Here is a 51,101-nt window from a genome sequence, read left to right as displayed (position 1 = left end):
GCTAGCTGCAGCTTGACAGCTAGAGAAGGGGCAACTAGCTTGTTACCCCAAGGTAATCCACCACCATATTAGCTCATTAGTCAGTTCATTAGCTAGTTAAGACTACCAGATCTCTTATCAAAGAGACAAACTGGTTGCCTTGCTCACAGGATTCATGATAAAAGATAGACAAATTTCAGATGTAATCTTTCACAGGTGTAACCTTCTGCTACCCCCTTATCTAAAAACTGTTTGCAATGACTGATCCCCAGTGATCAACCACCTATGTCTCATGGCAAATAATTGTATGGAAAGATGTAACTTTATGAAAGGTCTGAGGATATAAGCTCAAGTTATGAGGATCCAAGAAAATATTTGAGGATAGAAAGTGTCTTGAGGTCGATAATTGCAAGATATAAAGGTTGGAGGACATAAAAAGAAAACTTAGTAATAGGAAAATGATTAAGGTACAAAATGCTTCCGATTTCTTCCCTCCCCCCACTCTCTCCCCCCCACTGCCAGGCCACTGTTATATTAAGACTTCAAAAGTTCAGAATTCTAACATTAATCAATGGAGTTGTGATAAATTACTGTTATTCTGATAAAACATTACAATATATGATCTACTTTCATAGTCATGAGTTCAAGATTTTAGGTTTCTGTTGACTATCTTTTTTAAGTATGACCTTTAAAATGATCCCTGTCTTTGATCAAACCTATTTTCTAGCTGGCATGGTGGCACACAAGTGTCATCCCAGCACTTGGGAGCCTGAGGCAGGAGAATCTCTTGAGACTAGGAGTTGGAGGCCAGCTTAGGCAGTACAGTCAGGTGCTGCCTCTATGTCTAGATGCAGCCACAAGACAAGCATGTAAGCAACTCCAGGTCCAGGGCAGAAGCCACATGGCACACCAGAAACCCAGTGAGGGCAGATGTGACTGGAGAGGCAGGACGAGGAAGGCAATGGTAGCTGCTGGTTAGCAGTAAGAGGCAAAGTCTAGGGAAAATCATAGGTGCTAAGGCCTAAGGACCAAAGGACCCAGCATCAGGCCAGCCTTTCTCATCCTCGAGTGACGACTCAAAGAGGAAGCAGCCCTGAGTCCTGGGTTGCTAGAAGCTACTGGGTTCAGGGGCAGGTCCATAGTGGAGTCCTGCTGAGATCAGAGCATGTAGTAGAACATCTGAAGGGAAGATATGGGCTGAAGGAGAGCAGGCTGCAAGTGCAGAAATTTTACAGTACTTTTGGGAAGCAGAGCGGGAAAATGGGACGAGGGTGAAGGGGAGGAGCAAGCGGTGTCTGTAGCCCTTGGGCAACTTCAGTGCAGGGTTCACAGTGCCCAGGAACCATCCAGGGGCTCAGCGCCATGAGGCAGAAAGGCTTCCCAGAGGGTAAGAGTCTGCTTCTTCTCAGGACGGTGTCCCTCAAAGATTGAAAGGCTCTGAAGTGGAAATTTCTGGCTTCCTTGGAAACTCAAATAATGAATGCATGACTAAATGATTTATTGAAAACCTAACCACTGTGTGAACAACTGAACTGTCACTTCACCTGCTGTGAGCAGACAAGTAAGTTTTATTTATTAGAGTGACACTCACTATATCGAAAACACTCAAGGACAGGTCGCATGTTCAGGAGTAATTGACCAATAAAATAATGGATACAGTTTTTTTGGTGTTCTTTTATTTGTTTACAGGTTGGTAGCTTGTGTGTGTGTGTGTGTGTGTGTGTGTGTGTGTGTCTGTGTGTCTGTGTGTCTGTGTGTGTCTGTGTGTGTGCCTGTGTGTGTGTGTGTGTGTGGGTGTGTGTCTGTGTGTGTGTGTGTGGGTTTTTATCTTATTTTCTTTGCTTTGGAGGGGTTTGATGTTCTATTAGGGTTCCATTTGTTTTTGAGGAAAAAAACTTACAGTTGGGCATGCAGGGAGAGGGAAAGGAACTGGAAGGACTTGAGAAAGAGGAAGAATGTAATCAAAATTTATTTAAAATTAAAAATTGATTTAAATAATAAAAGGGGAAAATTAAGACCAAGAGAGGAGGGGCTGGGGATTTAGCTCAGTGGTAGAGCGCTTACCTAGGAAGCGCAAGGCCCTGGGTTCGGTCCCCAGCTCCGAAAAAAAAAAAAGAACCAAAAAAAAAAAAAAAAAAAAAGACCAAGAGAGGAAGAAGGATAACCAAGAGACTGGAGAAAGGAAACAAGTTCAGCTATAACTACTCAAGCACAAAGTACAAGGAAGAACACAAACATTTATTTGCTTTTTTTATATGAGTACATAAAATAAATCTTTAAAAAAAGAATATCTATGAACAATACTCACAGTCTACTTCATACCAATGGGACCATATCTGAGCTTTTTTTTCCTTTACCTTCTTAATAGTTCATTTATTTATTTACTCATTTTTATTCACTTTACAACCCCATCTCAGCCCCCTCCCTACTCTCCTGCCAGCTCTGTGCTCACAAACCCCTCCCACATTACTCCTTGCCTTCTCATATGTATGTGTGTGTGCATGTGCGTGTGCGTATGTGTGTGTATCAGAAATGGATGGAAGGAGGGAACTGAGTGGGAGAGGGATAAGAGGGAAAGGGGGTAAGGATCACATTAGAGGACAGTGGGGGTGGAGGGGCTGGAGAAGGCTGAGAGAGAGAAAAAACTGATAGGTGGAGCACCTCTTGGATGAGACGGAGACCTGGGATGGGGAAAAGCTATCAAGAGTCTATGGGAGTGACCCTAGCTGAGACTCCTAGCAGCTGGAGATTTGGAGACAAAAGTAGCCACATCCTGTAGCCAGGTGGGATTTCACGTAGAGGAATGGGGGGCACAAACCCAATCTCAAAAACTTTGATCCAAATCTGTCCTGCCTACAAGATGTGCAGGAAGTAAGATGGAGTAGAAGTTGTGGGACTGGCCACCAATGACGCCCAAATTGAGACATGTGCCTGGGAGACACTATGAATGATACTCTTACATTAATGATATGCTTACAGATGCAGAGTCTCACAGCTAAACATTAGATGGAGATCAGGGAGACAGGTGAAAGACAGAAGGGTTGAGGGAGGCAGAGGGTTCAAGGATACTGCAAGAAGACCCACAGAGTCGACTAACCCTGGGCCCATAAGGGCTCAAAGCGACTAAATCACTAACCAAAGAAAATCCAGGGTTAGATCTAGGTACTATACATATTTGTAGTTGATGTGCGGCTTGGTCTTCCTGTTGTTCCATTAACAATTGCAGTGGCCAAATAAATCAGTAGCCTTCCTCTACAAAAAAGAGAAACAAGCCGAGAAAGAAATTAGGGAAACGACACCCTTCATAATAGTCCCAAATAATATAAAGTACCTCGGTGTGACTTTAACCAAGCAAGTAAAAGATCTGTATGATAACAACTTCAAGCCGCTGAAGAAAGAAATTGAAGACCTCAGAAGATGGAAAGATCTCCCATGCTCATGGATTGGCAGGATTAACATAGTAAAAATGGCCATTTTACCAAAAGCGATCTACAGATTCAATGCAATCCCCATGAAAATACCAATCCAATTCTTCAGAGAGGTAGACACAACAATTTGTAAATTCATCTTGAATAACAAAAACCCAGGATAGCTAAAACTATCCTCAACAATAAAAGGACTTCTGGGGGAATCACTATCCCTGAACTCAAGCAGTATTACAGAGCAATAGTGATAAAAACTGCATGGTATTGGTACAGAGACAGACAGATAGACCAGTGAAATAGAACTGAAAAGCCAGAAATGAACCCACACACCTATGGTCACTTGATTTTTGACAAAGGAGTCAAAACCATCCAATGGAAAAAAGATAGCATTTTCAGCAAATGGTGCTGGTTCAACTGGAGGTCAGCATGTAGAAGAATGCAGATCGATCCATTCTTATCACCCTGTACAAAGTCCAAGTGGATCAAGGACTTCCACATCAAACCAGATACACTCAATCTAATAGAAGAAAAAGTGGGGAAGCATCTCGAACACATGGGCACTGGAAAAAATTTCCTGAACAAAACACGAAGGGATTATGCTCTAAGATCAAAAATCGACAAATGGGATCTCATAAAACTGCAAAGCTTCTGTAAGGCAAAGGACACTGTTGTTAGGACAAAACGGCAACCAACAGATTGGGAAAAGATCTTTACCAATCCTACAACAGATAGAGGCCTTATATCCAAAATATACAAAGAACTCAAGAAGTTAGACCGCAGGGAGACAAATAACCGTATTAAAAAATGGGGTTCAGAGCTAAACAAAGAATTCACAGCTGAGGAATGCCGAATGGCTGAGAAACACCTCAAGAAATGTTCAACATCTTTAGTCATAAGGGAAATGCAAATCAAAACAACCCTGAGATTTCACCTCACACCAGTGAGAATGGCTAAGATCAAAAGCTCAGGTGACAGCAAATGCTGGCGAGGATGCGGAGAAAGAGGAACACTCCTCCATTGTTGGTGGGATTGCAGACTGGTACAACCATTCTGGAAATCAGTCTGGAGGTTCCTCAGAAAATTGGACATTGAACTACCTGAGGACCTAGCTATACCTCTCTTGGGTATATACCCAAAAGATGCCCCAACATATAACAAAGACACATGCTCCACTATGTTCATAGCAGCCTTATTTATAATAGCCAGAAGCTGGAAAGAACCCGGATGCCCTTCAACAGAGGAATGGATACAGAAAATGTGGTACATCTACACAATGGAATATTACTCAGCTATCAAAAACAATGACCTTTTGAAATTCATAGGCAAATGGTTGGAACTGGAAAATATCATCCTGAGTGAGGTAACCCAATCCCAGAAAAACACACATGGTATGCACTCACTGATAAGTGGCTATTAGCCCAAATGCTTGAATTACCCTAGATGCACAGAATACATGAAACTCAAGAAGGATGACCAAAATGCGAATGCTTCACTCCTTCTTTAAAAGGCGAACAAGAATACCCTTGGCAGGGAATAGGGAGGCAAAAAAGTTTAGAACAGAGGCAGAAGGAACACCCATTCAGAGCCTGCCCCACATGTGACCCATACATATACAGCCACCAACTAGATAAGATGGATGAAGCAAAGAAGTGCAGGCCGACAGGAACCAGGTGTAGATCTCTCCTGAGAGACACAGCCAGAATACAGCAAATACATAGGCGAATGCCAAAAGCAATCCACTGAACTGAGAACGGGACCCCCATTGAAGGAACCAGAGAAAGGACTGAAAGAGCTTGAAGGGGCTCGAGACACCATATCAACAACAATGCCAACCAACCAGAGCTTCCAGGGACTAAGCCACCACCCAAAGACTATACATGGACTGACCCTGGGCTCCAACCTTATAGGTAGCAATGAATAGCCTAGTAAGAGCACCAGTGGAAGGGGAAGCCCTTGGTCCTGCCAAGACTGAACCCCCAGTGAACATGATTGTTGGGGGGAGGGCAGTAATTGGGGGAGAATGGGGAGGGGAACACCCATAGAGAAGGGGAAGGGGAGGGGTTATGGGGATGTTGACCCGGAAACCAGGAACGGGAATACAAATTGAAATGTAAATAAGAAATACTCAAATTAATAAAGATGAAAAAACAACAACAACAACAACAACAACAACAACAAACTAATTGGAGTGGCAGCTGTCTCTGACTTTTGTTTGCTGCCTTGGATCTCTCTGCTCACCTAATTTCTGGTGGATCCTGCTCTTCTCTCCTAACCTACCCTCTCTTACTGAATGCAGTGAAAAATGCAGCAGAATTGAAGACACAAAGTCCCACCTGGGCAGTGAGGTAGGTACACTAATTGCTGATCTTTACCTCTCCCACTGTTCTTACAAATCTATGCCCCAAGTTTCATCTAACAAAGCATGTTTTGCAGCATTTCCTCCCTTACAGCCCTTATCTGTAACATATCATACAGATTTATCCATCCAAACTTGAATTACCCAACTAATTGCACTGTTCCTACCTCAAATGACAGAAAGCATTTCCTGGGAAAACAAAGGCCAGCTTTACCAGGGAAGCAAGGAGAATAATTGTAGATCTTCATTCATCCACGTCCAAGAATTAGGACATCCATTTTAGTTTCTTTTCTACTTACCACTTCATTATCGTCATTACTTAACCTCTACCCCGTATCTTCACATAGGTTGACTTTTACTTAAGAATAAATTGACCTTTACCTTGTATATGATTTTTATATTGCAAGTCTAATCATCATTAATAGCAATTGAAAGCCATCCCTAGGATGAAGTGGGAAACATGAAGGAAATATATCCTTACCCACAGAGACCATGTCACTGTAGTTCTCCCACATGGCATCCTGTACAAAGCCCTTGAGCAGTGCCCAGGTATCATCACTTCTCTTGGCAGAAGTCTATGTTCTTTGAAAGGTGATGGACCCTGACATGAAAATTAACTTCCCATGGTTTGAGTTGGATGAGTAATTTACTTTGCTAAGGAAATGTTTGTTAACTAGAGGTTTTGTTCTACTATCAATAATCTATATAAACTGTTTGAAAACTTATATTCTGAGAGGGAAGACATTGTGACTTATCTATAAAGTTCCAAGAGAATCTAGGAGAAAAAGTAGTTATTTATAGTGATTTGTATATACTCAAGACCTCTTGGTCTTTTTCCTGTCCACTGGTGACCTTATTCATTTAGCTCATGCTTAGCTAACATGCTGGTGAGACTTTAAGGGTATCATTTTTGATCGTACTAGGAAACATGATCTCAATATAAAGTTCCCAATCCTCTGGCTCTTATGGTCTAGTCTTTCTGCTCCCTCTTTGGAAATGGTCTTTGATATATGAGTGTTTTTCTACATGTGTCATTGATACTACAACTCTGCACGTTAATTGGTTGTGCTTTTCTGTAGTCATTTCTGTGTTGCAAACAGAAGTTTTCTTGATGAGAGGTGACGGTTGTATTTATTTGTAGGTATAAAGGCAAATATTTATAGATTGTAGGGATTTTGCTAATTTAATAAATTAGTGCTTGTGGAGTCTTCTTAGATAACCACCTAACAAAGTAGTTAGCTAGGAATCCATCCTAGTAGCTAGCCTGAGTTTTTCCCTCTAGTTGAGTGGGTCTTAAATCTAATTAAAACTGTTGTTTATTGTCAAGGTATATGTGCCACTACTTTACTGTTACTTATTGTGCAATCCTAGTCATCGATGTGGTTAACAAGCACCATAGCTATGAAAGACTTGATTGCTTGTCTTTTTTGGGAACTAGCTTCTGGTACCATAATAGCTAGTCCCAGGGAGGGAGCATTCAGCACAGTTCCAGCTCAGGAATCTCTGGGCTCTGTGTCCTTAGCAATGGATACATCCCTTCCACGTCTGTGGTCAGGTAAAGGACCAATAGACTGTAGGTTTTCACAGTCTCTTGGATAGCCCTGGTCAACAATTCAAAAGAACTTCTCAGGACTGCTATTAGGATTTTAGTTAGATTCTCTGTTCTTGGAGGGTTCTCAGCTAAGGTAAGATACTTAACTATATATGTAGTTTTATAAACAGAATTGAGTGAAGTTTGGCTTCAAGGCAAAGAGTTAATACTATGGTTCTTTGTAGCTGTCTTAGATATCCTTATATGGTACCTCCCTCCATGTTGCTTTCCTCCCCCTTCCCTTAAGAAGCCTCCATTTCTGTTTCCCCTATCAGATCACTAATGTCTCATGATTGTTTCAGGCATTTTTTTTTTTTATAATGTGACCCTCCTTCCTCCTGTATTTACTTCCCTCAGGAACCCTCTTTCCTATGTCCACTACCAGATCACTTGTGCTGTGGTGTTCACCTTAACACCACATTCACTCCATCGCACATCCCTAAAAAGCCCCCAATTGCCCATTGTACTTTTGTCACATGTTTTTGTTAGAATTATCACTCATAAAGTGGCTAACATTAATGATACCTTCCCAGTATAAAATAGATACTCATTACCCCAAGGCAGCAGTAAACAAACACAAGCTCTAATTTATTCATTAGTATTGAGATGAGGAAGTTAATTTAATATTATAAATAATCTGTAACATACATTTAAAGCTCAAATTTAATCGATACAATAATCTTTTACATCAAAGGTATATCATATAAATTAAAATATCCTGTTCCACTGAAATGTACAAATATGCAACAGTCTGGGTTTTAGATGGTTATTAGAAATATTACTGTTACAAGTCTTTAGGTTTTAAGTTATTACTAGTTTAGTCAAGTGTAACGTGACTTCTATACCATTTTTAGTAATTGATTCCAGAATAATTCTGTATGAAACATTAGTACACATGTAAACTGTTTTCAAAGAAATTGGTTAGTGGATATGGTATTTATTTAGGATTTCTATTGCTGTGAGAGACAGCATAACCAGAGTAACTCCTATAAAGGAAAATATTACAGGGCAAACTTACAGTTTTAGAGGTTTTGTCAATTATCTGCATGTGGGAAGCATGGTGGTATACAGGCAGACATAGTGCTGGAGAGGGAGATGAGAGTTTTTTCATGGAGTAAAAGGAGGCAGTAAGAAAGAGTGTAACCTCAACATCCACCCCCAGTGACTTCTTCCAACAAAAAAACCACCTACGCCAACACAGCCACACCCTCTAATAATATCACTCCCTATATGTCTATACAGGCCATTTTCAGTCAAACCACCAGAGAGAATTATAGATGCACTTCTGGGTAAAATGTTTTCAAATTCATACCAGTGTAGGGCTTCTTGGTGTGACTCTGATATTGAGTAAGGGTTGAACATTGGTTAAAGGCTTCTACCCATACTTCATATTTTAAAGAACATTTTTTTCTTGGGTGAACAGTGTGTCAGATGTCTCATGCTTAAATTTTATGTGTTCTAAATTTACAGCCTGTGGTGATGTATTCAAAACATTCTTTACATTTGTAAAGTTTATTTCCAATATGGATTCCAGGATGATCATTAAGATCTGTAAATCGGGTAATAAATAAATTTCAAACATTCTTTACATCCGTAAAGGTTCTCTTATGAATGGATTCTATGGTGTTTTTGGAGAGATGAGCCCTCAGCAAAAGACTTGCCACATTCTTTGCATTTGTAAGGTTTCTCTCCTGTATGGATTCTGCAGTGTCTTTGAAGATGTGAGTGCTGGGTAAAAGACTTGCCACAATCTGTACACTTGTAAGGTTTCTCTCCAGTGTGGATTCTGTAATGAATTTTAAGAGCTGAGGCCATGGTAAAAGATTTGCCACATTCTCTACATTTGTAAGGTTTCTCTCCAGTATGGATTCTGTGGTGGGCTTTAAGGGTTGAGCCCTCAGTAAAACATTTGCCACATTCGTTACATTTGTAGGGTTTCTCTCCAGTATGGATTCTGTGGTGGGTTTTAAGAGTTGAACCCTCTGCAAAAGACTTGCCACATTCTTTACACTTGCAAGGTTTCTTTCTACTGTGTATTCTGTGGTGGGCTTGAAGATGTGAGCCCTGGGAAAAGGACTTGCCACATTCTTTACATTTATAAGACTTCTCTCCCGTATGGGTTTTGTGATGCCTTTGAAGAGAATAGCTATTAGAAAAGGACTTACCACAATCTGTACATATATAAGGTTTCTCTCCAGTATGGATTCGGTAGTGGGTTTGAAGATGGGAGTACTGGGTAAAGGACTTGCCACATTCTTTACATTTATAAGATTTCTCTCCAGTGTGGGTTTTGTAATGTGTTCGAAGACATGAGCTGCTGGTAAAGGACTTACCACAATCCATACATTTGTAAGGCTTATCTCCAGTATGAATTCTGCTATGAGCTTGAAGATTTGATCGTTTGGCAAAGGACTTTCCACATTCTTTACATTTGTAGGGTTTCTCTCCAGTATGGATTCTGTGGTGGGATTTAAGAGTTGACCCCTCAGCAAAAGACCTGCCACAATCTGTACATTTGTAAGGTTTCTCTCCAGTATGAAGCCTTAGATGGACTTGAAGAGAGTAGCCATGAGTAAAGGACTTGTCACATTCTTTACATCTGTATGGTTTCTCGCCAGTGTGGATTCTCTGATGAGCTTGCAGATATGAGCCCGTGGTAAAAGACCTTTTACATATTTTACATTTATAAGGTTTTTCTCCATTATGGATTGTATAATTTTCTCTGTGGCTTGAGAACTGAGAAAAGGACTTTCCACATTCTGTAAATTTGCATGGTGTCTCGCCAGCTTGAAGCATCTTAATTCTAGTGAGGCCGGAGGAACTCCTGAAGCACTTCCCAGATTTCCTATATTTTTGTTGAACAAATGATCTTGGATTCCCAATAAGTTTCAAAGGAGGGGTAAACTCTGGTCTATACACTTTGTATTTCTGAGGTTTCTCTCTAGTGTGGCTTGAATCATTTTGAGTCATATTTAAATAGAAATCGAAGGATTTATCACTTCCCATAAACAGGCATGGTTTTCTTTGAATATTATTTACCTTATCCCAATCAATGCTTGATGATTTGATACAGACTCTGCTGTACTTATCATATCTCTGTCTGTTAACTTCTCCGCCAGCCCTAATTTCAGTACAATGACTACAATTTGAGGACTGATTTAAAATTTTACCCTGCTGATTGCTCGTGGATAGCTTCTCTTGGCTATAGTTCTGCTGGTGCCAAGGTGACTGTGTGCACTGACCAGAGACAACCCTACATCCATCATTATTGTAACAATTCTCCAGAAAACAAGTATTTATCTGATCATCACTAGGAGTTTTATCATGTTTATAGATATCCCAGACGTCATTACCTTGGTAAGTAATCTCTGTAAACTGATTCTTGTGTTTATTATCCAGCTTCATGGTAAGGCCTTTATTATCTTCATGATATCTGTGGGGATATTCAGAAATACTCATCTGATGATGTCTTTCATGTCCTACTGGATTCACATACACAGTCTTATGTTGATTTACAGTGCAGTCTCTGTCATAAGGTAGATTTACCTGTTAAGGAAGTTGTAGAGAATTTTCAGTCGAATACATTTCACTGTGATAATATTGTATGTGTTTGTCTGTGATATTAATCCCTTCTTCACAGAATGTTGAAATACTGCTTAATCCCATACAGCATAAACATATCTCAAAGGCTCATATGTACACCCCTATATGTTACTTCTCCGTGTATTCACACTTCCATGAAGAGTAAAGTTATGTTTCAAAAATGGATGTGAACATTTTCCTAGAGGAGCCTTCAACTGTGAGTGTGGAAGTGGCCCAGAGTGAGCTGTGTCAGGAGGAGACTGCGTTTCTTTTCTTTCTTTCTTTTTTTTTTCTTTTTCTTTTTTCTTTTTTTCGGAGCTGGGGACTGAACCCAGGGCCTTGCACTTCCTAGGCAAGCGCTCTACCACTGAGCTAAATCCCCAACCCCACAGCCAGTGTTCTTAACTGTTGAGCCATCTGTCTAGACTTTTTTTTTTTTTTTTTTTTTGGTTCTTTTTTTTCGGAGCTGGGGACTGAACCCAGGGCCTTGCGCTCACTAGGCAAGTGCTCTACCGCTGAGCTAAATCCCCAACCCCGAGACTGCGAGACTGCGAGACTGCGTTTCTTTATCTCCCCTGTCAGGAATGTCAGCAGTGGGTGTTGCTTACAGATCATTTCCACCCTCACAGAATTCATGCTCTTCACTGTCACCTCTACCTTCCCAGAACTTCCTTACATGTAGCTCTCCAAGGCTGTTCCTTCCACATTTTCCCGATCCTTCTCTCTGGACAGATTCCTGTTGGCTCTCTATTTTGAACAGTTCCTTGTTATGAAAGCAAGACCGGGCTGGAAGAAATGAAAGAAAATCATTTACTCACTTTGTGGACTTACATGAAAATAACACAGAAACACGATGCAATAAAGTACACAGATACAAGAACTGTGCCAAGATGATCCTACCCAACCTTCAACTCTTGTACTATCAGGAAACAAATGTGCTCAGCATGACAGATGCAGGAGGATATCACATGGAAACATATCATACAATTTGTAATAAATGGAAGTGCTGGCCTTAATTCTGTAGTGCAGCAGACAATTCATACAGAATTGTGTCACAATGAAAAGTGAAATTATTACTTGATAATAAAAACGGTCTCTTCACTTTGAAAGTGAATTATGATATTGAACACAAAATAGATTTCTAAACACACAAGGAAAATAATAAAAAATGAATAAATACACTATATGGTTATTCTTGAATTGAATCGTAGTTGCAGATTAAGCCATACTTTTCAGAACATGTCATTTTATGCACTACACTTGAAAACAATGAGTAAGTAAGAAAACAAAGAGAATATGTAAACAAATAAGAGCTACAAGGCCACAGAATTTAGTGGACGCCAAGACACAAGTATCAAAATCTCCAAATAGTACTAATTTTTAGGACAGTCCTTTTTTTTTCAGATACCTAGACTTTAAAAACAAAAAACAAAAAAACAAGAAAAGCCCTTTGGTGTACAAATTACAATTTTCAACCACACTCAATTTCAAAATAACATATAAGAAAGCAGAGAGTATATCTGTAAATATGCATATTATTTAAATATAATTTTAACTGAAAGAGAACTATATTTCTTTCCCCTTCCCATCCTGCCTAGAGCTTATCCCAAACATCCTCCATGCAACTCTACCTAGTGTTATCTTCAAAATACCCTCCTCTTTTATTATCAGGTTCTTTTACACACACACACACATACACACAAACACACGTATGCATAAATATTCTAATAAAATCTTTTAGTAAGTCTTTGTAGCTTATATAAATATACATTCAGGGCTGGCCACTCTGTATTAAACAACTAATAACAGGGCCCAGCCCTGAGAGAGGCTAATTTTCCATCTCTTAGCAGTTATTATTTATTTAGTTCTTTGGCTAGGACAAGACATACAGATGATATGAATTGGAAACAAAAAAATGGGAAGAGACTTCATTTCTGGAAGTAGGGAAGTCAACACAGAATGAAAATGAGATTGTCTGACAGTCCCTCAAGTAAATATTTTTATCCTATTATATATATATATAATTTAATTTAAATATATACTTTACTATTATATATTATATAACATAATATGTTATATTATTATGTTTTGGTTTATATTTGTGTGAAATTCTATACAGTACATATGTGAGATATATAAACTTATGTCACTTGGACTAACAATAGTCCCCAAAAGAACCATAGACTGTTAATAACCCCAGTAGCAAGCATGGGAAACCTCATTAAAAAAATTTTTTTATATAATCACTACCTGAAAAACAGGAGGATTTCACTCTTTTTCCCTTCCCAATATCTATCCTCTAAAACTCCCCCAAGTTGTTTTAGGCCAATAGTTCAGAGTTCGACAGAGTAGAAGTCAGGGATGTACAGGGTGGACAACATGGTTTGTTCCTTGTGTTAGATGGGTGTGAACAAAATGGTCATCCTTGTTGATTCCTGATTTTACAGAGTCACTTTGAGGTTTGCTTCATTTAGAATTACTTGAATCTACATTTTCTATAATATAATATTATAATAATATATAATAATATAATAATGTGTAGATATGATACTCATTTCCCTAATATCTTACAGACATTTATCATGAAAGGATGCTGTATTTTTTCAAAGATCATTTCTCTGTCTATTGAGGTGATTCTGAGCTTTTTGTCTTAAGTGTGTGTCCCTCTTACTGTGTAAGAGATTAAAGATGTTTGTGTTCAGAGATTGGCATTAGGGAAAACTGAAATGTTCAACACATAGAATTGTTCCTTTAAATGGGGGGTGGGGCACATAACTTGTTATGAACCCATAACATTGGGAGAGAAGATGTGGATAACAGCCTGATGAAGTCTGTGTTGTGTGGCCAAGGCCAAGGATCCTCCCCTCAAGCTTGTCTGTCTGTCTGTCTATCTATCTATTATCTATCTATCTATCTATCTATCTATCTATCTATCTATCTATCATCTATCTATCTATCTATCTATCTATCTATCTATCTATCTATGTAAAACCTATTTTTATGGGAGGTACCACAAGAAGTCAACCTACAGAACCCATCTTTATGGAGGATGTCACATGTGTTTTATGAAGAGTTTTGATGTTGTCATGTCTAAAGATTTATTGTGTACACGGGATATAGTTAATTATTACAAGCAAAAAGGTCACTGGATTTTGTTGTGCCTAAAAAATTATTCAGGGTCAGGCCAACAAAGTTTGAATCAACACCAGCTCTTAGTTGTGCATGAACCAAGCTGCCTTCTTCCTTACCCTAGACCATTATTCTACGAGCCTAGGTGGTTGCAGAGACTCCTGCAACGGGCACCCAAAGTGCAGGGCAGGGTCCTCATTGAAGGTAAGAACAAAAATATTTTTAAGACAAGTGGCTAGTTCCATCACCAAGGAGATTTGCAAAGATGAGAGAGAAATAACATGGGTTCCTCTCAGTGGGCATGACCCAGTATGGAATGATTAGCAATCCCTTCATGAGGAAATATTAAATATTAAAACAGGCCCAACTTCTAGTATGAAAATAATTACAACCAGCCTATATAGAAATTTCAGCAGTCCTTGAAATTTCCCTATTTTTGTAATTCATGTAAAGCCAAACATGTATTTTGACTGTTACATGACCTCAGAGGCACAAATGCTACTGTAAAAACAATGGAGGCTTCCCAGCCAAGACGCCCATCTTCCTATGATTCCTAAGTAACATCGGAATTAGCATCCTGTCTAATACTTAAACAACAAATTATAAAGATAAGAAGAGGGCATACACGCTCGCCCAGATCACCACACCCTGGGCTGCATTTGGCCATCTCAGTGTCAAATTCATTCACAGTGAAGACTGATGTTTGCCGTTGCCCAAAACCTTTTTACACTAAAGGAGACACAGTTTAAAATATTAGAGATGGAAGGTTAGAAAATAATCAATGAGTAGAGCACTTGCCTAGCAATCACAAGGCCCTGGGTTCGGTCCCCAGCTCCAGAAAAAAAAAAGAAAAAGAAAATAATCAAGCATCAGGGAGATACAATATTTGTGCCTTCTCAGAAAACAAAGTCCCAGATGGCACCTGCTCTAATGCCTGCAACCATGACACCTGCCTGAAGATCACCAGACGAAGAAAGCATATGAAGAGACAAGTCTGTAAAGAGGATACAACCTAAGAGGAAGAACAAGTAGGTGTCCTGGAAGACATCAAGGACACAAAACCAAGCTCTCACATTTACTGACTACATTACATGTTAATACTCAGCTTGTCAATGAAAACTCCATTTTTTTTTGAGTCAGGGGTGGGGGGCATTTGTGTAATAGGAAATAGTATGATGTTGTTTTCAAATGCCAAGGATTGTTTTTATTTTTTTTTAAGTTATCAATTCCAGGAGTGATTATCTATATACTAATACAAAATGAATTATGACTGTAGAATTAATAAAAAGACTAAAATCAAATACATTAGCAGAAAGTACCAAAGACATGGGCAAAGTAAGAACTATCTTTTTTTTTTTAAAAAAAAGAGTTAATATTGATTACTTGTTCAAGTATAATCTTGGTTGTCTATAATTTTCTGGCATGAGTTATTTTAATGTGTTAGATTTCTTTCATACTATTGATCACCAAATTAATGACCTCCATCAAGAGATAAAATCTTTCAAGTGACCTTTGAGTAACTATTGGGCTTAAGACAGCTATTCCCTTTCCTTGGTTCTATTAGATGTTCACATAATTCTATTACATTTGCCTACAAAGACTAGCCCTGCAGGCAATGTATTCAACCTTAGCCTCTATTAAAACCACAATTTTCTCTTTAAAAACTAAAAAAGGGGGGATATATAGGAGGCAAGGAGATCTTTCTGCTCATAGATAAGGACTAGGGGAAATTTCACTGTTATATACACAGGTTGTTCCTTCAAAGAAAGGAATGTATAATTTGTTATCCACCTAGAAGGCTGGTGGAAGAGGAGGTAAATAGCCTTGTGATATCTGCAGTCTTATGGATAAAACCAAGGGGTCCTACTTTTATTATAAGCATCCTGTTCTCAATAAGTCTATAGAACCCATCCTTATGGAAGGGTTTTACTGCTGTGAACAGACACCATGACTAAGGCAACACTTACAAAGACAAAATTTAATTGGGGCTGGCTTAAAGGTTCAGAGGTGCAGGCCATTATCAAGGTAGGAGCATGGCAGCATCCAGGCAGGCATGGTACAGGCAGAACTGAGAGTTCTGCGTCATCTGAAGGCTGCTGATAGAAGACTGACTTCCAGGCAGCTAGGGTGAGGGTCTTAAGCCCACACTCACAGGGATACACCTACTCCAACAAGGCCACACCTACTAATAGTGCCACTCCCTGGGCCAAGCATATACAAACCATCACAGTGACCCACTTACTTTACAAAGAGCTCAATATAATTACATATGATCTATATTTACCTCTTGTATTTATTAGTCACACAGGATTGAACAGATTAATTTTAACTAGGAAAGTGTTCACAAATTTTACTGTGCTTAACTGAACCTAAAAATAAACTACTCCAGGTCAGACTCCTAAAGTTAGAATCAACACCCTATTGTAGTTGTATAAATAACAAAGTTAATTCTGAATCATCCCAAGTATTCACCAGTTCATATATGCAAAAGAACACCTGCATTTTGGGAGTCAGAATTATATTACTATATTCTGGAACATTTCAATAGAACCATGATAATAGCATTTAGTTCTGATTGTTGAACTAAAGCGATGGGATTTGAATTACTCCACATATATTCCCTGACTTATTACCTACCATTCCTAATTCATTGACATCTGTATAAAAAATATGCCAGAATTCAAAATAAAGGGATTGCTAAATTGGCTCCTTCTGGAGGCCATGAGAGAGACACTTCCTCAGGTGTTGGTCCTGGTGGTTACCACAGTCTCTTCCTCTGGATTGTACATACATTCCCCCAGCCTCTGCTTAGTCTTCATGTCCTCTCTGCCCCACGGGAATCTAAATCCAAATTTCTGTTTTAAAAATATTTAATTTTATACATGCATGTACAATATTCATACATGAGTGTGTAGGTATGCCATGGTGTGTGTGGCAGAAGACAACATCCACATTTTACCTTGCTAGAGGCAGGATCTTTCTTGTTATTTGTTGCACCAGGATAGCTAGCCCTCCGCCTTTTGGAGATTCTCTTATCTCACGTCTACTTGCTTCACAGGAGTAATGCTGAGATTATAGACATGTGCTACTGGGGCTGGCATTTATAATGTTCTAGGGAATCCCATCTGAAGTTGCTCATTCTGTGAAACAAGCATTTTCTAAACCATCTCCCAAGCATACAATTTCCTTCTTTTAAGACATTTAATTTATGTGAATGTGGAGGTGTGCGTTGTGTGTGTGTGCCACAGTATGCATTTGGCAGTTAGAGGAACTCTTACAGGAGCTGGTTCTCTTCTTCTACCATGGAAGTCCCCAAAACTCAACTTAGGTCATCAAACTTGGGAGCAAGTGCTTTTGTCCACCCACCCTGCCCATCAGTCCACTATAATCCAATATGGCCTCATTGCAACTTGCTGGAAAGACCCCATATCACAGAAATTAGTTCATGCTGAAGTGATTCATTAAAGGAACTCTAAAACAATAAAGAGATTTTATTTTATTTATATGAGTACACTATAGTTGTCTTCAGACACACCAGAAAAGGGCATCAAGTCCCATTACAGATAACTGTGAGCCACTGTGTGGTTGCTGGAATTAAACTCCGGACCTTTGGAAGGGCAGTCAGTGCTATTAACCACTGAGCCATCTCTCCGGCCCCACCCTAAAACATTAAATATGTTCACAAACTTTCTCCTCTACAATTTTCGTTTCACACAAACCTTAAGAGCATCATATAAAAGACTCAACAAAACGTTTATCACTGCCCAGACCTCCAGGAGGAAGTTCTCTCACCAACTCTGTTTCCTTGATGATTCTTAAGAAAGCTTCCTGATACAAACGAGTCTCTCCATTATCTTTGAGAGTTATTGGCATACTATGGCTCTCTTCTGTCTCTGGTACTCTTTTGTCATGTGTCTATCATACACTGAAGATGTCTGCTCTCATGGTAATTAGTCACCAGGCAGAGAGAAGACATCTTAGGAGCAGGGCAGAGAGGAAAGGTCCTCTTTTAAAGAAGGAGTGAAGCATTCGCATTTTGGTCATACTTCTTGGGTTTCATATGTGCTGTCACAACCATTTGTAATGGGATCCCATGCACTCTTCTGGTGTGTGTCTGAAGACAGCTGCAGTGTACTCGTATAAATAAAAGTAACTAAATCTTAAAAAAAAAAAAAACAAAAACTCATAAAGCTTTCAAAACCAGTCCATAAAATACATGTAGCCCAAATTAAAAGTAGATCTTCCCACATCAAAAGAACCAGGTTTGGGGCTGGGGATTTAGCTCAGTGGTAGAGCGCTTACCTAGGAAGCGCAAGGCCCTGGGTTCGGTCCCCAGCTCCAAAAAAAAAAAAAAAAAAAAAAAACAGGTTTTCCCACTTCACATGATTTCACTAAGATAAAGCTCTCACAGGTGTAGTCAGCTGCATGGATATTACTACCTACAGTGGAAGAGCCTTCCAATGTCAATCATCAATCCACACAAATTCTCATAAACATAACAACCAGTCATTTTGATGAGGACATACCCTCAATTGAGACTACCTCAGATGACTGTAGCATTCAAATATAAGAGACTTTGGGGCCATTCTTATTCAAATGACAATCATTAGTCCCCATTGGCTTGTAAGCCTATCATAATGTGAAAAACATAACTTTTACTATCATAATGGCAGTCAGTCCAATCTCCAGAGTCCCTATCATCTGTAAAAATATCAACAATGTTTAAAAGTCCAAAGATCAAACTCTTTTCTGAGACTTGTGGCAATTTCTTAACTGTAACCTGCTGTGAAATCAAACTCAAATGCAAATCACATACTTTCAACAATCAATGGCACAATATATATAATATATAAATTATATATTATACATTATATATACATATATATAATATACATATGTTATATATATAATACCATTCCAAAAGGGAAGAAGGGGATCATAATGAGGAATACTGGACCTAAAAAGGAATGAATACAAGCAGGGAAAACTCCAAATTATACATTCCCACATCTGATGATAATCCACTATTCAGAATTCTAAATCTTTTAGCTTTGTTGACTGCAACACGTTTCTCTCTGAGCCTAGTTCCACAATAAGTCTGCAGCTCTCTTCAGCAGGTAGTCCACAACTCTAGCATCTCCAATATCTTGGAGTCTCCAACACATCACAGCCTTCAACTCTACAGTTTCATGCAAAGGCTTCTCTGAGGGGTCTCCATGTAGAGACACCCCTAGCACATACCAGACCTCAGTAGCTTTTCCTAACCATGAAGGGGGATTCCAGACTGCCTTTTTTGTATCATTGTCTCTAAAGCCAGCATCACATGGCCCAAACTGCCACATTCTTTTGCTTGCTAGAGCTGGAACTTGGCCTCTTGTTCAAATAAATTTTCATCAGCTTTTTGCTTTCGCTGCTTAATCATTTCTTTAACTCAGTTTCACAAGTCGGAAGTCATCATTCCCACCCTCCCTTTTTTAGCATGAGGCTATGACTTAGCACCATTACATTTCCTGGTGCTCCCTTTCTCATCTACATTTCCTGGTGCTCCCTTTCTCATCTAATGTACATTTATTATTTTTCCTTGCTCAGGCCTCTCACCTTCATTATTGCTATGCATTACAGTGACCACAAATTCTAGGCTGTCTTGAAATCTCCTCTGCTCTTGCCATTAAGTCAAAGTTCTATAATTCACCCTCAGAGAGATCTTAGGACAAGGGCATAGAGTAGACATATTCTTGACCAAAATATAACAGTAACTGTCTCTATAGAACTTACTAATATGCTTCTCAGACACCTCTTGAGCCAGGAGATCATAATCTATGTTCCTCTTAGTACCACGTGTTCCATGCTCCTGCTGGTATGACCAACTAGGCCCTGCATATCAAATTCAAATACTTTCCTAATCCAGACCCCAAAGTCTACATTCCACCAACAAGCAGCATGGGTAGGCCTATAACCCATTCTTGGCACCAATTTCTGTTTTGCTTATTGTTCTATTGAAATGAAGTGTTACTATGAACACAGTAACTCTTATTAGGAAAGCATTTAAGCAGGGATTCTTTACAGTGTGAGAAATTTAGTCAACTATCAAGGCAGGGAACATGGTGGCATATCAGCAGGTATGATTCCAAAGAAGCTAAGAATTCTACATATGGATTCAAAGGCAGCTGTGAGAGTGACACTAGTCCTGGCTTGGGCATTTGAAGTCTCAAAGCCCATCCCCAGTGACACATTTCCTCCAAAAAGGCCACACCTCCTAATCCTTCTCAAGTATGGCTATGCCCTGATGACTAAGCATTGGAATACATGAGCCAATGAGAGCTATACTTATTCAAACCCTCAGACATGGTCTAAAGATACCTAGGTGAGTAGAAACAGATACATGATACTGTTGATGAGACCAAGAACCTGAGACTAGAGTGCTCATAGGCCCTATGTACCAGATACTAGAATTCTGCTAAATGAACATGGCAAAGAATCCTACTGACAGGCCATTATACACACAGATCTGTGCATCCCTCAACCCTCATCAGCAAAGGTTAACATAACCACCCACAGCCAGACAATATGCAGAGAATGAAATATGTTAGAGCACTCAGACCTATACAAGCAGTCATTATCCCAACCCTTCAATCAAGGATTTAGGGCCCATGCATAAGAGGAATCAGAAAGACTATAAAGGTAAGAGGTGCTGGATAACTGTAAAGAAAAAGCATTTTCCAGACACATCAGGACTAATGACCACATATACTCACTGAGACTATGGCATACACAAGACCTGTACAAGCTCAGGAATGAGAAGCTCACAGCTCAAAAGGGAAAACAAGCAAAAACTCCTACCACTAGCCAAACACGTATTTGAAATTCACAGATTCTGTGAAAGGGGAAAAATTATTCTTCAGTGGAATGAAATCGGGTATATTAACCACATTTCCGAGAATGCCTCATGTGCAAGAGCATTTGACCAACAGAAATCCAAATCTTTGGTCTTTTATGATTTTTCAGTCTTGTTTTCATTTTTGAGAAAGAGGAAGAATGCACATAAGAGAGAAATCGTGATGATGGGTCAGTGTGGGTGAGGGCAAGTGGACAGGAACATGGTGAGAGGAGACAATAAATGAGAAATTGTGTTACATAAAATTAAAAATATATAAGTAAGAATTTAAGCAAACATATCTGTACTGGCTCACTGCAGAAAAATACAGCATGTAGTAAAAAAACAATAAACCCACAAACATTGCCAAATTGGTACTACAATATTATATTTTAACTCAACACCATTTGGATAAAATGAGAAATAAACAATTTAATTCCATTGTGTATTACAGTCTGGATACATTATATAAGTATCATCTAGAAAGGTGATAGGCTAATATCTCTACAAGTTAGGATTACTACTTGAATTAGAATTGCCACAAGACATTGATTCATTCCAAATTACCTGGTTCTATGTCTTTTGCAAAGGAGAGTTCTTCCTTTTGTTCAAGACAGGTGAGTAGCTCTGGTTTTGATACCGAAAGGCCTGTGTATTAGAAGAGGCAAATGACATCATTTTACATTATGTTCAATGAAGTTGTGTCTCAACCACTGGACTGTACACACTGAATAAGAGGAAACAGAATGGAAGATCCACAAATGACTTCCTAATTGTTACTTCCTGAAACATATTTTAGACTTTTCTGAAATCAATACATTTAAGATTTTGTATATATTTATTCTCCTTTAAATTCCCACATGAAAAAAAACACAGCTGTTAAAATCAACTCTTTTGTGCTACCAAATGTCAGATACATATAAATTGGAGGATTTTACTAAATGTAAACAAAAGGTAGAGTGATTTCAAATGTTTCTATTAAAAAAAAAAAAGACAATCACCACTGTCTAGGACAGACTGAGAGCTGTGACTCAGACAATCAACAGATACAAATAGTAAACACACTTGATAGACACTGTAGCACCAAATAGAAATCACAGAAGAAAACTATTCTCACCCACAGAGACCAGGATGCTGTAGATCTCCAACATGACATCTCTATACAAAGTCCTCTGTGCAGAGTCCAGGCATTCCCACTCCTCCTGGGAAAACTCTATAGCCACGTCTTTGAAAGTTATCAGACTCTGAAATGAAAATTAACATTTCCTCTTATAGCCATTGGTTTGGTCATTACCGAGTGAATGAGATTAAAGTAACTACAAAATTTGTTTTGTTATCAGTAATCAATATACACTTTTCTAAAGTTAGGATCTGAGAAGGAAGACATTCTGACTTGTCTACAAAGATCTAACAGACCCTCAGATGAACGGTTTAGGAGCAGGCGTAGCTCCTCGGTGATAAGTAACCACCCACATCCTTCTCTGTAGCAGTTAGTACCTACATTCACCTCTGATATCAGGAAGTTTGTAAATATTTCAGGTCATGCCTTCCTGGAGAGAAATAAAGAGTGAGAGAGAAGAGATGGAAAAACAAGTGGCTGCCCACAGGTGAAAAAAAGGGTTAATACAGAGAATTATCAGAATAATGAAAAAGACAAAAGAGGTCAACCATAATTATAGGGCCCGTGTTAGTCCTATCTTTAGGGAGTTGGAGGACCTGGTGACGACCCATTTCTGTTATCTCTTGGAGCCTCCTTCAGCTGGGTGTGCTGGATCCACAGGATGACATTGGGGACCTTCACTGCTGGAGAGATGGTGAGGACCAGAAGTTATGGGCCTTTCAGTGTTGGATCCAGGCTCCAGGTTGGGATCCTCTTCACCCACATAAGGACATCAGGATGGAAGTGTGGACAAGCTCAGACATGGGTCAGGGCACAGCCACTTGAAACATCTGTTTAGAATCTATAAGGATTAAGGAGAAAAGGGTTAGTAATTTCTACTTCATGAACTTCTCTACATGGGGGCACACCTGGTCTTCCATAGGCTGGCCCCATTGTTACTGGTCTAAAGGACATATTTAGTTTGCCTTTCCAGGGCTTTGGGGCCTCTAGGCACAATGTAGTTTACAATCAACAGTGGACACTCTTACGAAGATCATCTTAATATTTCACATTCCTGATGCTACTCTGTATTTAATGGTGGTAGCACTTCTACCTCCCTGCTGCCACACCCGCAGTCTGGAAAGCAGAAACTGAAAATGACTTCCCTTGATACCCTGTGCCACAGGAGACACTCAGAAACCATGAGTGCCTTCAGAGAGATAAAATTTAAGTTTCTCCTTTGCTACACTGAGGTAGCCGCTTCTTCCACCATGCAATGGATGTTTCTCTATACCTGGAAAGGTGGCTGCATGACCACATTTAACACAGGCTTGTCGGCTTTTAAAATGGAGGCAGAGCACACATCAGAAACCCTAGAGACCCTTTTCTCATTTTCTATTTGTCTGAGATGCTTAAGTAAAACAAAACCAATTTCTCTATTTGGGAAAATGGCTAGAATATGTAGGCTAGCCATATAATGGCCTCTTAACAACTGATGCCACAGTGGAAGCACTATGCAGGCATTAAACACAACACAACACAGCACCACCTGCCAAAAACAAAGTCAAAGACCTAATCCATCAAAGTCCTTAGTGCAGGGAAAGACTAAATGCATCTTTCATTTTTGACTTGTGTAGTGAGTTCTGCTTCTGTTTAACTGTTTTTGCTAACTGAGATGTCGACAAAGAATGTGGTTTTGGGCTTAGAAACTCACCCTGAAAAAGGGTCAGGAATACACTTGGATTCCAAACACCCAGTTAGAGTCATCAGATGGCTAATAAAGGCTTTCTATTGGTTTAACCTGTGCCACAATAGACTTCTCTGGTGGAGAGCACACACTAGAACAGCTAAAAGTATTTCTCACACTGGCAATGCAACCTAGATGCCTTGGAACTAGAAGCCTGCTTGATCATGGTGGGTGATATTATTGATGTATTCTTGAATTGGGTTTGTGAGTATTTTATTGAATATTTTTGCATCAATGTTAATAAGGAAAATTGGTCTGCAGTTTCCTTTCCTTGTGGAGTCTTTGTGTGGTTTGTGTATCAGTGTTACTCTGGCCTCACAGTATGAGTGTGGCCATGCTCCTTCTGTTTCTATTTGTGGAATAGTTTGAAGAGAATAGGTACTACTTGTTCATAAAAATTTTCATAGAATTCTGCACTAAAACCAACTGGCCCTGGGCTTTTTTTGGTTTGAAGTCTTTTGATGGTTACTTTTATTTTCTTAGGAGTTTCTGAGTACTGTTCAGTTTCCTCAATCTTGATGTAACTTTGGTAAGTGTTATCTATCTAGAAAATCACTTGTTTCATTTAGATTTTCCAATTTTGTGGAGTACAAGCCTTTGAAAGACAAGACATGGCTGCTCACTCTCTTGCTATTTGTCCAACATAGTACTTGAAGCTGTAGCTAGAGCAGCAAGACAACTAAAGAAGATTAAGGGAAAACAAATTGGAAAGGAAGAAATCAAAGTATCACTACTCATCTATGTTATCATCCTATACATGAGTGACTCCAAAAATTATTCCAGAGAATTCCTACAGTGATAAACACTCTCAGTAAAGTAGCTGGATACAAAATTAATTAAAAAACTCAGTAGCCCTCCTGGATACAAACAATAAAAGAACTAAGAAAGAAGTCAGGGAAACAACACCCTTTACAATAGCCAAAAATAATACAAAATATCTTTGTGTAACTCTAACCAAGCAACTGAAAGACCTGTATCACAAGGCCTTCAAGCCTCTGAAGAAAGAAAGGAGATAAAATATCAGAACATGGAAAGAATATCACTTGCCACACCCCCTGGCCTTCCTCTTCCCTCTGCAGTGTACCCCAGGACTAAACTTAAGCTAACAGCTAACACGCCCTGCTCAACCATAAGACATTCATGCCACATGACCAGGAAGGCTGACCATAAACTTTCTCCATCCTGTTTCTCCAAACCCAATCCTCAGGGTCACCCCTAGCCATTGTCCCCTCACTCCTCTTCCTCCAGCCTCCAACAAAAATAATCACTCATGAAGAACATACCAGCTGAGCAAGCCAATCTCTGAAAATCCAGAAAAGAGACAGAAACCAAGAAACAAAACACCCTCGTAACAAAAACAAACACCTTGACCCATAATCCCCCAAAGCAGATGCTAGCACCAAAACACAATCAATAACAGCCAGGGCAATATGTCTCAACCAAAGCTTGTAAAAGGAATCAAACAGAAACCATTTAGAATAAAACTTCCATTTTTAAATATAGGTGAAATAATGTTTAAGCTCCCAAGACCTCCCTAGGTAACTGACTTCCTGCTTGGCAGGACTACAAATGTATGTGGATGACTGACATCCTGGGTGGCAAGTTGGGACACGAATGCTAGGCAAATCGCCTTGCCACAGTTGAATAAAACAAACAACAGAAACATGGTGTAGCACAAAGATATGTTCCTAACAAGGTCCCCTATATCTAAAACCTGATTGGTGGACTGAAATTTGATGAAGATGTTAGTGGTTTTCAAACTTAAAAGCTCTGTAACATTCTGGCTTAAAGTCCCAATGCAGCTTCTGGTCTGTTCTGCATATTATGAATCCGTAGTAGCGTGATTTCAATAAATTGTCATGTGCATCGACCTGGTGTTTTGAGTTGTGCTGGATCTATCTAATCAGACCCCATAAAATCACAGAGATCTACCACAATAGGCCCTGACTATTCCAACATAGCTGAAGCAAAAGAAAAAGATCTTAGAGCCAATTACAAGAATATAATAGAGCTCCTTAAAGAGAAAATGAATAAACCCCTTAAAGAAATGCAGGGAAACACAAGCAAACAATTGGAGGAAGGGAATAAATTCTAATGCCCAAAATTAACCTGCAAGCCCCACCCACTCAAGGACCAAGTAACATCATGGAATGCTGGGAGTTGTAGTTGTTAAAAATTAACAGTCTCATTGGAAAAAATGGTGGGCAAATGGTTTTGTCCATAAAAGCCCTGACTACAGGTGTCTTGGGGCATTCAGCAGGGTAATAAAGGGAGTGGCCCTGACCAAAGTCCACCTTGGTCAGCATTTAATAAATCTTCAAATTTGGCTCAAAATGGTAGAACTGGGTTTCTCTGGCAAATAATCTCATGTTTAACATTATCCCTTAATCAAATCCTGGTGGATGGCTGGGAACAGTTGAAGAAAACAAATAAAAGTGTTCAAAACTGAAAACAGAATCAATAAAAAAAACAAAAACTAAGTGAATTCTGGAAAGGGAAACATTAAGAATGCAAACAGAAACTACAAAGGCAACCTTCTCCAACAGAATACAAGAGATGGAAGAGAGAATCTCAGGCACTGAAGATACTATAGAACAAATGGACCCATGAGTCAAAGCAAATGGTATTGCTGACCCAAAAATATCCAGGATATGTGGGACACTATGAAAAGACCAACCCAAGAATAATAGAGAAAAGAGAAGAATCCCAGTTCAAAGTCCCAAAAAGTATTTTTTAAACGTTTTATTGATTCTTTGTAAATTTTACATCAAGTATCCCAATCCTACTCATTTCTCTGTTCATTCAAATATACCCTCTTCCCTTGCAACCTCACATCCAAAAGCAAATACAAAGGAAAAATACCAAAAGGAAACAAAAATATCTCATTGTGGAAATTATAGTGTGTCATAGTATGTCACATGGTATACCGCTTTGTTGACACAGATATACCTGCACATACATGTTCATTGCTACACATTAACAAAATCACAGAAGCAAAGTTTCCTAGCCTAAAGGAGATACCTACATTATTACAAGAAGAGTAGATTGCACCAGGAAAAACATAAACTTATCACATAGTAATCAAACACTAAACATACAAAACAAAGAAAGAATATAAGAAACTACAAGCAAAAAAGACCAAATAACATATAAAGACAGACCTATTAAAATTATACCCAACTTCTCAACAGGGTCTCTAAAAACCAGAAAGTGGAAAGAGGCATCCAGTCAAAAGAGAAATACTTGAGCTATTAGTTGATTGTATAAACTAAATGGGCATAACTCACATTTACTGCACATTTTACCCAAACAAAAAAAAAAAAAAAAGAATATAACTTCTTGGTATTTTACTGAACTTTCTCCAAAATTAACCACATACTTGTGTTGTTGTAAAATATAAAAATAAAAGAGTATTTGTTGTCTTTTACCCCACTAGGTCCGCACCTCGGTGCCCCAAGATCTGCTAGATATCTTGGCGGAAACACCCCAGCCGCGCACTTTCCTACACTCAAACCTTCACATAAAAGAACACACAACACAATAATCTTTGACCCAATTGATAAGATATAATTGCCCACTTAAATATACAAAGCCCAGTACCATCCATCCCTTGAGAACATTAATAACAACCTGTAAATACACAGAGCAGAATCCTAACATCACCTGACATCTTGTCCTGCCACGACTTCTCCGCCCCCTCTCCCTCTGGTCTCTCCTTTCTCTCTGTCTCCTCATCTTCCTTCAAACTTATTTCCCACCCATCCTTCCTTCTCCTCCAATGACAGACCTCCTTCTATCCTGTACCTGCCCCTCACCAGTACTTTACAAATTCAATGGAGAGGTGGTTCTGGTGAAGTCACCTGAGTTCTGAGTCCTTGACTAGGCAGCTGTCCTTGGGGCAGTGGAATTAGCATCAAAATACAGATAACTTCAGGGCAAACCACAACATACTTGGGTACAAAGTAAGTCTTTAGAATACAAGAAAACTGAAGTACTCCTGCGTCCTATCACACCGCTAGGGATTAAAGTTGGAAAAGAAAGAGAATAACAGAAACAGAAAACTTACTAACCCATGAAAACTGAACAACTCCCTATTGAAATAAAAAATGGGTCAAGGATATTTTGGTTGTGATCCTAACCTTTTAATGCCTGAGACCTCTCTGTATTTCCTCGGGAAAATGAAATAGAATAGATTTTGAAGGTGAACTAGGGGTGGGTGGGATGAGAACAAGAGGTGTGGGGAGAGTGATGGAGGGAGAGAGTACATGGAGACTACTACTTGGGGAAGCCTAATGCTATGAAAATTCCCTAGAATTTATGGGAGTAACCCTAGTGAAATCCCATAGTAATGGGGCATATGGAGCACTAACAAACTGTCTTCTACAACCAAGCAAGGCTACCAGTGGTGGGACTGGGACACCAATCCAGTCACAAAGGTTTCAACCCACAATCTGTCCAACATGCAGTCTTTCCTGCCTGCAAGATGTGCAGGGGCAATGCAGACACTAAACTTGTGGGAGTGGCCATCGACTGAATTATCTTGAGGTTCATGCCACAAGAAGAAGCCGTGACAGTTCCTGGATAGCTAGGAACTGGGCAGTGGAGAGCCCAGAGACCTAGGCTAGAACCAAACATGACTGGAAAAAGAAAATCAAAATCAATGAAATGATTATTAATAATACTCTGCTATACTCCTAGAACAGTGACTAGCTCAAATTTCATCAAAGAGGTTTCCTCCAACAGCTGATATTTGCAGAGGCAAACACTCAAAGCCAAACATTAGGCAGTACTGAGGGAACTCTGTGGAAGATGGGGAGAAAGAATTATCAAAGCCAAAGGTGTTGAGGACAACAGGAAAGCTGGTCCACAGAATCAACTAACCTGGGCCTATAAGGGCTCACAGGGACTAAAGAGGCAATTGTGGATCGTGCACAGGTCTACGCTAGGTTCTCTGCATATATGTATGGTTGCTTAGCCTGGTGCTCTTGTGGGACTCCTAACAGTAGGCGTGTATTATATGTGTATAGGGGGTGGGAATCTGAATCTTTTGCCTGCTGTTGGACTCTTTTCCTACTACTGAGTTGCCTCATCCAGCTTTGATATGAAGGCTTCTGCCTCGTCCTATTGTGTCTTCTCGTGCCATGTTCAGCTTATGTATCTGGGAGGCCCATACATATACAGCCAGCAAACTAGATAAGATGGATGAAGCAGAGACCTTGACAAGGACACTGCTTGGTCTCGCTCCTCTTTCTCACCCATTCCTCCTCAGGTTTGGATCCCCCTCGGTTCCTGTAAATTACGAAGCCCCTGTGGCGCCCGAACAGGGACCCGAGGCACAGATCCTCTCCGGACAGAAGGCGATTGTGTGACCCCGGCCGGGGAACCAAACGGACGGACACCGTGGACTGACTCGAGTCGGAAGTGAACGCACCGTGGCCGCTCATAGATCATGCGCTCTTGCCACTCATGAGAGACAGTCGTGAACATGTAAGAAGGACTTCTGTCTCATTAGGAATGGGCCAAAAGCTCTCTAAGGAAGCGGTCTTTGTTAACGACTTGAAGGCTTCCCTCAGGGAAAGGGGAGTTAGAGTTAAGAAAAAGGATCTTGTTAAATTTTGTATCTTTATATCTGAAGTTTGTCCTTGGTTCATTATTGAAGGACCAGATATTAGCCCCTATAGCTGGGAAAAGCTTGGTAGATGTTTAAATGATCTGTTAAAAGAAAAAGGATCTGAGGCAATTCCTATCCAGACCCTTAGTTATTGGACACTCATTAGAGACATACTTAAGTCCTCCTCGGGAGAGAAGGGAAAGATTATCTCTTTAGCAGAGGACTTTATCAAACCCCTTTCACGGCAGGGTTCCCTTTCCTCCGTTAATCCCCGAGAAGAGACAGAGATAAAGAATAGAGAAGGCTCCCCTTGCCCCTTGGTCACCACAGATATTCCAACTTTGGGTCCTCCCGGGGCATCAATGGCCATTTACCCACCCCTGCCGGAAAGGGAAGACACCCCGGGGCTTGCCTTCCCAGTGCTACAAAAGCCTTCCTTTCCTCCCAATAAATTGACACCCTGTGAGGAAAGCAATCTTGAAGAAGAGGCCGCTCGCTATCGCAACCCTGACTGGCCTCCTCTAGTCTCGGCCAAGGCACCACCCCCTTGCCCCCAACCTTTTGTGCCCCGGCTCTCCCTGTCCCTTCAGTCCCTGTTGACCTTTTGCTAAAAGCCAAAGATGATTTGACTAAACAGGTTGTCGCTCTGAGAGACGTTCTATCACTACAGAAGGAGTTTGCCAAACTCAACTCAGAGCTCTTCTCCCTGCAGAAAACCGTTGCCGATACTGTCTTTTCCTATCCCCAACCCCGGCCTATTAAGACTTCTGGTCAACGGGCCAGACACAATTCAGTGACCTCCAAGGTACTGGTCTTCCCGTCATTACTAGGCAATGGGCCAGAGAAACCCAGTCATCTGATGAAGAATTGAGAAGTGATAGAGAGGAGGGAAGAAAAAGCCAGGGGTGAGGGAGAAGAAGAAGTAGAAAAAAAAGGGTAGTGAGGAACCACGAGATCTGTCACAGGAAATGGTAGAATTTAAAAGACTCAAATTTAAGCCCCTTAGGGAACTTAATAATGCTGTTAGGACCTATGGCCCTAATGCCTGTTTTACACAATCCATGCTTGAAGCCCTCTCAGGAGGCGGATACCTCACCCGGGAGAATGGTTCAGAGCAACTCAGGCAGTTCTCTCTTGCAAACAGTTTTTGTCATGGAAAGCTGACTTTTTCAACCACTACCAGACTCGAGCGGGAAGGAATCAGAAAGATCCCCGGGCCCCAGAGGCAGCTAGGACCTTTGACAAACTTACTGGACAAGGAAAATACGTGTCAGAGGGTCGTCAGCTCAGGGTACCTATAGGCCTCTTGGCTCTAGTTAAAGAGGCCGCCCTGGGGGCCTGGAAGGCTGTCCCCTTCAAAGAGACCCTTACAACTCCCCTTACTAAAGTCATCCAGGGTCCTCAAGAACCGTTTAGTGAATTTGTTGCTAGATTGCAGGAGGTTGCAGAAAGGGTTTTGGGTCCCGGAGAAGAGGACAATAATTTCCTTAAACAAATTGCTTATGAAAATGCTAATTCGGCTTGCAAGTCCATCCTTAAGGGACAAACAAAAAATAAAGTGCTTCATGATTTGGTCAGGCTTTGTGCCGCTGTTGATATGGTTTCGAATAAGGTCACCCAGGCATCAATTTGGCTATCGGAGCAGCTCTCCAAGTAGCTAAAGGCCCAACCTCCCATAAAAACTGTTTTAAATGTGGTCAGCCAGGACATTTTGCTAGACAATGCCTTGATTCAGAGGGCAGACCAAAGAATGAGAGACTCTTTGGATAAGATACTGGCTCTCCACCTCCCTGGTCCCCTGCCGGCCACACAATGCCCTCGCTGTAAGAGAGGAAAACATTGGGCTAATCTATGTCACTCCAAAACGGACATTTCCGGTAATCCCCTCCCACCCCTTCAGGGAAACGGGTGGAGGGGCCCTCCTCAGGGGCCCCCGAGAACCATTCACTTCCAGCTCACCTCCATGGCCTCTCAGATACCTGCCCCAGGGCCAAACACTCCCCTCCCTTCCTCAGAGCTACCTCAGGAAGCACAGGAGTGGACTTGTGTGCCGCCGCCGATACAATATCGAGGCCTGAAGACAGCACACAAATTGTTCCCACCAGAATGTTTGGCCCCCCGCCTCCTAATACCTTTTCCTGATCATGGGACAAGCCTCGTCTGCCCTACAGGGGGTCATCATACACCCCACGGTGGTCACCGGAGAAATGCGGGTACTGGCTATCGCTACCTCTGGCCCTATGACCTTAAAGGAGGGACAAAGGATTGCCCAGGCTCTCCCCCTGCCATCAGACCGGCGCTACCCGTCTCTCCAGGACTGCCATGGTGCTACCCAACCTGGCTCTTCGGATGCCTTTTGGGTCCAGACAATTACCCATGAAAGGCCTGCTCTTAAACTTAAACTAGACAACCGATGGTTTCCCGGCATTGTTGATACTGGGGCTGATGCTATTGTCATATCTAAAAATCACTGGCCCTCATCTTGGCCTCTTCAGCCTTCACTCACGAATTTGCAAGGGATCAGCCATTGGGCGACATTAATTGGCTTTGCCCTTACTTAAAGTTCACCACCGGACAGCTTAAGCCCCTTTTTGATATCCTCCGAGGCAACTCTGATCCCACCTCACCTCATTGCCTTAGGCCTGAGGCCTCTGAGGCCCTCTCCTTGGCTATTGCTAACCAAAAAATTGCTTATTTTTCTCCCCATCATCCATTACTTTTTATAGTCCTCTCCACACCCCTTCCCCCTACTGCAGTTCTCTGGCAAGAATGTCCTCTCTATTTGATACATTTGCCTGCCTCTCTTAACAAGGTCCTGCCGAACTACCTCTTATTGGTGGCACAGATTATACGTCTTGGGAGAGAACAGTCACATAAATTGTTTGGTAAAGATCCAGATGTCATGATTCTTCCCTATAGCCCATCTCAGGCCTCCTGGCTTGGTCAACACATGGACGAATGGGCAATCAGCTGTGTTGCCTTTCAGGGTAAGATAGATAATCATTATCCTCCAGATAGATTAATTCAGTTTTCTGGTAAGCTTTCTGTTCCTATTATTTTCCCAAAAGTTATCGCACTCGCCCCCTGCCTGGGGTCCATCTTGTTTTTACCGACGGTTCCTCTAATGGCCATGCCGCCTTTTCCATTAATGGCAAGGTACATCAAATATCCGCTCCCTTGGACTCCGCACAGTTGGTAAAGCTCCGAGCTGTCCTTGCAGTATTTGAGACCCTACCCAGATCACCCTTTAACTTGTACACAGATAGCTCTTATCTTGCTTTTTCCATTCCCTTCCTGGAGATGGTACCTTATATTCGGCCCACCACCAATGCTGCTCTCACCCCTTTTATGTGGGACATGTCCGAGCACATTCAGGCCTGCCGGGCCCCCTGGCCGAGGGCAACGATGCCATAGATCGCATCACCCAACTTGTACCCTTGGCCCAGGAGGCTCCTATAACCCCTTTGACCCTGGCCCAACAGGCACATGATCTACACCATCTTAATGCACGCAGCCTTAGGCTTAAGTATAAGATCACCCGAGAACAGGCCCGCCAGATAGTTTGTAATTGCAAAGGCTGTGCAACCTTGCTATCTGACCCTCATCTGGGGGTCAACCCCTGTGGATTGGTCCCCAGAGAGCTTTGGCAGATGGATGTTACCCATATCCTCCTTTAGAAAGTTAAAATATGTTCATGTTACTATAGATACCTTTAGTGATTTTCTTTTTGCATCCCTGCAGGCAGGAGAGGCCACCAATCACGTTATCAGCCATGTTCTGGCCTGCTTGGTGGTGCTCCCACAACCTAAAATTATTAAAACAGATAATGGACCCGGATATATTAGCTCTAGTTTTAAAAACTTTTGCTCCCAATTTGGCATTAAACATATCACGGGCATTCCTTATAATCCTCAGGGACAGGGTATAGTTGAAAGAGCTCATCAAACCTTTAAAAATATGATCCACGAATTACAGTCAAATGGGGGAATATTATTCCCCCTCCCCAGTAATCACAAAAATTTAATAAATCATGCCCTCTTTGTCCTTAACTACCTGGTCATGGACAAGGATGGAAAAACTGCAGCAGACCGCCTGTGGCACCCCCATAATTCTTATGATTATGCACGAGTCCTATGGAGGGACCCGTTAACATCCCAATGGTATGGCCCTGATCCGGTCCTCATTTGGGGACGTGGATCAGCCTGCATTTATGATTCAAAGACTGGGGGCGCACATTGGCTACCCAAGCACCTTGTTAAGACCTTTAACCCAACCAGGGACAACCCTGAGGAAAAGTCTAACTATGCTTAATTACAGACCATGCTGACCATGTTCCCCTACATCTGGATCCCTGGAAGCATCATCATGTCTGCCCTTGCTGCATCGCCTCACCAGATCTTCAACTATACCTGGGTGATTCTTTTTTTTTTTTTTTATTAACTTGAGTATTTCTTATATACATTTCGAGTGTTATTCCCTTTCCCAGTTTCCGGGCAAATATCTCCCTAATCCCTCCCCCTTCCCTTCTTTATGGGTGTTCCCCTCCCCATCCTCCCCCCATTGCTGCCCTCCCCCCAACAATCTAGTTCACTGGGGGTTCAGTCTTAGCAGGACCCAGGGATTCCCCTTCCACTGGTGCTCTTACTAGGATATTCATTGCTACCTATGAGGTCAGAGTCCAGGGTCAGTCCATGTATAGTCTTTAGGTAGTGGCTTAGTCCCTGGAAGCTCTGGTTGCTTGGCACTGTTGTACATATGGGGTCTCGAGCCCCTTCTACCTGGGTGATTCTTAATGGCGCCGGAGATGTGGTGTCTGCCAACTCCACCACCGCTGCACGAGTTTCCTGGCCCAGTCTTGAGGTAGATCTTTGCAAATTAGCCCTAGGAGCTCACCTTGATTGGGGCACACCTGACATCTTTGCCCCCCCAAGAAAAAGCCCCTGAGCTGGCAGACCCCAGTATTGACCCGGGTTGCAGTAATACACTCAGAAGAGCCACATTGGCCCTTCAAACTGGGGGAATTTATTTATGCCCTGCTAACCACAGAGATCGTACAAAGGCCAGAGGCTGTGGGTATGAAACTGATTTCTACTGTGCCTCCTGGGGCCGTGAGACCACTAGAGACACGTACTGGAAACCCAGCTCTTCCTGGGATTATATCACAGCTAAAAGAAAATTCCCCAATGCCCGGGTCACCAGTCCAGGCCGACAACCCCTTAATAGCATACGCTCCGCTGACTCGGACCTGAACGGGTGGTGTAATTCTATCCAGATCTCTTTTACAGAAACAGGGAAAAAGGTAAATTGGGAACAGCGAGGTTTCGAGTGGGGACTTCGCTTATATAAACAATACAGAGACTTTGGCCTCACCCTAAAAATTAAATTGCTTAAAACCCGGCCACAAACACCACCACCATAGGGCCCAATACTAACTTACACCCTGCACCCAAGGTTGGGTCACATTCGAGAGATTCTCTGCAGGCTACACCTCAACCCAAGAATTCATCATTTCCACCCTTTATCAACCCCCATTCCCTGATGGGCCCCCCTCTACTGTTAATTTGCTCATAGAAATGCTTAATAGCTCCTTACCAGTCCTTGCCAATATTAATTCTACTATAGCCCTAGATGATTGCTGGATCTGTTATCACTCCTCCCCTCCCTTTTACGAGGGACTAGCAACCTTCGGGAACATCACCTTTACTAATGAGACCCATTCCCTACGCTGGTCAGCAAATTCTGAACCAACAATAACGCTCTCACAGGTCGCTGGAATTGGCCTCTGTCTATTAGGACCCCATATGATTCCGCCCTCCCCCCTGACACTTACTTGCAATAAGACAGTGGTGGTTACCACACAGACCAACTACACTGCTGCCCCTAAGGGCACTCATTTTGCCTGCTCGGCAGCCTTAACACCTTTTGTGGTAACATCTACCTTTTTGACAGAAAAAGATTATTGTGTCCTTGTCCTCCTTTTTCCATGATTAACTGCTCATGACTCCTCTAAGTTCCTGCAGTTCTGGGAAGGAGGCACCTCCACGCGTAGGAAGAGAGAACCCATCACCGCTGTGACTCTGGCAGTACTCCTAGGTCTGTCAGCTGTGGGGACAGGAACCGGGGTTGCCTCCCTGATCACCTCCCAACAGAGTTATCATCAGCTCAGTGTTGCCATAGACAGGGACATCAGTGAGCTTCAACAAGGAATAACCTATCTTAAAGATTCAGTTGCTTCCTTGGCTGAGGTTGTTCTACAAAATAGAAGGGGATTAGATCTTCTCTTTTTCCAACAAGGAGGGCTCTGTGCAGCCCTCAAGGAGGAGTGTTGCTTTTATGCTGATAAGACAGGATTAGTAGAAAATGGCCTACAAAAAGTTAAAGTTTACAAAAGAGACAAAGAGAAAGAAAAAAGAGTGAAGCCTGGTATAAAAACTGGTTTTCTGCTCTCCCCCGCTCACCACTCTTCTACCCAGTATCCTGGGTCCGTTTATAGGACTCCTGCTGCTCATCTCCTTTGGTCCATGGGTGCTTGGAAAGTTAACTGATTTTATCAAGGCCCAGGTGGATTTAGCTACCAAGCAGGTCGAAGTCCATTACCACCGCCTCCATTGTGAGGAGGCTGAGACAACCGGGGAGTGTGATACTCCCCTTTGGTCGCCCACAGCTGGCCTCAACTTGGCCGCCCTAAATACAGCCATAACTCAGGCTGGAAAATCAGTCGCTGGTGGAAGTGTCAATGACGGGAATATTATGGTGCCACATACCAGGCACACACCTCACTGCTGTGAAGTGACCCTACGATGGAATTAGCATGGGTCCATGATCTGGGTTGCCCACTCTCACAAAACACACACATATAGCCCAGAACGGTGTGTTAAAGCAGAAGATCGTTCCTAGCCAATGGGGTGGAGTCCTAACTGCAAGAGTGGCTCACCATAGCTGAGCTGGGCACTCTGTGAGGCAGATCTGATCTACCTCAGACCACTACTTCCACCCTGGCGGAAATAATGGAACTTAAGTGAGAGCGCCAGACGTGGGGGCAACCTGTGTAGCCTAAGACACGGGGCTTCACCGACCAGGTGCTGGTTGTGGAGGCCCGTACCCCAGATCTTCCTCCCACTGATAGTTTAAGAAAGGCGGTGATGTCGGGGACCGGACGTCCGAACTAAGCAAAGCTAGAGCCTTGCCCTGAGCAGATTCCTGAGAAGGGCTTGACCTTTTCAAAGAACTTGTCCCTGGAAGACTGTTGCCTCATTGTCTAAGAAGAATATCTTGCAGTTTAATGATTCACCTTAATCCCTTGGGCACTTCCCAGTACTCCCCCTGCCCTAAGCTTCAATTCCTGCTTCAGAGCTTTAAATGCTGCACATTCCTCTCAATAAACAAACCTTGACAAGGAAAAAAAAAAAAGATGGATGAAGCAAAGAAGTGCAGGCCAACAGGAACTGGGTGTAGATGTCTCCTGAGAGACACAGCCAGAATACAGCAAATACAGAGGCGAATGCCATCATTAAACCACTGAACTGAGAACGGGACCCCCGTTGAAGGAATCAGAGAAAGGACCGAAAGAGCTTGAAGGGGCTTGAGACACCATATGAACAACAATGCCAACCAACCAGAGCTTCCAGGGACTAAGCCACTACCCAAAGACTATACATGGACTGACCCTTGGCTCCGACCTCATAGATAGCAATGAATAGCCTAGTAGGAGCACCAGTGGAAGGGGAAGCCCTTGGTCCTGCCAATATTGAACCCCCAGTGAACGTGATTGTTGTGGGGAGGGCGGTAATGGGGGGAAGATGGGGAGGGGAACATCCATAGAGAAGGGGATGGGAGGGATTAGGGGGATGTTGGCCCGGATACCAGGAAAGGGAATAACAGTCAAAATGTAAATAAGAAATATCCAAGTTAATAAAGATGAAAAAAAATTAGAAGACAAATCAAAAGTATTAAGTAGCTTTGTGGCTTCCAAGGATTTTATCTTGAGCACTGTAATGATATTAAAGCTGAACACAGTGTTTTTCAAAAAAAAAAAATGGGTCCTTATTCATAAATGATGACGCAATTCCATTATCAGTAGGCTGTTTTTATTTATAAAATCAAAAGCTTATAAACACTGCGGGTTATGCATGCTGGGGAGAATTTATCCTGAAGAATAGAAAATGGAAAACAGACAAAGGCAAACAGGTAACATGCTTTTCACAGGAGTTGACATTGACAGTCATTTGAGAAAAGGAAAACAAAGCACTGTAAAAAGGGAGGAAACAGGAAAGGTGATGGATTCTGCAAACCAGCATTCCTGTAAGAACAGTCACTGTGTCCACTCCCCATGCACAGAGAGTATACGTTTACCTGAGAACAGGGCATCTACCATTACCCTTCTGCTTAGATCTTTGCAAGAAACTGCTTCTCAAAATTTCACCTTCCTGATAATAATCTGGATTTGAAGCCAAGAACAAACTCCCACCTCCTACTATACTCAGAGACTTGAAAGCAGGAATCCCACATGAGCTCACCCCTTGCCCTGAAAGAGAGTAGATGTAATTCCCCACTAGGTCCTAGAGACAGGCCAAGCCTAGGGTTTGCCATTCTGGCATTTAGGTACCCTGATTTGTAAGCAAGAGGAAGGACTACAATGTGGACCTGTGCAGGTGACTTGACTTGCGATATATTACACATGCAGACCTGCATTTCCAGAGAGCCTGAACATGGCTATCAGTCAGACACCCAAAGAACTTTTCCTTGGTTTATGTTTCCCCGGGGCATTTGTATAAAACAACATTGATGCTTCTACTGAGAATAACTAATGAAATCTGCAGCTTAGCAGCAGCTGAAACTATTTCTCAATCTGGCTGAAAAATCTAGATGCTTAGGACCAAGAGGGAGGAAATCAATGTTCCACCATTGCCTCCCCTGAGTTATTCTGTTGGGTTTCCGTGTCCCAGCCTAAAATATCATATGCTGAAACACTGCAGAGAGATTCGTGAGTAGATTCATTCACAAGTTTCCTTTTCACAACAACATTGCTTCTCCTGAATGCACTGTCAAAAGCACATGAGACACATGAGAAACAGAAAGCGAAATTCGTACCAAAACATGAGATCTCAGTATTGTAAAATGCCTTTGCTGTTAAGATACCTGCCCAACCTCCATCCGCCAACATCACTGTCCTTGTTGGCACTTCAACATCTATTAAAAGATAAATATTCTCTCATGTTTGAGTCTTCTTTGCAAAACGGGACTTCATTAATTCAATTGCACCAAGAATGCAATGCACAGTACTGAGAAGTGACTTTGTGCATCATTCAGACACCACACATGCTTTTCCCCATCAATCCCAAAGTTGCAGAAAACTGGTAAGTTTTAAATTATTACGAGTAATAAAGACCCATAGAATTTTAAGAGCTCAATACTGTTCCTGAGTATAATCAATTCCTTGAGTTAGAAATGAAAGTGGAAACTTAACTTTAAAAGGCCCTAGAGACAAACTGTTCCAACACGGTCTCATAGGAAGCACATCCAACACAAACTAAGCCTACACCAACGTCCAGCTTTGCACCCCAAGAGACTGTCAAAAAGGAAAGGTTAGCAGCCCCCAGTAGGAGGAAGGAAATAAAAACAAACAAAACAACCTCTTGGTAGGCAAAAAAGAAAGACCCAGCATTTAGGGATTTCGGCAGGACTATAATGAGAGCATCCGTCCTCTCCTGCAACACAGCTAGGCTTCCCCTTACTCAGAGTGAAGGCAGGAAAATAAACCCATATTAACTCAGAGTCTTGGTCACAGTCATTTCTTGGGTAACTGAATTTGAAATAATAGCTACTAAAAAGACATCTCTGAAGATTTAATGGCACCTCTATTAGAAGCATGATGTCCTCTCCTCTCTGACTCTACGGTGCCGACTCCACGCCCCGCAGAACACACGCTGTACTCGCTGAGGTTCGGGGAACAGTCTGCTCGGGCCATGCAAAGGAGGCACCACACACCTCGTGCCAGGCTGTCACTGTGAGTTTCAACACCAAAGACTTTGTCTATGATTCGATTTAAGAGACAGTTTTCCTAACCTGACTAGCCCCCAAATATTTGAGACAGAGACCTATTGATTTATTCAATAACTTTTTAATCAGAATAACTGAGCACAAGTTTTAAGCCCCTATGCTTCCTCGCTACTTCCCAGCCACACTCTCTGAGTTACTTGCATTTGGTCTCTGCTTGGCTCCTTGGTGTACCTGGGTGTCCCCATGGAGAACCCCCTTGGTGAATCGTGCCTGATCCCATAGCAACAATCTCCTCCTTCCTCGACCTCATGGCCCTTCTTCTCTTGTACCCTCACCTGCCTTGTGGTGAGCTCCTTCTCCCTGCTCTTCTCCCTGGGACCCCTGGCTCTCTGCACACTCATTTGAGTTAATTGTGGAGCATTAATTATACCACATTGATATGGGAGATCCTTCAAACTTCATGACCATTCCCATGTCTGGGCTTTAATGAGATCTCAGCACACAGAAATCAGCATTTGAATACGCAGTGCAGAAGACCAAACCTCAACAACTTTTAATTTAACGTAAAAAAAAAAAAGCATTATGTATGTCTTGTCCTCTTTGGCTCTGACTCCTACTCTGTGCTGACTCTAACCTCCTTCATGCCCAGCCTGGTCTCCACAATGCAGTCATCCCCCAGCCTCTGCATGGAGAGTGCTAAGGTTGCAGGACAGTTGTGTGCTGCCACAACCTGCCAAACTACTTTAATACATAACTCTTGATTTCTAAGCTTAACCTCACATCTGGACACCAGAGACAGACATGGAGACACTGGGTCAGTTTAACTATTCTTCTACTTAACATGAGCAATGTATGGAATCTCATCCTCTGGCTTTCTTTCCTTTTTTTCCCAAAAGGGGTGTGTGTGTGTGTGTGTGTGTGTGTGTGTGTGTGTGTGTCTCGGGGTGGGGGGGAAGGGGATTAATTGGAGAAGGTAGCTCACTGGGGAGAAATTTTTTAACAGCCTATTCTTTATTATTTATTTATTTATTTATTTATTTATTTATTTATTTACTTTACAGGGATGTTTTATATGTTTGTGTACACACCAGGAGGACAGATGGGAACAATGGATTCCTAGGAACTGCAGTTCCTGGCAGCTCAAAGCCACAGTGTGAATGTGGGTACTGGGAACCCAACACTGCTCATCCACATCTCAGCTCCCTCCCTCTTTCTGCCCTTCCTCATCACATCACTGGTCTCTACACAAGGTTTACTGGTTGAGGCTGGCCCTGGCCTGTTTGGAGGCAAAAACCTAGGCTTCTGACCTAAAACCTCTTTAGATCAACTTTCTGTTCCCTTCCACCAACCCCCGGCCCTTCCTACATCCACAGGTCAGAAGAACAGGTCAGACTACTGACCTAGCCACACATCTGCAATGGACCCCAATAGTTAGGTAAACTCGAAATAGAAATTGAATTCGGTTTAGGTTTTTTTTTTTTAATACCCTTTCTGTTTTCAGCTCCATGTAGGAAATATGACACAGGGAAGGGAAATAATCAGAACACCTGGTGTCTAGGGCAAACACTAAGCCTTATATCCCAGATGACTGGGACCATACTAAATAGCTTACCCCGATTTCCTGGCTTTCACACAGGTCCTTCTATTTAATAGAAGCAATCTGTTGCTAATGCTGCTTAGGCTGATCATAGATACTGTGTCCTTAGTTTGGGCCAAACGTACATAAACTCATTTTCCCGTTTTCTCTTACTCCTTGAAGTGTTTCTCCTCTCTCGGGCCAGTTACCAGCTACTTAAACAATAAGGGACCAGAAAACAGCGCGGTCACCCTCGCAAGCACCGCGGTTGCCTTTGCAAGCACCATTCATTGGTCCCAGGCTCGGACACTGCAGCGCCCAGGCACTGGGTCTTGCCCAAACTGTGTCCTAAATACGAACGACGTGGCGAAATCCTACAGCAGAACACATGGGGAAGTGACAAAACAGACGCGAAAATCCCGCAAGAGAAGAATGAAAACAGGGCTGATCTCCACCTGCAGCCCTCAGTCAGCACAAACCTCTGGCAGGACAGCCCTGTTTCCTGCCTGCCAGGCCACTACTCACCTCACGCCGCACCTCACCAAGCCGGCACAAACTCCGCCCGCAGACACCCACAATTCCAATGGTCCATATCAAAGCACACGCGCTGTCTTAGCCACAAACTCCTTAGCGACCCCAAGAGGGTGTGTCCCCTTAGGTCACTTCCGGTTGTTTTGTAATGGTTAGCACAGCCTACACACCTCCCACTTGTGGTAAGGCGTGCATGCGCGCTACCACTGACAGAGGTAAATCTTGCCAATACTTATTATGGTTCATTTAGTGATTCTTGTTCTCTCAGAAAGTACCATAGCCTCATTCACACTCCAGGGAGGCCACCATCAAAGTGCCTCAGTTCCTTACAATCAGACAAGGCAGAAGGAATGTGATGCACTGAAAGTCCAAGACTGCCTCACATGGCCGGGGCATTTGTATCTATTTCTAGGAGGCTATGACATTGTAATCTCCTAAAAGTATCATTTCTAATTACGTTTAAATTTTTATTAGATTTATGTCATGTGTTTTGCCTGCATATACAATTGTGCGCCCCATGCATGCCTATTGCCTGTGGAGGTCAGAAGAAAGTTTAGGCCCCCCTGGGATTGGAGTTACAGATGATTTTTTTTTTTTTTTTTTTTTTTTTTGTCCTCATCTGGGTTCTGTGAATGGAACCCAGGACATCTTCAAGAATAACAACTTCTCTTCACCAGTGTCTCTCCTTTTCTTCGCCTTTTCTCTTTATTTTCTCCTGACCTTTAAAGGGTTCTCATTTGTTTATGTTTCAGATTATCTCACTCTGTTGGCAGGTTTACAATTGGCCATGTAGATCATTCTGGCTTTGCACTCTCAAGACATCCCATGGCCTCCTCTGACTTCTGAGTGCTGGGACCAAAGTTGTTTCCCACCACACCTGACCTTTTTTAAATTTTCAAAGACTGAAAACTAGGAAGGGTTATCAGGAAACAGGAAAGTGAAGCCATATGGAACACTAAAAGTGAAAATATGAGATGAACCATCATGTTCTGACTGGGGGTATCTCATGGTCCCCAGAGGATTGAACTTTCTTCTTACTGAGAAGTAAAGTTTCCTTTTCAAGTTGCATAATAGAAACAGTGTAGAACTAGGTGGACATTAGCACTAATGCTAAATGGGGAGAGGCCAATAAAATGGGGAATGCATCCAACACTGTAAATGAATCAGTAGACCTAATGTAGGGTATGCGACTAAAGCCGAGGATAATCTGAGGTGTCTACAGGGTAAATATATTCTCGCCCTGGATGCTCTAGTACTATGTAGACCAAGCTGGCCTTGAACTTACTCTGATCTTCTTATCTATACTATTCAAATACCAGGATTACACAGCAATGTGTGATCATGGCCAGTTCACAGATGGCCCTAGATCTTCTCACTGAGAACAGAGTACAGGGGTGATGATTTAGGGAACACAGTCTCATGGTCAAAGGTAAAGATCCAAAAGAGTAGGCTTGACTGTCATCCATTGCTTGTCACAATTATAATAAAGTACATGAAAGCATTATGCTAATATCAACTTTCCTCATGTATCTGTTATTTTTAAGCACATCACTATTGATAACTATACCCATTTATTGCATCTCAAGCACCACCTGGTTTTCCAGAATTTCTTTCCTTACTGTTACACTGTCGTCAGTAAACATTTCACAATTGCCCATCCATCTTTCAGCCTGAACCACAGCTCATTCCCCAAGAAGATGGAGTGCTTGCCTCACACACAGTGATGAGTCACCGAAGAGAGACAGAGCTGAAGCTGCACATGCATGAAATCAGAAGTTAGTATCTGTACACGAGAGAGAACGTGGTGGGATTGTCCTTCTAGTCCTCAAGTACCTCACTCATATTTTCCAATTCATTCCATCTTTCTATGAGTTTCATTTTTGATGACCCAATAAAAAATTCCATTAAATTTATGCCAGAGTTCATTATACATCTATCTGTGTTGCTGAACCTATAGACTGAGTCCATTTATTTGCCTTTGTGAAAATTGTGGAAGGAGTAGTGGTAAGCATGGATATGTTAGCATCTCTTTGCTACGATATGGATTCCCAGTGTATGTGTAGCTAGATGTGATTAGCTGGATCACAGGGTAGATCTACTTTTAGTAATTTTAGAAAACACTATTGAGGCTGCATAATGAGTCCCTATCTCAAAAACACATCTAAACAACCAAAGAACAACAACAAAAACCCTACTGACTTCATTAACATTGCCACCACTAAGTTCCCCTCCAACAGTGTATAAGGGCTCCCTTTTCTTCACATCCTAAGCAGAACCTTGTTGTCCTTTTATGATGAGCTTTCTGACCCATGTGAGATGGAAATTTAAACCAGTTTAATTTGCCTATCCCTTACATGTTAGGTTATAACACTACAGAGAATTATTAAAAGTATGTCTTCTGAGAATTCTCTGCCTGTTCAGTCCCTTTTCTTGTGGTTTTATCATTTGGGTATTTATTTATTTATTTATTTATTTATGGTTTGGAGTTTTTCCTTTTATTATTTGGGTTGTTTGTTTTCTTTTTCACACTCATTTCTTTTGAACATTAAGCCCCGATTCATAGGGACTAGGATCAGGCAGCTCAGGATCTTTCCCATTTGTTGTCAAAGTGTGTTTCTTGGGGAGGAACAGACTGCAGCTTCAGCTGAACCCAGGTACCCTCATCTTTTGCTTTCTAATTTTTGATTCTTTTCCCTTACCCTTTTCAGGACACCATCTCAACTATTAGAAATGCTTTTTTTTTTTCATTTTGCTAGAAATTAAGTGTATGCAATACCTTCAATACTGAAAGAGTATAATTTAATGTGAATCTCTACAGAATCATTTCAAATGCAAAATTTAATTGTAAATAAGTTCATTGTGTGATTATATTTTAATTTGGGTTTGTTATTGTTGTTTGCAAGCTTTTTTGTTTTTTATTTTTATTTTATTCATGTTTTAAATTATTTATTTTATTTTTTACATCTCAAATGTTGCCCCTCTGCCAGGTCCCTCTTCTAGAATTTTCCCCCCTCCTTTTCACCTCTGAGATGGTCCGCTATCCCCTACTCCACTCATCCCCTATCCTGGGGTATCAACTCTCTATAGGATTAGGCACATCCTCTCCCACTGAAGTTGGACAAGGCAGTCCTCTGGTACATTATGTGCCAAGGCCAAAAAGTACAGAGTACCCATGATACACACTACAGACCATAAAAGTTAAAAAGGGACCGCTTCAGGCTGGACAGATGGCTCAGAGGGCTGGAGATATGGCTCAGAGAGGTTAAGCACACTGTCTGCTCTTCCGAGATCCTGAGTTCAACTCCCAGCAACCACAAGGTGGCTCACAACCATCTGTAATGAAATCTGGTACCCTCTTGTGGCCTGCAGGCATACATGCAGACAAAAGCTGTATGATGTATACATAATAAAAAATAAAATATGTAGAAAATAATGAGATATTAAAAAAATAAAGTGCTTCAATCCTAATTAGAAGGGGGACAAAATAATCATGGGATCCAGAGGGAGAAAGAGTGGTAGATGGGAGTGAGTGGGGGAAGGGAAAGGGAACAGGATCAGGTATGGTTGACCCTCAATCAGCCCCTCGTGGCTAATGTCTAGAAGGTGACCCCGAATGGCTATAACAAGCAGTTTTTATACTTTTCTTTTTATACATGTTACATCAGTAAGATTACAGTTTAAACTTATTAGCTAAGCATATTGACCTTTAAATTTATTGGCTAGCAAGCATATGACATGCATTCGAACTCTATCTGGGACCAGAGGGTCAGGTGACTATCAGCCAGTACATTCTGCAGTTTTTCAAGAACGTTCCTGCTCCTCTGGAGAACTATGGGTGGAGAATGGAAAGTGGCCAAGCCTTGACCTGAGGCAGTGGGTGGCAAAAGATCTTAGGGTCCTTCATTTCCCCCTTTTTCTTTTACAAACTCTAATCATGGAGCTGTGCTCAGAGGTCTCTGGTGACTATCTCATATTCTTCACATCCTGTCCTCAGGGTCTCATATTCTTGGCATGCGCCTACTCTCTCTTTTATGAATGCTATAAGCTTGTTCAATATACAGGTCAATAAAGCAGAACAATTAGGGGTCTTAACAAGGTGGATATGAGACTGGTTAGCCAAAGGGGCAAGTTAAACCAAGGTTCAAACCAGTACTGAGTGTTCTCGTTCTCTCTCGTTCTCTCTCTCTCTCTCTCTCTCTCTCTCTCTCTCTCTCTCTCTCTCTCTCTCTCTCTCTCTCTCTCTCTCTCCTGCTTTGCTGTCCCTTCTTTCACCTTGGCCATCATACCACAAGTTTTACAACCTGAATCCCCAAGTTTTTCTATTTAGCCATCTTGTTGGGGTTTTTTGGCCTCTCTGAGTGAATCTAATTATTATTGGGTTACAGGTGTCATTTGCACAGAAAGTACCCCAATACCCTCAGTCCCCCTGGTAGGGCCCCTCAGTACTGTGATCAAATTCCAAGAGGAGGAGGGGATCCAGTACACGTCTTCTTGTAGACTCACATCCCCAGGCTTCACAATAAAAGTGGTCTGAACACCTACATCTGTGAACTCCCAGTTTCTTCCATCTCCAGAGCTGATATAAGTGGGGTTCTCCCACGGGTGATACCTCTGTGCAGGGAATGCACATCCTATCACCACCCCTGGAGCCCAGAGCCCTCTTTCTTCTATATAGGCAGTTTGCTTCTGCCAGCACTCATGTCATAGATGGGGATGTTCCATGAGTCGAGTCCGGCCACCAACTTGCACAGGTCAAAAGTGAGGGCAGGTCATCAGATGTTAAGGGGTTTGGAGGCTGTCAGGGAGGTGACCTCATCTCTAGTTCCAGTTTGAAACCACAGTCCAGGTTTTTTTTTTAATTAATTAATTTATTTGTTTGTTTATTTTTTACAGTCCAGATTTCATTCCCCTCCCGGTCCACCCTCCCAACTATTCCACATCCCATACCTCCTCCCTGCCCACCCACCCCCTAGTCTCCACAAGGATGTCCCCAGCCCCACCAAACCTCTAAACTTCCTGGGGCCTCCAGTCTCTTGAGGGTTACGTGCATCTTCCCTGACTGAACCCAGACCCAGGAGTCTTATGCTGTCTATGTGTTGGAGGCCTCATCTCAGCTGGTATATGCTGCCTGGTTGGTGATCCGGTGTCTGAGAGATCTCAGGGGTCCAGGTTAATTGTGACTGCTGGTCCTCCTACAGGGTGGCCCTCCTCCTTAGCTTCCTTTAGCTTTTCCCTAATTCAACCAGAGGGCTCAGCAGCTTCTGTTCATTGGTCAGGTGCACATATCTCCATCTGACTCTTTTAGCTGCTCGCTGGGTCTTTGGAGGGCAGTCATGATAGGTTCCTTTGTGTGAATGCCCCATAGCCTCAGTAATGGTGACAGATCTTGGAGCCTCCTCTTGAGGTCTCTGAATCTTCTTTTCCTCAAGCTTTTCTCCATTTCCCATCCCTAAATTTCTTTCCGACAAGACGAACTATGGGTCAGAGCTTTGACTGTGGGATAGCGACCCCTCTGCTGGCCCTCAGGGTGGATAGTGTTCTTAATATCATTGTTTTCTCCCTAAGTTACACACCTTATTTTTTTTTTATTAACTTGAGTATTTCTTATATACATTTCGAGTGTATTCCCTTTCCCGGTTTCCGGGCAAACATCCCCCTCCCCCTCCCCTTCCTTATGGGTGTTCCCCTCCCAACCCTCCCCCCATTGCCGCCCCCCCCCAGTCTAGTTCACTGGGGGTTCAGTCTTAGCAGGACCCAGGGCTTCCCCTTCCACTGGTGCTCTTACTAGGATATTCATTGCTACCTATGGGGTCAGAGTCCAGGGTCAGTCCATGTATAGTCTTTAGGTAGTGGCTTAGTCCCTGGAAGCTCTGGTTGCTTGGCATTGTTGTACATATGGGGTCTCGAGCCCCTTCAAGCTCTTCCAGTTCTTTCTCTGATTCCTTCAACGGGGGACCTATTCTCAGTTCAGTGGTTTGCTGCTGGCATTCGCCTCTGTATTTGCTGTATTCTGGCTGTGTCTCTCAGGAGCGATCTACATCCGGCTCCTGTCGTTCTGCACTTCTTTGCTTCATCCATCATGTCTAATTGGGTGGCTGTATATGTATGGGCCACATGTGGGGCAGGCGCTGAATGGGTGTTCCTTCAGTCTCTGTTTTAATCTTTGCCTCTCCCTTCCCTGCCAAGGGTATTCTTTTTCCTCATTTAAAGAAGGAGTGAAGCATTCACATTTTGATCATTCGTCTTGAGTTTCATTTGTTCTAGGCATCTAGGGTAATTCAAGCATTTGGGCTAATAGCCACTTATCAATGAGTGCATACCATGTATGTCTTTCTGTGATTGGGTTAGCTCACTCAGGATGATATTTTCCAGTTCCAACCATTTGCCTACGAATTTCATAAACTCGTTGTTTTTGATAGCTGAGTAATATTCCATTGTGTAGATGTACCACATTTTCTGTATCCATTCCTCTGTTGAAGGGCATCTGGGTTCTTTCCAGTTTCTGGCTATTATAAATAAGGCTTCAATGAACATAGTGGAGCACGTGTCTCTTTTATATGTTGAGGCATCTTTGGGTATATGCCCAAGAGAGGTATAGCTGGATCCTCAGGCAGTTCAATGTCCAATTTTCTGAGGAACCTCCAGACTGATTTCCAGAATGGGTGTACCAGTCTGCAATCCCACCAACAATGGAGGAGTGTTCCTCTTTCTCCACATCCTCCCCAGCATCTGCTGTCACCTGAGTTTTTGATCTTAGCCATTCTCACTGGTGTGAGGTGAAATCTCAGGGTTTTGATTTGCATTTCCCTTATAACTAAAGATGTTGAACATTTCTTTAGGTGTTTCTCACCCATTCGGCATTCCTCAGCTGTGAATTCTTTGTTTAGCTCTGAACCCCATTTTTTAATAGGGTTATTTGTCTCCCTGCGGTCTAACTTCTTGAGTTCTTTGTATATTTTGGATATAAGGCCTCTATCTGTTGTAGGATTGGTAAAGATCTTTTCCCAATCTGTTGGTTGCTGTTTTGTCCTAACCACAGTGTCCTTTGCCTTACAGAAGCTTTGCAGTTTTATGAGATCCCATTTGTCGATTCTTGATCTTAGAGCATAAGCCATTGGTGTTTTGTTCAGGAAATTTTTTCCAGTGCCCATGTGTTCCAGATGCTTCCCTAGTTTTTCTTCTATTAGTTTGAGTGTGTCTGGTTTGATGTGGAGGTCCTTGATGCACTTGGACTTAAGCTTTGTACAGGGTGATAAGCATGGATCGATTTGCATTCTTCTACATGTTGACCTCCAGTTGAACCAGCACCATTTGCTGAAAATGCTATCTTTTTTCCATTTGATGGTTTTGGCTCCTTTGTCAAAAATCAAGTGACCATAGGTGTGTGGGTTCATTTCTGGGTCTTCAATTCTATTCCATTGGTCTATCTGTCTGTCTCTGAACCAATAAGATGCAGTTTTTATCACTATTGCTCTGTAATACTGCTTGAGTTCAGGGATAGTGATTACCCCTGAAGTCCTTTTATTGTTGAGGATAGCTTTAGCTATCCTGGGTTTTTTGTTATTCCAGATGAATTTGCAAATTGTTCTGTCTAACTCTTTGAAGAATTGGATTGGTATTTTGATGGGGATTGCATTGAATCTGTAGATTGCTTTTGGTAAAATGGCCATTTTTACTATATTAATCCTGCCAATCCATGAGCATGGGAGATCTTTCCATCTTCTGAGGTCTTCTTCAATTTCTTTCCTCAGTGTCTTGAAGTTCTTATTGTACAGATCTTTTACTTGCTTGGTTAAAGTCACACCGAGGTACTTTATATTATTTGGGTCTATTATGAAGGGTGTCCTTTCCCTAATTTCTTTCTTGGCTTGTTTCTCTTTTGTATAGAGGAAGGCAACTGATTTATTTGAGTTAATTTTATACCCAACCACTTTGCTGAAGTTGTTTATCAGCTTCAGTAGTTCTCTGGTGGAACTTTTGGGATCACTTAAATATAATATCTCATCTGCAAATAGTGATATTTTGACTTCTTATTTTCCGATCTGTATCCCCTTGATCTCTTTTTGTTGTCTGATTGCTCTGGCTAGAACTTCAAGAACTATATTGAATAAGTAGGGAGAGAGTGGGCAGCCTTGTCTAGTCCCTGATTTTAGTGGGATTGCTTCAAGTTTCTCTCAATTTAGTTTAATGTTAGCAACTGGTTTGCTGTATATGGCTTTTACTATGTTTAGGTATGGGCCTTGAATTCCTATTCTTTCCAGGACTTTTATCATGAAGGGGTGTTGAATTTTGTCAAATGCTTTCTCAGCATCTAATGAAATGATCATGTGGTTCTGTTCTTTCAGTTTGTTTATATAATGGATCACGTTGATGGTTTTCCGTATATTAAACCATCCCTGCATGCCTGGGATGAAGCCTACTTGATCATGGTGGATGATTGTTTTGATGTGCTCTTGAATTCGGTTTGCCACAATTTTGTTGAGTATTTTTGCGTTGATATTCATAAGGGAAATTGGTCTGAAGTTCTCTTTCTTTGTTGTGTCTTTGTGTGGTTTAGGTATAAGAGTAATTGTGGCTTCGTAGAAGGTATTCGGTAGTGATCCATCTGTTTCAATTTTGTGGAATAGTTTGGATAATATTGGTATGAGGTCTTCTATGAAGGTTTGATAGAATTCTGCACTAAACCCGTCTGGACCTGGGCTCTTTTTGGTTGGGAGACCTTTAATGACTGCTTCTATTTCCTTAGGAGTTGTGGGGTTGTTTACCTGGTTTATCTGTTCCTGATTTAACTTCGATACCTGGTATCTGTCTAGGAAATTGTCTATTTCCTGAAGATTTTCAAGTTTTGTTGAATATAGGTTTTTATAGTAAGATCTGATGATTTTTTGAATTTCCTCTGAATTTGTAGTTATGTCTCCCTTTTCATTTCTGATTTTGTTAATTTGGGCGCACTCTCTGTGTCCTCTCATTAGTCTGGCTAAGGGTTTATCTATCTTGTTGATTTTCTCAAAAAACCAACTTTTGGTTCTGTTGATTCTTTCTATGGTCCTTTTTGTTTCTACTTGGTTGATTTCAGCTCTGAGTTTGATTATTTCCTGCCTTCTACTCCTCCTGGGTGTATTTGCTTCTTTTTGTTCTAGAGCTTTTAGGTGTGCTGTCAAGCTGCTGACATATGCTCTTTCCTGTTTCTTTCTGCAGGCACTCAGCGCTATGAGTTTTCCTCTTAGCACAGCTTTCATTGTGTCCCATAAGTTTGGGTATGTTGTACCTTCATTTTCATTAAATTCTAAAAAGTTTTTAATTTCTTTCTTTATTTCTTCCTTGACCAGGTTATCATTGAGTAGAGCATTGTTCAATTTCCACGTATATTTGGGCATTCTTCCCTTATTTTTATTGAAGACCAGTTTTAGGCCGTGGTGGTCCGATAGGATGCATGGGATTATTTCTATCTTTCTGTACCTGTTGAGGCCCGTTTTTTGACCAATTATATGGTCAATTTTGGAGAAAGTACCATGAGGAGCTGAGAAGAAGGTATATCCTTTTGCTTTAGGATAGAATGTTCTATAAATATCCGTTAAGTCCATTTGGCTCATGACTTCTCT

General features: G+C 41.7%; 1 protein-coding gene across 4 annotated transcripts; it reads right to left on the bottom strand.

The window, feature by feature from the left end:
• Positions 1-2,196: 2,196 nt before the first annotated feature.
• Zfp141 (zinc finger protein 141) lies at positions 2,197-41,646 on the bottom strand. 4 transcript variants are annotated; one of them, XM_087591978.1, is made up of 8 exons: positions 41,494-41,616; positions 22,653-22,897; positions 22,054-22,180; positions 21,504-21,584; positions 11,610-11,719; positions 10,705-10,897; positions 8,370-8,434; positions 2,197-3,231 (listed from the first exon to the last, which is right to left on the bottom strand). In XM_087591978.1, the coding sequence occupies exons 2-8, from the start codon at positions 22,665-22,667 to the stop codon at positions 3,193-3,195; spliced, it is 630 nt and encodes a 209-aa protein (XP_087448104.1). In that variant the 5' UTR covers positions 22,668-22,897; positions 41,494-41,616; the 3' UTR covers positions 2,197-3,192. The 4 variants fall into 4 exon arrangements, with proteins under 4 accessions (XP_087448104.1, XP_087448105.1, NP_001395722.1 ...); XM_087591979.1 differs by lacking the exon at positions 8,370-8,434; XM_087591977.1 differs by lacking the exon at positions 2,197-3,231 and having other exon boundaries at positions 8,206-8,434.
• Positions 41,647-51,101: the final 9,455 nt, after the last annotated feature.

Source organism: Rattus norvegicus, chromosome 1 (genome assembly GCF_021556685.1).
Source record: "Rattus norvegicus strain SHRSP/BbbUtx chromosome 1, alternate assembly SHRSP_T2T, whole genome shotgun sequence".
Lineage (NCBI taxonomy): Eukaryota > Metazoa > Chordata > Mammalia > Rodentia > Muridae > Rattus > Rattus norvegicus.
The sequence above is the reverse complement of the archived record's forward strand: the minus strand, read 5'-3'. Positions and strand labels throughout refer to the sequence as shown.

Excerpts from the sequence above, each read along its gene's own strand:
- Zfp141 (NM_001408793.1), bottom strand. Across the intron at positions 11,720-21,503 it reads TGCAAAAGACATAGAACCAG|CCCGGTCTTGCTTTCATAAC; the intron begins GTAATTTGGAAT and ends CATTTCTTCCAG. Across the intron at positions 10,898-11,609 it reads ACAGCCTTGGAGAGCTACAT|GTAAATCTACCTTATGACAG; the intron begins GTAAGGAAGTTC and ends CTTCCTTAACAG.